We start from the raw sequence: 71,397 nt of genomic DNA on the forward strand, positions 1-71,397 counted from the left end.
AGAAATATATTAAGCTCCAATTTCTGTATAATGATTTTGGCGTACAGATCGTGTGTAGATTGTTGAGCAGAGGTATATTGGAGGAAGATATAGGCATCATTACACCCTACAATTCTCAAGCAGATCTTATCCGGCAAGCTGTTTCCACATCAGTGGAGATACATACCATTGATAAATACCAGGTAATATTTATGCTGATGTGATTACATTCTCGAAAAACATCTTCATTTTGCAACTTTTCTTGTTCCTAAAAGGAAGCAGCTGCTTTACCGCAGCGGATCAGGGAAGAAAATCAGTAGACCAGCCTAAATAGAAACATAGCTATCTAAGGTTATCCTCTAACATGTTGTGTAATTGTCAATTTTATACATAGGTTGGCTTTTCATTTATGAATCAGAAGTTCGAGAAGCCTAAAACGTCACAATACCTAGGCCAGAACAAGAAGGCTAATCTCACAATGCTACTTCTCAGACAGTTGCTTATGTTCAATACTGACTTTGGCCTAGAAAACGCTACCAAGTCCTCGCCCATCGGTTCTCAGCCGTTTAAGATTATCTTGTGCCAGCTATTAGCCTCCAAAAAGCTCGTTTCGCAAATCATGAATAATCCAATCTACTCGATTGTTTGCTTTTAGAATCATTTTTCTGTGGCTCCAGGAGGTCTTGCAGTTACATCAAATAATGTGATTACTAAGGTAGAAACTGTTACATTGCTGCTCCTAATTGCCCTAGTCTTGGTTTATATTTGCAGGGAAGAGATAAAGATTGCATTCTGCTTTCTTTTGTAAGATCAAGTGAAAATCCTAGGAACTACATTTCTTCATTGCTTGGAGACTGGCACAGGATTAACGTGGCTCTTACTCGTGCTAAGGTTTAGATACGGTTCCTTTGAACATAATTTTTCTTCTTGTTGAAACTTTACACTAGCTCCTCATACTCTGATGGATAATGTACTTGTCTTTTATTTGAACAGAAGAAGTTGATAATGGTAGGTTCATGCATTACGCTATCAAACGTGCCTCTGCTAAAGCTTCTCATTGAAAAGGTGGAAGAGCAAGGTGGCATGTTGAGCATTACCAAGAAGGATATTGCTCATAAATCAGAATTGAGAAGATGCTCCAAACTGAGATGATGTTAAAGATATTAACACCCATTTACCCCCAATTTTGCTATTTGCGATCATGTAAATTATTGCAAAATCCTCTTCTCTAATTTAAATGTAAATATTGAGACCACACCCAGCCATTCATTCTTCTGTAAATAATAAAAATTTCTGAGTGAAATGAAGTAGTTAAAGGGTCAAGTCAGCAACGGATGTCTGATGATATATTGGATCTTCAATTTCGTGCATATGTTGCCACAAACCCATATTTTTCTTCCCTACATAAACAAAGGTACAAAAGCAAAATGTAAAGCATGGAGCTAATGTCTTTATTGCATCAGCCAATCAAGTAAAAAATGTTGTTATCCGTTGGTAAAAGATTCTGCTGCACAAATTGTGGTTTATGTTATATCCATAGAAGTATCAAACCAGCAAACGAAAATTAGTTTCTGAAGTAAAATCACCGGAAGCAGATACAATACACTGCCATATATTCATCGCAGCCTCCCTCGACAGAGAAAAAAATAATAATAGGGAAAATACATATTGCCCCTTAAGATTATCCCCAAGCATCGTCTTGACAAAGCAGAAATTTGTTGGAAGGTAGTGTTGCACTCTCTTCACAGTTGAACTTCAAATTTTGGAATTTTCTGTATAGAACCAACAACAACAACATACCCAGTGTAATCCCACAAACGGAGTCTGAGGAGAGCAGAGTGTACGCAACCTTACCCCTACCTTCCCACAAACGGAGTCTGAGGAGGGCAGAGTGTACGCAACCTTACCCCTACCTTGGGAGGTAGAGAGGTTGTTTCGGTATAAAACCATCAGCTAAAATAGATAGAACACAATTGAGTAGGGGAAAGAAAAAAGAACTAAAAATTTTGTATTATCGAAAACTTGTACGAAATACATTTTTGTTGTTCCCCATGGTTTTATCTAAGCATTGAAATGATGGATTATCTTTATTTTTTGAGTTAAAAATTGCTAATTGGAATATGCTTATTTTGTATTTAATTTGGAGAGGTTTGGTGTCTGTTGGTGGATCAATGACAAGTGAGGGAGAGAATGATGTTTCGCCTATGTGTTTTTTGAGCTACCATACCATGTACATGTGGGTAGGGTTGGATGAGATTTTCAAAGGCTTCAGGTGTATGTTTGTGACTGTGTGAGGAACAACTTAGATGATGCTAAAATAGTGATTGTGGAGAAGATCGGTGACGAGAATGGAGGAAACATATATGGGAAGAAGAAAAGAAAAAGGGAAAGGGAAAGAGAAAGGGGCTTGTATTACACTAATACATAATTAGTGGTAATCGAGTTTATTTAGTGATTATCAGAAAAAAGATTTCAATTAAAAAGATAATAGCTGTACAATTTAATCAGGTTTTTGAGGCTCTAGTAGAGGCTCATTTACTTATGTTTTCTAAGATACTGATTGAATTCTATGTATTAACAAGCGGAAAGCAAAAAAATGGGTCCGGATCTCCTGCGGGAATAATTTGGGAGATCCAAAACCAAAAATAGTGGTATTTGAAATAAGGGGCTAGCTTTTGAGGGGGTACTAGCAATACTTGGAACGAAAATAGAAGGCAAGGAAGGTGAAATTTAGATGCGATTGAATTTACTTGATTGGGCTAGCTACTATTTTCCCAAGACAAAGCAACTTAACTTGACAAGATCTGGTTCATTTGCGCAAACAAAGATAAACTACCAGTAACCGGACAACTTTTCTTAAAACGGAAGTGCAGCAGGGAAGAGAAGACCATGAGAAACAATCTCATCTATTGTAGTATTGTGTGAAGAGGTGTTATTAAGTGGACATACACATGCTTGTTGCATAAACAATTGATGCCCAGTTTAAGATGGCATGCGGTGTATTATAGCCAAGCGCAACTGTGCACATATAAATTACACCTGACCTATTGGATTACGAAATCCTTGCAGAGAGTCCGGAACCAAAATGATCCAATAAAAAACCAATTAAATCAAAATACCCTAAGAAAAAAAAGGGACATCAAAATACCTTTAACACACCTTTTTTATGCGTTATGTAAAAAGGTGTTAACGTCCCCCGTTAACATTCGTTACCCGAGCTTTTAAAAAAAAAAAAAACTTGCATAGCGCAGTAAATAGATGCGCTATGTGAATCCAATTAACAAGATTGTTATATTATGATTTTGTTGCCAACTTTCTGACAAATGGCATCATTGTAAGTATTACTCCCTCCGTTTCAATTTATGTGAACCTATTTGATTGGGCAAGATATTTAAAAAAGAGTGAAGACTTTTGAAATTTGTGGTTCAAAATAAGTCTTGAATATTTGTGTGGCTGTAAATCATTTCATAAAGTGAATTTGTTTCCAAATTAGAAAAGAGGTCATTCATTTTGACACAGACTAAAAAGGAAATAGAAATAAATTGAAATAGAGGGAGTATAATTTTGTTGTCTTAGAAAATGATTATAATTCTTTTCTAAATATTATATTTTCGGTTGCCTAAGGCACTTAAATTAATAAAGAGGGGAAGTTATTTTTCATAAGCATAAGCTAAGTATTATTTTTGGCTGTCTTAGAAAATGATTATAATTATTTTCTAAAAATAAATATAAGCCACTTAAATTGATACGGAGATAATTATAATTATTTTCTTATAAAAAATGTAACACGCTTAAATTGGCACGGAGGGATATTATTTTTTCGAAGCATAAGTTAAGTGTTATATTTTTTTGTTGTCATAGAAAATGATAATAATTATTTTCTAAATCTTATATCATCGGTTGATTTAAAAAATGATTAAATTATATTTTTAAAAAGAAAAGCAAGACACTTCAATTGATACGAATTTGGGATTTTTTTTTCGTAGGCATAAGCTAATTTTATATGTTTGGTTATCTTAAAAATTAATTATAATTATTTTTATAAAAATGTAAGACACTTAAATTGACATGAAGGGGATATTATTTCGAAGCATAAGCTAAGTGTTATATTTCTTGCTGTCATAGAAAATGATTATGATTAGTTTCTAAATCTTATATCTTCGGTTGTTTTAAAAAATGATTAAATTATTTTCTAGCCTAATTTATATGTTTGGTTATCTTAAAAATTAATTATAATTATTTTTATAAAAATGTAAGACACTTAAATTGATATGAAGGGGATATTATTTTGGATCATAAGCTAAGTATTATATTTCTTGTTGTCATAGAAAATGATTATGATTATTTTCTAAATCTTATATCTTCGGTTGTTTTAAAAAATGATTAAATTATTTTCTAAAAAGAAAAGCAAAACAATTAAATTGATACGAATGGGATGTTTTTTTTCGCAAGCATAAGCTAAATCTTATATTTTTGGTTGTCTTAAAAAAATTTTAAAAAAATCTACAATTATTTTCTATAAAAGAAAGTAAGACACTTAAATTGATACAAAAAGGATATTGTTTTTCTTAAGCATATGCTAGGTATTATAATTTTATTATCTTAGAAATGATTATAATTATTTCTGAATATTACATTTTTTGTTGCCTTAAAAAATAATTATAATTATTTCTAAAAAAAAAGTAAGACACTTAATTAATACGGAGGGGATATTATTTTTCATAAGCTAAGTTTTTTTTTTGGTTGTCTTAGAAAATAATTATAATTATATTCTAAAAAGAAGTATAAAACACTTAAAATGATATAAAGATGTTATTATTTTCTTAAGCATAAGTAAGTATAACTTATATGTTTGGTTATCTTATAAATAAGTATAACTATTTTTTTATAAAAAAAAGTAGGATATTTAAATTAATACGAGGGATATTATATTTTCTAAGCATAAGCTAAGTGTTATATTTTTTGTTGTCTTAGAAATGATTATAATTATTTTTTAGAAAGAAAAGTAAGACACGTAAACTAATACGAGGGGATAAGCCTATATTTTTTTTAAAAAAATATATGATCTTTTTTAAGACAATCAATAAATATAAAACTTAGCTCATTAATGATGCAACGCAAATAGACACGACAAACCTTTATTAGTACTCCCTCTGTTTCAATTTATGTGAACCTATTTCATTTTTAATCCGTGCCAAAAAGAATGACCCTTTCCATATTTGAAAATAATTTACTTTTATACAATGATTTATAGCTACACAAAATATATATGCCTCATTTTACGCCACAAGTTCAAAAGTCTTTTTTTTTCCTTAAACTCCGTACACATTGAGGGAGTATACAAGGTGATGCCTTAGCCTATTCTTAGACCGTGGATTAGTTTGGAAAAATTTGCCTTTGCATAGCTCATCTATTTGCAGCGTTATGCAAGGTTTTTTTTTTTTTTTAAAGCTCCGGTAACGAATGTTAACGGGGGACGTTAACACCTTTTTACATGACGCATAAAAAAGCTGTGTTAAAGGTATTTTGGTATCTTTTTTTTCTTGGGGTGTTTTGGCTCAATTGGTTTTTTATTGAGTCATTTTGGTTCCGGACTCTCCTTGCAGATACCCAACAAATAATCATTAAGTTTCTATAATCAAATTCATTGCCCATGGCAACAGAAATTTCGGACTAGTTAACAGACAAAACTCCGAATAGTATAATCGACAAAACAAGGAAATGAAAGAAACTGAGTTAGAAAAAAGGAAACAAAAAAAGTTCTCAACCAAATACACTACCTAAAACTCAGTTTCTCCGCAGCAGCTCTTCTCTCGCAGAAAATGTTGGGACAGGGAATTCTCGAACACTCTTGAATTCACTGTTGGCTCTCTTCAAAAGGAATAACCTCCTCAGTAACATTTATAACTTCCTCAACTTCAACTTCCTTTGCTTCGTATTCCTCCTCTTCATCACTGGCTTCCCCATCGCGCAACTTCTCTCTCTCCATTTTCTCCTCTTCATGCAGCCGCTTCCACTCAGTAACCCATGCTTCCCATTCTTCTTTCAACTTCCTTCGCTTCTCACGATCTTGCTCACTCAACAGCAATGAAACATCCTGATCCTCTGCTTCATACTTCTTGCTGTATTTCTTCAAGTTCTTAGCAATCTCTTCCTCTTTCTCCTTACTCAAGAAGGATGGTGGCCTGGGACGCCACAAATACTGCACACACAAGAGCATTGCTATATATGAGTATACTATAGGTCAAATGTCATGCAATGGATATATTGAACATATTCCTTGAGAAAAACAGGCATATTCAAGCAGAGGATTCAAGCGCACAGCAAATACAAGACAACAGCCTGGGAAATTGCGAAGCATATACACTCCTAGCAGTCAAAAGATAACAGGAATTGCCAATTGCGCGAACTGCATGGTAAAAACTGCAGGAAACCTAATACCTTAGTGCTGAGAAGACACAAGTCCCAGCACATTTAACTAACATAAACCCAGCCCTAGAACATCACGGAATTGTGTGCAAGGAAAGCAAATTGAAAGGGAAAAAAGGAGAGACCAATTATCAGTAACCATGCCAACATATAACCTAGGAGGCCGAATAAGTTGAGTCGTGTGACCAAGTCGCTAATAGATAGGAACAAGTACAGCAAACAAAGATGGGTTACCTGGAAGAAATGATCCTTGAGTATCCTATACAGCAGCTTTCCATTGAAAGACCAAATGTTGAATCCATTTTCCATCTCATGAACTGAAGTAACAGCTGTCGCTACATACCTTGAATTGCACAATAAAGCAAAAAAGCATAAGGACCAAATAGGAAGGTCTTACAGAGCAAAACCGATGAGTAGAGCTAAATGCAATACCTTCCAGTGGGATCCCATTCAACATCTGTTGCCATAAAATGCTCAGCAGATGCCATGGTATCAAGCTCATCGACATCAAAGAACTCCAACTGCCCATTGAAACCTTTCATTCCAGCCAAAATAAGGAAGCGGCCTCCAGGTGACCAGTAGAGAGCATTAGCCTGCTTTCCCTTGAGAGTTGTCAGCTTTGAAACACGGCCTGTGTTAGTGCCAGACCGCACAGAGTAGAAACTGACATCTGGCCTGGGGTTGTCACCATGGATGACAGCAAACCTGTGACCCTTCGGCTCCCAAGCAAATGCAATAATTTTATCATTCTTATTGTCAAGCTCCAAAACCTCAATTGGAATATCCCGTTCTTTGATTCTGAACAGCTCAAAACCAGTGTATGTGCTTTTCTTAGTCTTCGTGTACCGGTCAACTTTGACAGCAAGGTAGTCTCCATTGCTTTGCCAATACATTTTACAATCACTCACACTGAAGAGATTCTTTTGCCTCAACTCCTCTTTGCTTGGGATTTGCACAAGACTGACCTGTAAATTTAACACAGGTTTAGTTCAAATGCAAATACAAGTAGTTCCTCCAAATTACTGGTGACTTGCATAAAAGTTTAAGCACAAACCCTGGCAGGTTGATTTCCACATTCAGGAACAAAAAGTGAAAGAATTGGATCTGTTGGCGACCAGCTAAAATCCATAACATTTTCAACCTTGATAGATTTCTTGTCAATAAGCGAGAAAGTCTCTGTTTCATAAACAGAGATGACATTCTTTCCTATTCTTGCAAAGTACTTGTCCTCTTTACCACCACTCCACCTGAAATCATCTCAGAAAGAAAGTTAAAAGGTATTCCACCGCCCTTTTTTCATTATATTTCTGTGGCGTGGCATTTATGTATGCACTCAAGCATGCAAGAGTTTGCAATGTTAGGAATAACTGAAAACAGGTCGTAGGAAAGGATAGGAAATGTCTCTAACAATAGGATCAAAGCTCACCTAAAAACTGGCCAAGCCACACCAGTAACACCTCCAGTTCCTCCAACTGCAAATTCATCAGCGCTTCCCTTGAAATCTCTCATCACTTTTCCAGTTCTCACATCAAAAATGTTTAGCACAACCCTCTGAAAGAAATCTGTATCAGAGAGAATCCAGTATGGCCACAACTGGATACACAAACACAATAAAGCTGGGACTTACGTGAGTGTCACGGGGGTTACTTGGTTCATGGCTGCTGTATGTCACCAGATACCTCTCACCGGGGGAGAAATCAATCAGCTTAACCTGCATTTATAGCCTGTAGAGCTAAGTCACAGAAACCTGCAAAAGTTTATTATTAGAGAAATAAGCACAAAACTAACCTGAGGATGCGCATAGCGCATCAGGCGGTTGAAAGTGGTGGCACCACCCCAAATTGCAGCACCTTGTCTGTGAACTGTTGCCAAGTAAGTTCCCATAGGGGACCATTGAACAAAACTCTCAGTCCAGAACTGCACCCAAACAGACATCATTAGCAAAGTTTAAGTAAATAAATATCCTTTAAAGCAGGCACTTTATTTTTTGAAAATATGACACTCTAAACAGTAAAAATTAGAACAACCATTAGTAGACAGCTAAATGAGCACAAAGAGAAAATAAATACACTCACGGTGCGTTTATAAACAAGCTCCGGTTTCTTTTGTCTTGCATCATTCCAGAGGACCTCTGTGTCATTGCCAGCCCGAATCACGTACTGGTCTCTAGCTTTCTCATCAGTAAGCCACTGTTGCAGATTCTCCTGCCAGTGATACGAACATCTCAGCAATAGTAGATGAATGAAAAACTAATACTAGCACTTAAGACTCGGTGCTGGCCGAGGGAAAAAACAGAGCTGGTGAAGAGCCTAACCCCTGGAACATAAGGCTTGATCTCTGGAGGAGCCCACACATCTGGAACCTCCATTAATTTCTCAATGTCTTCAAATGCGTTAACAGCAAATATATGTGACCTATCTAACTTGTATCCATGTGTCTTCTCCCTACTCAGATCAGCTTCCTAAAGAAGAAAAGAACAGCAACATGATGCTGGTTAGCCAAACAAACCTATGCCAACTTCAATCACATCAAGTGGACTACATAAACAGGCATGGAGAACTGGATAAACAAATTATAATCCATGAACATCAGAAATTTTGAAATACTAGTCATGCATCACCAAGGTGGAGCTCCTAGTTTGTCTATACATCTCAACAACAAATCACTCACAAATTGACAAGAGCATAGAATTGAATATGAGTTTTGGCTCCTCTTTTGAGGTAATGCCTATTCGGAAATGCATAAATAGTCATGTAAACTTGATGCGACTTTTTACTGATATTTTGCTAATAAACTAGTAGCGCCAGAATACTGGTCAGTCTCAAATGTTGAAGATCCATTTATTCCTTTTAGTTCATATTGTTGGATATCACAATCAAAAAAAGTAGATAAACAAGTGAACACTGAACAACTTCCTGCAATTAGTAAGCCACGGATCACAACACTCAAACCATATAAATTCCTCATATCCACATCACACAGACACAACTTAAAGAACAACATCCAGAATGCAGCCAAGACATGTTCATCTAACTAAAGAATAGACCATGACACTTCACAATTCCTCAGTGCACATGACATGGTGCTAGCCCATGAGCATTTTACTCCTTTTGCTGAACTTTCAATTTTTACATATTTTTTATCCATTCATAACCATATAATATATTTCCTAGGCTAAGTAAGATATATGTACATAGAAAGTGCTAATCAACACTCGACACAGAATCAACATATTCACCTGGTACAAACATAAAGATGGTAGAAAAATTAATAAATCACATCTCTTTTGATGAAGAAATTAATAAAATCACATCTCTTGACAATTCAATTACAAGGCGCACGCATTCTATAGAATGAGATACTCTGTCGCTGCTAAATAGGCAAATTGGAGTACCTGAGGAGTATTATACTCGATGAAGCAGTACCCAACGGTTTTTTGAGTCTCCTTATCAACAGGCATCCAGAGACCACCCTCCTTAATAACACCAAGTTGGCTGTAAATTTTCCGAACTACTCCTTCCAATTTCTCAAATTTCTCTTTAGGCACCACTGGAAGATTGTCCACCACCAGTATGTTCCGAAAACCATTATCAAACTCCAAGGAGTCCTCTTCCATCACGGCGTCATCGTCGCTGCCCTCATCACATCCAGAAACAGCAAAAAAACAAAACCCAAGAAAAAGCTTCAAATAACCCCATTTTCACAACATATGAGCCAAAAAAAACACAATTTTTAATAAGACGAATCTAAACTTTAGAGTAACAAAACAAAATTAAGCAGAAAACATATAAATCCATATATAAATCAAGATACTGACCTGGGTATGAAAATATAAATCTAGATTTTAAAACCCACAAACTCAAAAACCCAAGAGAAACCCTAAATATTCTATCTTCTCAATAAAAAGGATCTGTTGAAACTTTACAGCAAAGACAGTAAAAATCCATATATAAATAGAGATTGTTGACCTGGGTTCAAAACCTAAGACTAAAAAACCACAATGCAAAACCTAAGATATTAAAAAACCACAAATCCAAAACGCAGGAATATAACATTAAAAATCAAATCTTCACAACATATGAACCGTATTTGCAAACTCAATAAAAGAACGTTAATAGAAATCCAAACTTCACATCATAGAATAGAAACCCAGACATAAAAGTCCATATAGAAAATCAATCAAGTATTGAACTAGGTACGAATATCATAATAATAAAAGCAACAAAAAAGAACTTCTTTATTTACAGAAACACATAAAAGTGGAAGCAAAAAATCAAGATTAAGACCTAAGTATGCCAAAATCAGTATATTGAACTGAGTAGGAATATATGTATACATCTATTATAATAAAACCAACAAACTCTAACACCTGATAAAAACGCTAAACAATTCCAATCTTCAGAGCATATCAACCAAACCCATAATCCAAAACTCAAGAAATTAACAAAAAATCAAGCTTTATAGCAAATAAACAAAACCCATAAACATAAACAGATAAAAGTACATGTACAGTACAAAAAAACTGCTTTCTTTACAGAAACACATAAAGGTGAGAGCAAAAAAATCAAGATTGAGACCTGGGTATGCAAAATCAGTATATTGAACTGAGTAGGAATATATATATATATATATATATATATATATATATATATATATATAAAACCAACAAACTGTAACACCCAATAAAAACGCTATATCAACCAAACCCATAAATTAAAACTCAAGAAATCAACAAAAAATAAGACTTTACAGCAAAGAAACAAAACCCTTAACCATGAACAGATAAAAGTACATATACAAGACTAAAAAAACTACATTCTTTACAGACACACATAAAAGTGGAAGCAAAAAAAAATCAAGATTGAGACCTGGGTATGCCACAATCTTCACCAGGTGGAAGATTAATGGAATCAAGATCGATTTGGGTAATATCCACACCAAGCTTATCAGCTAAATTTCTGATTTCTTCCATAGATACCACATCCGCCATGATTGAAAGAACTCTACCTTTTTAAGCTCTTTGTTTAACTTTTTTGCGGTGTTCAATTCGACTATGAGATTGTTCTGAGATAGCCACCTTTGAAGCTGAAGGCACAAGTGTGAGAGCTTTGTAGGGATAGAGAGCAACACGGACACACAAAGGATGTTACTAGGGTTTTAATGTAGTTGAGGTTACCCTGATTTTCTGATCCGGGTAAATGGGTCGGTTCTGCGGGCTATATCCTGATGGAGCTTTTTTGTTTGGATTATTTGTACTTATTTTTTGTTCCTATTTTGTGTTGGTTTTTAATTATTGTCTCTCAACGGAAATAAGAGTAACTTTTTCGAGGGATATAAGTTTATAATTTGTATCCCGCTAGGTATAAAAAAGTTCAATTTTGAAGGGCAACAATTAAAAATCAGCCAATTTGAAGAGCAAACCATGCAATTTCTTCTTTTTTTTTCCTGAATTTGGATCCTTTTTACATTTTTACATTGCAAATTACATGCGTAAATAATAGTAATACTTATGGCGGCCTTTTAACCAATTTTCACCCACGAATTAGTGTTAAATAACTATGTGTATTAATTACATTAAACTAATTTTAAAATTATAAAATGAAAATGTTTAATAGTTATTCTTTGTTATTAATTGACACGTTAGTTACTTAGAAGTTAAGCTTAATGAATAAATTTTAGTCTCAAAATATGTTACCATTGTCAAAAAATAAATTAGTCTCAAAATCATCCATACATGATTAAAACGTGTTAAGCGAGTTGAGTCGAATAGGCGCAATCAAACTGGGACTTGACAAGGTCGGACTTTGACCGAGTCTTAACCAAATCGAGTCAAGTTTAGTCAAATTTCGACTCAAATCAAGTCAGGTTGGGCCAAAATTTAAGTATAACTAGTTAATTGACCCGCGCGAGTTTGCTTTGTAAATTTAATAGATGTAAAAAAGATAATAATAAATTATAGAACAAAATATAAATAATATTTGACCTTAGAATACATAAATAGTTAAGATGAAAAATCAAACGGGTGAGTGTGAGTCAAAAAAATACACATGAAAAAAATAGAAAAACAAATTCAAATAAATTAAAGGGATAACTACATGATATAACAAACATATAGTGGGTATTGACATTTAGTAGCTATAGTTTAATTTAATTACTTCTCATAGCAAATATTTGTGTATTAATACCATTTAGTAACTATATATATATATATATATATATATATATATATATATATATACACACAAAATAGAATACTCATTCCACTATTCACTTCCAACCCATCCCTCCCATCTCTCTCCCCCCTCTTCTCCCCACTGCTCTGCCGTCGGCCACCACCGCTGCCGGAGCTCCGGCTAAAATGTCGTGCCCCTTCGCCACCGTCACTGCCAGCCCCTTCCTTTTTTCCTTTCTTCTTCGGTGCCAAAAAGGAAAAAAACACTCAGATCTACGCCGGAAAAGCCCCAATAGCGACGGATCTGAGCATTGTTGAAAGCAAAAACGAAAAAAAAGCTCAGATCTATGGCGGATCTGAGCAGTGCAGCCGACGGTGGCTTCTCCGGAGAAGAACAAAAAAACTTAGATCTACGTCGGAAAAAAAATGTTGTCGTTGTATTAGTCAGAATTTTTTCCGGTCAGATCTGGAAAAAATCTAGATTTTCGCTGTATTTGTTGTATATTTACTGTGTATACAATATTTTTCGCTTGTATTTGGTGTATACATACCGGAAAATATAGCGTACTTGTTAATTTTTTGGTGTATCTATATTGTATACAGTATTTTTCGCCTATATTTGTTGTATACATACCGAAAAATATGGCATATTTGTTAATTTTTTGGTGTATGAATGTTTGATACTGTATTTTTCGTCTGTATCTGTTGTATAAATATGGAAAATATGATGTATTTGTGTAATTATTGGTGTATATGTATTCAGTTTTTACTCGTTGTATTCATGAATACAGCAAGCCAATTTATGAATACAGATAGTTATTTTATGAATACAGTTGGAAAAAAAATTGTTATATTCATGAATACAACTAAAAAAAAAATTGAATACACATGTGGGAGCTGGGCTGATTTGCTACAGAACGTAAATATTGAAACATTAGCTATGCAGCTTGATTAAACCCCAAATGTTTACTATTTATGTAAAATGCCCTAAATTAAATTTCTTACTAGAAAGGAATCAAAATTAACCTGTTTGGCCAAGCTTCTAAAATCAGCTTATTTTGAAAAGTACTTTTTTAAAAAAGTATTTTTTGTGAAAAACAGTTTGTGTTTGACCAATTAATTTAAAAAACACGTTTGAGCAGCAATTAGCGCTTGACCAAGCTTTTAAAAAGTGTTTTTAAGTGTATTTTTCTCAAAAGTGCTTCCGGGGAAAAGTTACTTTTTTAGTTTTGAAAAACTGCTTTTGCTACTCCCCAAAGTACTTATTTTCTCCCAAAAGCTTGGCTAAACACCTCACTTTTTTAAAATGAGCACTTTTTGAAAAAAATAAGTACGTTTGGAGAAAAATAAGCTTGGCCAAATAGGCTATAATTCTGATTTCATTGAAAAAAAATTTATGTAGCATGTCTTCTCTCATCCTTCCTTCCTATTTAAATATTATTCAGACATATTGCTATCAATTTCTATATATGAAATTGAGGGACATTAACCCGGTTATGTTGCATGCCTTGTTGATCAGAAAATATATTTATTTATGAATTTTTACAAAAAAAGTTGAAATCCGTTGGCTTACGTCCTCCCTAGTTCTGGCTTGTTGCAATATTCATAGTGTTAATATCTTGCTCTTTCCTTCAAGGTCAAAGACGGTTTCTTTGTGTTATTCATTAATCGACATAGCACTAATTTCTTGCTCATGTCCTCGCATAATTCTTGTGTTCTTCATTAATCATCATAGCGAGAATTTCTTGCTCCCTCGCTCAATCTGTTTGATTTCTTTTTCACTGTCTTTGAATCCTTCTCTTTTGAACCAAAGCATTTCTTTAACCAAAATAAAAAGAAGTGATCACAATGACATAATAAAATACAAACTAATATTAAACAAAAGTTTGTCAATATTCCTAAACACCAAAGAGGTGATAAATCAATAAAAAGTGCACTAATATTCATACCTAAATCCATGAAGGGTTTTTTTTTTTGTTGAGAAAATTGCTTGGCATTTTGGTAAATGATCGATGAATGAATGTAGATAAACTCAACAATAACCATCCAAAATGTCACGGACAAACTACAATGCGCGCCGGTGAAATATACATTGATAAATATAAATAAACTCAATAATGACTGACAAAAGATTGTGATTAAACTATAACACCGATAAAACATGTCGTTCTAAAAAGCAAAGTTTTAAAATATTACTAACAAATAATTAAATTTTCATCAAATATATCTCCATAACAATGTTTCATATGTAAAGAAATAGATCAATCATCATACGTCAGATATCTTAAAAGTTAGTGAATTAAAGTAGTAAAATCCGCAATAGATGTTTTAACTTTTGAGAGAAATTTTTAATCTCATCGTGAAAAATTGGATTATTGTTGAAGAACTTTTTAAAACTTTGAACTTCCTAATGATTTCCTTTTTGTAATCTACGTAATTATTCACACCAGTCTGACATAAGAAAACGGAATTATGAACTGTAATGGATAACAAAAAGTGAGATGAAAGTAATAAATTTAAAAAGATAAGGATGAGAAATGGCAACTTTTATAGTTTTATGCAATATTGCAATTAACTCTTTTAAATAGAGGCAAATCTAGGATTAAAAAGAAGAAGAAAAAAATATAGTAAATGAAAATTGATCCCTAATCCTCTAAATAAATAACTCAATCTTCAATCAAATGCACTATTTTATCTTTTTATAGCATGTGCTTCAGAAGTTAATATTATATTAATTTTAAAAAATATATACATAATACCTAATTTTATTGAAAGATCATGAGTTCACGTGATCAAAAAAATTAATACATAACTTCGCCCCTGCTTTTTCAGACAAGCCTTTTTTTAATTATAAGTATTATTTTAAATTGGGAAAAGTCAAAATTCTATTAAAAAAGATAAATACTAATGTTGGCTTATAGAGCGCCACATCATCGGATCTATATTCTGCAATATATATATTGAACAGGGAGCATTGCTAGGCCTACTTGGAGGTTTATTATTTTAATAAGTATTATATTTAACAAGTACTTTTCAATGTTAGTATAGAATAAAAGAGTTACGAATCCTAAATATATTTCAATTATATTTTAAATTAGACATTATAATCCCGTTATATAATTCTGGTATTATAATCTCTTCATACAGTCTCGATACAAGTTGTTCACCGATCGAACGATCTTATACAACTATTTGTGGGATAAGGGGGTTAGTGTAATGAAATAACTTGTAAGATTATTTTATGGCAGAACACCTAAACACCTTCCCCTCCCCACCCTAAATCTCCCTTAAACTATATTTGGTCCTAGTTATCCAGCATTTGACATTTAAATGATAGTCCGTACTTGATTTTTCTATAATTCAAGTAATTTCAAATAATGTTTGGCGTGTAAGAATGTACAAAATCTAATATACCATTTCGTTTTTATTATATGATCAGTTGCTCGGGAAATAAATCCCACCTACGCTTCAACATTAATTAATTAATTAATTTAAAAACAATTGTTAATTCCCTCCAAAGTCAAACTTGTTGCAATTAGAATCCTAAGTTTACTATATTTGTAATTCCTTTTCTTTCTCCTATTAGGAGTAAGTACATTACAGAATCATGAAATATTTCCATAAATAAAGAACCTAGTGAATATCTCTCTAGGTTGGTTCATAACGCCATAGTACTCCTATTCCTATATATAGTCATCATTGTTTTGCCTGTGTAGTTTGTAAATATTCGCTGGTGTTTCCTGCCAGTCATGGCCGCCAATGTCTCTGCTACTGTTGCCACCTGCAGCAATATACTCAACAAACAACACTGCTTGTGTTCTCCTTGCAGGACAACTCCATCGTATAAAAACCTCCTAATTAAACCGTATCAACAACAACGTCTCTTTATCTCCAAGAACCTGAACCCCCGGCCCTTTGCCGCCATTGTTGTTAATTCGTCGTGTAAGTTAAACAATGTGGATCCACAACATGACCATTATTCGGACAACAAGGACGACAAGCCTAGGGAAGAGTGTGGAGTGGTTGGCATCTATGGTGATCCAGACGCCTCGCGCCTATGCTACTTGGCACTCCACGCGCTTCAACACCGTGGTCAAGAAGGTGCTGGTATGGTTACCGTCCATAATAAAGTTCTCAAATCAGCTACAGGTATTGGTTTGGTCTCAGATGTGTTCAACGAGTCGAAACTTGATCAACTCCCTGGTGACATAACTATTGGTCACGTTAGGTATTCCACTGCTGCTGGCTCTTCTTCAATGCTGAAAAACATTCAGCCTTTCGTTGCTAGTTCTAAATTTGTATCCTGTGGTGTTGCTCACAATGGTAATTTTGTGAATTACCAATTGCTTCGCACTGAACTTGAAGGGAAGGGGTCGATTTTCAGTACCACCTCGGATACTGAGGTGGTACTTCACCTTATAGCAAAATCAAAGGCGAGGTCGTTTGTTTTGAGGATTCTTGAGGCTTGTGAGAAGCTTCGAGGAGCTTACTCTATGGTGTTTGTGACCGAGGACGGTAAGCTAGTGGCAGTAAGGGACCCGTTTGGGTTCAGGCCATTGGTTATGGGTAGAAGGAGCAATGGTGCTATTGTTTTTGCCTCGGAGACATGTGCTTTGGACTTGGTTGAGGCTAAATACGAAAGGGAGGTCCATCCTGGTGAGGTAGTACTAGTAGATGATACTACTAAAGAAATTCAATCAATGTATCTTCTTCAGCCTCATCCTCCTAAACCTAAATCTTGCATCTTTGAGCATATTTACTTTGCTCAGCCCAATTCAATAGTATTTGGGAGGTCAGTTTACGAGTCTAGACATGCTTTCGGGGAAATCCTTGCTACAGTGTCCCCTGTGGATGACTGTGATGTTGTGATAGCAGTTCCAGATTCGGGCGTTGTTGCAGCACTTGGTTATGCAGCTAAATCAGGTGTACCATATCAACAAGGCTTAATCAGGTCACACTATGTTGGCAGGACATTTATTGAGCCATCACAGAAGATTAGGGATTTCGGGGTGAATCTTAAGCTGTCACCAGTTAAAGCAGTATTGGAGGGGAAAAAAGTGGTTGTTGTGGATGATTCAATCGTCAGAGGGACGACCTCGTCGAAGATTGTAAGGATGTTAAAGGAGGCAGGGGCAAAAGAGGTCCATATGAGGATTGCAAGCCCTCCAATTATAGCTTCTTGTTACTATGGGATAGACACTCCTAGTACAGATGAATTGATATCTAACAGGATGAACGTCGAGGAGATTAGGAAGTTTATTGGGGCTGATTCTCTAGCCTTTCTGCCATCTGATAGCTTTAGTAAGTTATTAGGCAGTGATCATACAAACTTTTGTTATGCTTGCTTTTCAGGCAAGTATCCACTCCACTTTGATCAACCATAGAAATATGGGGGAGTCTATAGATGATAGGATGAAGTCAACTGCAGCTGCCACATAATTTTTTCATTAGTTCTTTATAGTAGTATTCTTAAATGATTATTTTCAAGTATAACACCTTTGATATCATACTTCTCAGCAACTTATTTTTCAGTTGCATTGAGTACATAACATTTCAATCTCCCAGAATACTCTACAGGAGAATCACTTCTCAAAATCAATTTCTCCCATGACTTAGCAGTGACAACTTCAGCTGCACATTACAAGTTAGGAAGCGATTGTTAACATAACTTTTCAAAATCAACCCTATAATATAATTTTACATGACTTTATGCTTCTGGTAGAAGCTGCAAAATTTGATCTCTTGTGCAGATGTAAGCTGGATAAGAGACCTTGCTATTTGCTTATGCTTTTCCTATGTTGTATAAAAGCTTTTGCTAATCGTTACTGGAAACTTAAAAAGATTTCTATTATTTCAGAGGATTTTCAAGCATTCATGGCTTATAACTAAAGGCTTGCATTACTGGATACCCACTGTCACGGTGCAACATGTTTTCAAAATTTAAGTGTTAAGAAACAAAAGGTTGACCATAATTCACCTGCCATAGTTCAAACTATCATCTGATTAAAAGAACATGGCTCTCTCTTCCCGCTCTCACTTTCGCTTTCCCCTGCACCGTTACTCTTTCTCTGGAAAAAGGTGGGAGGAAAACTCATTTCCATTTGCTTCCTTTTTCTTTCCCTCCTTCCCCAAGTCCCTCTCCTGGGATACCCAAGATCTCGATGGATTCGACTCGTATCCGGATACAACACTCTGCTTAGTACCTCCTTCATCGTTCAATGCTACACCGCATGCTCTGTTCAAACTCCGTCTCCAACGCGACGTTGTTAGAGCTAAGGCACTTTCAAACCTCGCCGGTGTTAACACCATCGGTGGCCGCCGCGCTCCTTCTCTTCAATGCTACACCACATGCTCCGTTCAAATTCCATCTCTTATCCGACGTTGTTAGAGCTAAGACACTTTCAAACCTCGCCGTTGTCAACACCACCATCGGCCGCCGCGCTCCTTCATCCTTAAATGCTGCACCACATGCTCCATTCGAAATCTGTCTCCAACGCGATGCTATTAGAGCAAAGGCACTTTCAAACCTCGCCGACGTTAACACCACTGTGGCTGCCGCGCTCCTTCATCCTTAAATGCTACACCACATGCTCTGTTCGAACACCGTCTCCAACGCGACGCTGCTAGAGCTAAGGCACTTTCAAACCTAGCTCTGAAAAAATGAAAAAAAGTAGGGGATAGAAGAGAAGTGGCTCAGCTCAAAATATAAGCAAGACTTATTTGCCTTATTGATCCATCAATAACACATGAAAAAAACACCATAAAACTAAGATAGAAGATCTGAAAAAAAAAAATAGTAAGATTGGTTGTTGTTTGGTCATTCTGGGATTTCTTTTGTTATTATTAGGAGGAGCTTAAACTAGAGGTATGCTTAGGATGAATCGAGATACTACTTCATCAAAAAGAAAAGGAAATAAAAAAGCACATAATGTAGCTGAATTAGATGAATCAAAAAAGGTGAGAAGATTAAACAAAACGTTTCCTAATTTACACATGTCGGTGCAGATTTTTCGGCTCGACAACGTCATTCGATAGGTCTTGACACTGGAAACATCTCTGTAGTGCAATGACGCACTAAAAATAGAATCACATATTATCCTATTGTGCACAACACAGGATTGTCCGCAAATCGACTCACTTCCGAAGATAGGGCTATACTTCAGGGCATCATAGGGTTTTATTTCAATCCATTTGATCGAGGTAAAATTCCAGTGTCGATCATTGAACTATTAGATATACATATAAGACATGATATGGCTCTATTTTGTGGCTAACGTCACCGTAGAACAGCCCTCGATCGAGTTACGGGAACAACACATTAACTAGTTGAAAGATCTATTATATAACTTTGTCGCGAATCCTCTACCAAACGACGTGCTTCATCTAATAGACACAAGCCTTCACAGCACTAAGGCTAAACCTGACATGAAAGAGGTAGTGTTGATGCATCCATCCTTTCATATATATAAATTGTACCATGTTTGCATTTCTCATGTATATGTATAACCTGTACCACTGCCATAGAAATTCTCCTAATTCAATTGTCCTCAATCAGTTTTTGCACTTTTTGCATACAATCAACACCTATAGCTAGTCGGGAGAGAAGAATAAATGTTAATGCACGGCATAGTACGAAATGGAATGCTTTCCTCACTCAAATCGTTGGTCATCTTAATCAAAAAACATTTCAAACATTAGTTAGGTGTATTTATATGCATGAGGCATGCATACTCCACTATCGAAGAGTTCCCATTCTTATTACAAAAATAGTTTCAGTAACTTCAATTTGAAACAAAATTGTCGAACAACTAGTCAATTCATGCACATTTATTAGGGTGAATTAGTTTTAACATTTTAGGGTGAACTAATCCTCTTAAAGTAGACATGAAGTTGCATTTATTTCCACTTATGATTCCACCAACCTTGTACATACTGAAGTTGCATTTATGGATGTTTAATGATTCCATCAACCTTACACTCAAGTATTTTTCTTTATAGAGCTTGTAATTAGATACTGCAAGATTCATTTGACTCCCTCCCCACATCTTCCCATACTCTCTTGGTTGCACTTCCTTTCTTCTTTTTTCTCTCTCTTATTTCACCTTCTTCTAGTATAATGGAATATAAAATATTAGATAATATTTATGACAAAACATATGAACGTGAGGTGTGGAATCTCCTCGTAGCTATGTTCTAAAATTAAAATAAGATTTTCTCTCTTATTTTACATTACTAGCAAAAAATTGGCCAAACCATATTAGATTAATATGCTTCTTTTAATATAGTTTTCTTTGTCGTCTGATTTATCGTCGTTCAAGGTTTGCAATTATAAGTTTTCGCGTGACGCCCTGATTATTCCGATCCAACACAAATAACTAGGCGGATAAATGTAGAAGACAAGGATTTACCAAAACAAAATATTTCTTAAGTCATTCGACGTAAAACTAAACAAGAAAAAGTAATACTAATTGTTGTAATATAATGGAGTAATGTCCACTGCTCTTCTACATGATGCATTGTTAATCCTCCACTATTTTTCACAATTGTGGGTTTAACTCTCACGCCCATAACCTCCCCATAATCTTCCTCATGATGTCAATGATTACATATTCGTGACACCATTTGATGTTCCTCAATGTAGTCATATAAATAGAGGTATTAATAGTTGAAGACATTTGTGGAACACTTGAAAGAGAGAAGAAAGTTATCCTATATTATTGTTATTTTAAGCTTTAATTTTACAACACTAATAAAGTTGTTCTACACTAATAGGTCTTATGATAACAACACTTGCTCATTTGTAAGAAATAATCACGAGATGCAATGTGTAATGCGACCACCATTTCCTCCTGTAAATGGGAATTTAATAGAGCGCCTATCAATAATTGATGCTTATAGTAAGGGGTTCAACAAAAAAACTTATTGTTGTGATTCTGTATTTTGGACATGTTTAGGCTTATCATGAGGTATTCTACTAGTAGATTACAATTTCTTTTCAAGATCAACTTGTATCTTTTTATTGTGGGAATGAACCAACTATTGGGTCATAACACAATTCGCCAAACTTTAACATACCAAACAACACAATTTTTTTATTTTGAATACTTTTGGCATGTTTATATGGGTCAACTTCCCAAATTGACCCCCCGAAAAAAATAATGTCCAACCCAACCCACCAAAACTTGAAACTGTGCAAAAAATATATAGCTCAATTATTGCAGAAAAGCAATCAAATTAATTTTTCATACCATAAAATCATTTAACATATGCTATTAATTTTCATAAAAAGTCATGTTGGCTTTTTGTCATTGAAAATTAGCCGAAAAGTTCCTTTCTCATTACAAAAGTATTTTAAAATCCGCACCAATCTCTTAATTTTTTATTTTATTTTATAAACTAACAGTAATTTTTTTTGATAGAAACGGAAATTTCATTAATTTTATAAACAGTTAAAAACTCATTTCTATCAACATATTGTGTTTGGGATATTACATTCATCTATCTTATCTTGATTTTTCTGTAACAAGATATGTTTAAATTGTAACAAGATATGTTTAAATGATAAATATAGTATGTTATTCGGAAACTATCTTTTTCAACAATTATCTATATCTATATTATTTTAAAAGCATGAATATAAATGTTGGTTGATCAAAATATCCTTCAAATATTGAACGACTTTTTTACTCCTATAAAAGTTAAATTATTATTCTATAGCTGGATACTAATATCATATATCCTAATTTTACGAATTTGAAGTCAAAAACAATTGCTAGATTACAATAGTTGGAGGAGTCTTCCTAATATGAACTGCAACGAGATTAAAACTTCTTCAAAAGCTTGAACCCTTCTAGCATTAAAACTACTACATTTAAATAATTTAAATCTCTTAAAAAGTTGATGGCAAAGATGGTGTTTTTCTCTCCGCTCATATGTGCTAACTTGTATCTTGTTCTCGATCAAAGCATGCTTCTTTAATATGCTTTTGTCTTTTATGTTTTTTATTTTTAGGAATAATAAGATACCTAATACTTATATTTCTATTATTCTTGTCGTCGCTTGTAATCTTTATGTTCTGAGTTGTATATGAGAACTTTCAATTTTATAGGAATATTAACTTTTTCAGAACTTGTCATTCGTACAGTTATCTCATGAGATTAATGCTGAAATCTGGCATGGATCATTAGGTTTTGGTGGTTCTTGGAGATAACACTACGGTAAATTTTCTGTTCTTGACTATTGAAATGAGTTTTTTCAATATATTGTAAATTTGGTTCTTGATAAGCATGTGTTCTGGATAAAATTTTGACTTTTTCTTTTTTTTATTTTTCATTTTTTTCAAAAGATATAACTGTCAATAGGAACAGGAATTGTCCCTTTAATGAGAGTTCAACAAAGGATAACTAAAAAAATGCCCTTTAAAGTAGATAATAGCTTCAAATAGTATACTACATAGAGAAAGCATTGTACTTTAGAGTAGTTAAGAAGCTTAAGATGACATTGTTGTGTTGGTATCATTTTTCCGTCGAAATTATAATGTTTTCCAACTAAGTTAAGGTATCGCGAGAAAACAAAAAGAAGCAAAGCATAGTCTTTCCATTAACTGGCTCTTTCCGTTGTTCATAGAAATAATTCTATCATTGCCATCAAAATTATATGTTTCAAGGTGAGTCAATTGGATTTCTTGGTCGAGATGATCGTTTCATTCTTGGTTAGATGATTTTATTTTAATTAAGTGTTATTCACTACTGAGTGTACTTGGCATCCCAAAACCAATTAAACAATAGCATAGTGATTTTGTAGAATGCGTATATTTTATTGTTCGGCATGATCAAGTTTCCAGTTATATGCACTAACTCAAGGAAAATATGGTGACAAGAGTATTTGTTCTTTAAGTTGTGACTTGTACGTTGATGCGTGATATGTTTCTCAAGGGCTAATTCTCTCTGAAGGGAGAGATTTGAGTCGATCTCTTTGATGTTGAATGTCTAGAGATGATGATTGGGTGTATTTAGATGTTTAGAGTCTATATATTTAAGAATTTTGAAATTGCAGGGATACGAAAAAATCATACTTTTTCATCACTTAAAGGAGTAATTTACGTACGTAGGCACAACAAATAAACTTTTTGTCAATTCTTTATTTAATGTTGACTTTTATGTCGTGGTTTTGCATTCACAAAATTGTGACCAAATTATTTTATGAAATTTTTATCAAGCTTTCGCTATTTTTTGACATATTTATGGTTTATTTTAAATAATATATGCAAATTACAAAGCTTAAGAGAATCACAAATAATATTACCTAATATTTTTTTTGTGATGATTTAGATTGATAGGAAATAACGTGCAGAGCACGTTTATAGAGAGTAGTTTATTTTAAAAGCATGAATATAAATGTTGGTTGACCAAAATATTCTTTAAATATTGAACAACCTTTATACCCTTTTAAGTTGATATTTTCTCTAAATAATAATTTCATATTGGATAAAATTGTAATATTAATTTTTCCCTAATATTTAGGATGTCGAATTCAACTTAAAATTAAAATCCTTCTACAACCCAATTTACTCCCTTACTTTCTTTTTTATTTTTTAAATTGAGTTATTAGAAGACAAAGACTCCTACTTACTTATTATTAGTTAACTGATTTCAACCAAAATAATTTAATTTTTTGAACTTCAAAAAGTTAGCAAACTCAAGCAAAATAAAAATAAGATAATAGCTTTAGTGTATGTAAAATAAAACTAAGGACACGTGTAATATGTATAGATGAAAAACAATCTCATTAGTCCAATTAAAAAAAATCAAGATATGTGTTGGGTAACTCGGAAGAATTAGCTATAGGTGACCTTTTAGTTGTGAAATTAGTATAGGTGACTCATGGGGACCACTTAGAAGCAAAACCCAATTAAATTTGGGATTAAGAAAATTGGGGTCCACCCCCGACCTCCCCCCACCCCCAATTTTTTTTTTAATTCTGAAAAGTTTTTCTTTTTTATTTTTTGCAGCTCCCACCCTTCAGGAAAAAAAATTGTTTTGAAAAAAAAGTTTTTTTGCACCACCCCCTCCCCCCCCCCCCCCCCCCCACAAAATGATTTTTCTTCAAAAGAAGTTTTGATTTTTTTTTTTGGTTTCTTACTTCCCCCACCCACCCAAAAAAATTAATTTTGTTAAAAAAAAAGTTTTGAAAATTTTTTATTTTTGGTTTTTTGCAAACCCCCCTCCCCCCCACCCACCCCCACTCCAAAAAAAATCTTGAAATGATTTTTTTGGGGAAAGGGTGGGGGGGTTGGGGGGGGGGGTTTCTGTAACTTCTTTGTGTACATATGTTCCTTTATTAATAATAACATCACCAGCTCTGGCTGTGTGATCCTTTTAGCTAAAAAAAAAAAAGGATAATATCCAGGTTGTTGTTTTTATGTGTTTGTAGTGAAATAGATAGTTTTTCTATTGTTGTCCTAGTATGGTTCAGGATTTAGGAAAATATATCCAACAGATAGTTTTTTTGTTCTTGTCCTGGTATTTATCTGGTTCTATTTGTAGAAGATAACCAACAGATTTGTAGGTGTTGCAACAAATTCTACACTTTTTGCAACCAGTAGACAATCTGTTGCAACGACTCACTAATTTGTTGGACATATCTTCAATTATTGCTTCTGTTAGTAGAAGATATCCAACAGATTTTTAGTTGTTGCAACTTGCAACAAGTTCTACACTTGTTGTAACAAATAGACAATCTGTTGCAACAACGACAAATCTGTTGGACATAGCTTTAGTTATTTGTTTCTGTTTGTAGAAGATATCCAACAGATTTTTAGTTGTTGCAACAAGTTCTACACTTGTTATAACAAGTAGACAATCTGTTACAGCAACTACAAATCTGTTGGACATAGCTTCAGTTATTTGGTTTTGTTTGTAGAAGATATCTAACAGATTTTTAGTTGTTGCAACAAGTAGACAATCTGTTGCAACAACTACAAATATGTTGGACATAGCTTCAGTTATTTGGTTCTATTTGTAGACGATATACTATAGATTTGTAATTGTTGCAACAAGTAGACAATTTATTTATGAATCAACAAATGTTGAGGAAAGATATAGTTAAATTGGCAGCCAAACTGACAATCAATCCTCAGAAAGAGACGAAGAACATAGCTAAGAAACAGTATGTACAAATGAGGTGAAGAAGAACTAAAAGATGATGGAAATGAAGGAGATGAAGTAGATCAAGAAAATCTGCTACACCCCAGATTACTTAAGTTGTGGTATTTGGAGGCTGTTGAACAATTTCTATTTTTTTTGTCCTTTATATTATTTGTGAATGATGTTTATGAACTTATTTATTTTGATTAGTTGTGGTATTTGGAGCCAAGGTGGCTGTTGAAATTTTTTTATTATGAACTTATTTATTTTGCTTACTAATTGTTGCAATAGATGCATACAGTAAAATTGCTTAGTTGTTACAACAAACTACTCACCTTGTTGAAAAAAAATCAAACAATTGCTTAAATTATTGTAAAAACTAAAAAACATGTCGCAACAGATGAGCTAATTGTTGCAACAGATCATACACTTGTTGAAGAAGTTGCAACAAGTTACTAATCTGTTTCAACAGATGGATCAGTTTAAACAAGTCACTAATATGTTTAGACAAGTTGCCTAAATGATTGCAACAGATCATACATATGTTGAAGAAGTTGCAACAAGTTACTAATCCGTTCTAACAAGTAACTAATTTGTTTAAATAAGTTACTAATCTGTTTAGACAAATTGCCTAAATGATTGCAACAGATCATACAGTTGTTGAAGAAGTTGCAACAAATTACTAATTTGTTTCAAGAAGTTATTAATCCGTTCCAATAAGTAACTAATCTGTTTAAGCAAGTGACTAATCTGTTGCAACAGATAGTACAGTTGTGGAAGAAGTTGCAACAAATTACTAATTTGTTTCAACAAGTTACTAATCCGTTCCAACAAATAACTAATCTGTTTAAACAAGTTACTAATCATACAGTTGTGGAAGAAGTTGCAACAAATTACTAATAATTTTAGTATATATATATATATATATATTGATCACTAACTATGGTTAATTTCCACTGTTTATCACTAAATATGGGTGAATCAAGTAGTTCACACCAATTCACTTCAATGATCACTCCATTTAGTGCGTATTGGACTTAGTTAATCATCTATCCTGATCCAAAACACCATCAAATTGCTTAAGTTTATATATTGATCACTAAATATGGTTGATTGCCATTGTTTATCACTAAATATGGGCGAATCAAGTAGTTCACATCAATTCACTCCAAAGATCACTCCGTTTAGTGCGTATTGGACTTGGTTGATCATCTATTCTGACCCAAGACACCATCAAATTGCTTAAGTATATATATTGATCAATAAATATGGTTGATTTCCATTGTTTATCACTAAAGATGGGTGAATCAAGTAGTTCACATCAATTCACTCCAATGATCACTCCGTTTAGTGCGTATTGGACTTAGTTGATCATCTATCCTGACTAAAAAAGTCACCAAATTGCTTAAGTATATATATTGATCAATAAATATGGTTGATTTCCATTGTTTATCACTAAATATGGTTGTTTCCCTTTATTAATCACTAAATATGGGTGAACCAAGTAGTATCTATTGCAGCAAGTGTAGTATCTGTTGGAACAACTGTAGTATCCTTTGTAACAACTGTAGTATCTATTGTAGCAAGTGTAGTACATGTTGGAACAACTGTGGTATCTGTTACAGCAACTGTGGTATCTATTGCAGCAACTGTAGTATCTGTTCTAAGAATACACTTAGAATTGCCCATCTAATCCATGAAATTACTATCTAATCCATTAAGGATGTTAGTAGATATATGTGTGTGTGTGTGTTTATCACTAAATAACGTTGATTTCATTTGTTTAACACTAAATATGGGCGAATCAAGTAGTTCACATCAATTCACTCTAATAATCACTCGATTTAGTGCCTACTGACTTAGTAGATCATATTTCTTGACTCAAATAATATCAAATTGATTAAGTATTATATATTGATCGTTGATTCATTTGTTTATAACTAAATATGGGTGAATCAAGTAGTTCACATCAATTCGCTCTAATGATCACTCGATTTACTGCATACTGACTTAGTAGATCATCTTTCCGACTCAAAATACATCAAATTGATTAAGTATTATACATTGATCACTAAATATAGTTGATTTCCTTTGTTTATCACTAAATATGAGTGAATCAAGAAGTTCACATCAATTCACTATAACAATCACTTGATTTAGTGCATACTGACTTAGTAGATCATCTTTCCTGACTCAAAATACTATCAAATTGATTAAGTATTATATATTGATCACTAAATATCGTTGATTCCATATGCTTATCACTAAATATTGGTGAATCAAGTAGTTCACATCAATTCACTCTAATGATCATTGGATTTAGTGCATATTCCTGACTCAAATTACCATCAAATTGATTAAGTATTATATATTGATCACTACTTATTATTGATTTCCTTTGTTTATCATTAAATATCATTGATTCTCTTTGTTGATCACTAAATATGGGTGAATCAAGTAGCATCCGTTCCAACAACTGTAATATCTGTTGTAACAACTGTAGTATCTATTACAGCAAATGACATAATTGTTGAACAAGTCCTTACTCTTGTTGGATAAAACACAACAAGTTACCCACTTTCTGCAACAAGTCACTCCACTTGTTGGAAAAACCCCAACATGTAACTTAGTTGTTGCAACAAGGCCTGTCAGTTATTGCAACATATTGCTTATCCGCTGGAAATCTTTTAACAGTTGGATAAAACACAAGTTACTAGTTGTTGCAACAAGTCCTGTTACTTGTTGGATAAAATCCAACAAGTTACTGAGTTGTTGCTACAGATCCATTACTTGTTGAAACTGTTCAGCAATTTATTAATAACAATACACACATTTGTGATTTGAACACGATCAACATATCATATAAACCAAGTTCACAAGCACCAAGAGCAGAATTACCATTCTAAAAAAGAATAACATTAAAATGTCATAAAGTTCCAACAAATAACTATTATTACAACACAGTGCAATTAACACCTATGGAGCATTTCGGCTTGGACAACAACTACAAATCTGATGGATATTTTCTACAAACAGAACCAAATAACTGAAGTTATGTCCAACAGATTTATAGTTGTTGGAGCAGATTGTCTACTTGTTGCCACAAGTGTAGAACATGTTGCAACAACAATAAATCTGTTGGATATATTCTATAAACAGAACCAGATAAATACCAAGACAAGAACAAAAAAAATCATCTATTGGATATCTTTTCCTAGACCCTGAACCATACCAGGACAACAACAGAAAAATCATCTATTTCACTACAAACACACTACAACAACAACCTGAATTTTATCCAAACTTTTCCTAAACCCCTAAAAAAATCAAAACTTCTTTTCAATATTCTTTTGGAGTGGAGAGGGGGGTGGTGCAAAAAAAAAAAAACTTTTCAAAACTTTTTTTTTAAACAAACATTTTTTTTTGAAGCGTTAGGGGGGGGGGGTGGTGGGTGCAAAAAAACAAAAAAAAAAACTTTTCAATTTTTTTTTAAGAAAGCAATTTGGGGAGGGGGGGGGGGGGGGGGGGTAGTGAGGGGTGGAAGGAGGAGGGGGTCTGTGAAAAAATTAAAAAAATCATTTTTTTAATTATTTTTTTGGGGTTAGGGGAGAGGGATGGGAAGAGGAGTGGAGGCTGGTAAGAAAAAATTAAAACTTTTTTAAAATTATTTTTTGGGGGGCCGGGGGGTTGGTGAGGGGTGGGGGGAGGGTTGCGAAGAGGAGGAGGACGAGAGGTGTGAAAAAATCAATTTTTTTTGGGTAGGAGTAGTGAGGGGTGGGAGGAGGAGCGGGGGTGATGTGCCGTGAATTTTGGCACTTTTTATGCCTTTGTCACTAGAAGTGTTGCTTGTTTTTAAGTGTTTTTACATAGTTTCTTATGTTATTTTGGTGTTTTGTAGGGTTGGTTGACTAAGGAACAGAAATGTTAAGAAATGCTGAAAAACGGACAATCTGGAGCAAAAGGACGGTTCGTAACTCGAGTTACGGACCGTAACGTGATCCGTACCAGAGAGGAAGATCCAGATACGTGCCGCTATAAAGGACGGTCCGTAACTCATGTTACGGGCCGTAACGTGTACCGTAAGTTGAAGGAAATTTTCAGTAAAAATCCTAAGTAGTGTCACATGTTACGCCCAGAAGGACGGTCCGTAACTCAGGTTACGGGGCGTAACGCATGGGCCATTGAACACTGAGGCCATGATCCGCTGGAAGATACGGACCGTAACCTGTGTTACGGTCCGTCGCAAGAAGCCGTAACGGTTGACCTATATCAAGCAGACAAAGGACGAAATCGAAAGACGGACCGTAACCTGTGTTACGGTCCGTAAAGATGCCGCGAAAGGGTATTTTTATCCAGAAATTTGGCGCGATTTTTGGCCCTATAAATACTTAAAGTTAGGGTTTAAATTCATATTCTGATTTTTTTGGGAGCATTAACTTTAAGTCTTGAATATTTGTGAAGTGGTTGGAGCATTTGAAACACCAACTCCACCTTCATATATTGTTTAGCATTGTAAGTTTATTATGTTAACTTTTAAGCTTTCTTTGTTAACCAAAATGATGAGTAGCTAATTTTAATTCTAAGGTTGTGGATCCCATGGTGGGCATTATGTAAACGGGTTTCCACTATTGATATATGCATAATGGTTGTTGGTATTTATTCTATTTTTGTGCGTTAGCGTTGGGTAATGATTGCAAGCATTAGCCTAAGCCATTATACTAACTTTTCTTGGGAAAGAGAGTCAGTATTGGTAAGATTGAATAACAATTACTCGGGGCGTTAACCCTCGTTTAATAGACTAACTTAGGGAGTAAGAACAAGTCTAATTGACATTATTAGTCGCTTTTCGATTTCAACTCTTTCACATTTGGAAAAATCATAAAAAGGAAATACGGCCTAACTGTTGGGAAACATTATGAAGTCCTTAAGAGATAAAGTGCATACTCTTAGAACAACCATTAGAAGTACATCACATTGAAACCTGAAGCATAATATCTAATCAAAATGGGGAACTCAACCTTAGTCTCTCTCTCGCATTAAGTACAATTCAAGTCAAGGCATTCAATTACTTACACAACAAATATTTCAAACTATTCGGAATAGGATTAAAGCCTTTAAAGACTAGTATCGCATACAATTAGTACCCTTTTCTCTCCATATTCCCTGTGGGATTCGACCCCAACCTTATTTGGGTTATTATATTTGACAACGACCGCTTTACGCCACTCATAGGTGTAATTTGAGCGTATCAGGGGGCTGGTGAAAAAACAAAAAAAAAATATTAAAACTTTTTAATTTTTTTTTGGTGTAGGGGGAAGGGGGGTGTAGAGGAGGAGTGGAGGATGGTAAGAAAAAATCTAAACTTTTTTTAATTTTTTTTGGAGGTAATGGAGGGTGGGGGGAGGGTTGCGAGGAGGAGGGTGAGGGGGGGGGGGGGGTTGAAAACCAAATAAAGAAAATCATTTTTTTTTAAATTTTTGTTGGGGGGTGAGGGTGGGGTGGGGTGGGGGGGGACGGTTGCGAGGAGGAGGAGGGGGGGGGGTGAAACAACAAATAAAGAAAATTAAAAAAAAAAAAAAATTGGGAGGGGGGAGGGGGTTAGTGGGTTGGAAGGAAGAGGGAGGGGGGTGAGGGGGGAAATAAAGAAAAACAATAAAGAAAATTGGCAGAGGGTGGGCTGGGGGGAGGGGTGTGGGGGGCATGGGGTGGGGGCGGGGTCTGTGTGGGGGTGGGTGAAAGTGTTAAAAATAAAATTTGAGTGCAAAGTGTTAAAATAAAGTTGAGGGTCAAAGTGTCAAAATTGAAACTTTTGGGCAACTTTAAAACCCCTTAATCACTATTAAAAAATTATCACCTCCACCTAATAATTAAAACTTGAGTCACCTCTCCTAAAATAAAAAACTAAAGAGGCACTAATAATTAAATGCCCCGGATAACTCAACCATAAGCACTATAAATAATTGTAAGTTCAATCACATTTATCATCACACTACACCTTTGATCAAATAAACAATCAAGTAGTAATATTTATGTCTGACAATCAACTTTTTATTTTATCTTTTATTAAATTGTCAAATACATGAATTCTAACTAAATAATAGTAACACTTAGTGTACTACTATAAAAGACAATTTTAAACAGATGTAGCATCTGTCAATCAAATCATCCTCAATAAGCATTTCAATACAAACTCGATAGATAATGAAGTAAGAAAATACTATTCAATTCTTTTAAATTATTACATTCAGGATGCTCAACCTAAAATATGACAAAAAAAAAAAAAACTAAAATTCGATATTGATGGAATAGAAAATAATGTGGCATTCAGTAGTTAGACTCAAAATATTCATAGTATTGAAGCAAGATCTATGCGTGCAAAGCAGGAACATAGAGACTAGTTACTATTTTGGCAAAAGACATAAATTGATCCTTAAACTATACCTCAAATGCCGATATCACATTTAAACTTTACTAGTGACCTGTTACACACCTAATATATGAAAAAGTGATATATTTTACCCCTGAGAGCTGAAAACCAGTCACATGGTGGGAGGTGTTACATACTCTCTCGCCACATCAACGCCATGTCAACACCACGTCAGAAATCTTTTAATTTGTAATATTTTAATACTGAAATGAAAAATTATAGTAATTAAAAAAAATAGATTTTAATAACAACTCTTTTTTATCATTCCTTCTTCTCCATTTCACCCCCCCACCATCCCCTCTACCCCGCGCCCCACCCCGACACCCGACTCCCCAAGCCCTTCATGCTTCACTGCTGCAAACCTAAATCTTCAACAGATGAAGCACCCCAACAATGGAGCAACAACGTTTGACTTCAAATTAAATCGATCGTTTTACTTTATTAGTATTATTATCGAACAGTGTTTTAGTGGTTCACGTGTACGTCTAATTTGTAAAGATGCAGCATATCATTATTTTGCTTCAAAGGAGTCAAGATCCAGTTGCAGTACTCTTCCATACAATAAACTGGAAGGGGTTTTATTTCTCTCCCACATTTTGTAAAATCATGTTCTCCTGTTTCGAGAGGAATTTGAAACCTGATATTTTGGGTTGTTTGGTTGAGAATTGAAGTGTATTGGTTGGATTTACAACCGCTATTTTATGAAGAAGATGAGTTCGATGAGAAAAAAATGGATTGATGAAGAAATTAAGTTGTAGAGAAGTATTATGAGAAAAAAAATAAAATAGAAGACGATGGAAGGTGGGGCGTGAAGAAGAAGAGGCGTGGGGTGGGAGGTCCTCGTCGACTCCGACGGGGAAAAATGAGGAAGAAAGGGATGGTTGGGGGTGCTCGTCGGAGCTCCAGCGAAGGTGGAAGTGAAGAAGAAAATGAGGGGTGGGGTGGGGGTTACAAAAAATTAAATTTTACAATTAAAAAAAAAAGGAAAAATAAATAATATATAACCAAAACGCGCATCCTTTTTTATTATTTTCATATATTGTGCCACATCAGCTCTCAGGAGGTAAATAATATCACTTTTCATATATTAAGTGTGTAATAAGTCACTAGCAAAGTTTAAGTGTGATATCGACATTTGGGGTATAGTTTAAGGGTCAATTAAAGTCTTTTGCCTTACTATTTTATAAGTACTAATGTTTGAAACTCAAAATACTTAAAAAAAACAAAGAAATGATCAAGTAAAATCAAAATGAAATAAGTATAACATATGAGATTGAAATGCTCATTTCTTAACAGTCCGCTTATAAAAATTAAAAGGTAGGGTCGGTTAAAGTTGGGTTAGGGTAGTTTATGCTAGGAGCTTTTTTATATTTTAATTAGATTTTTAATTAAAATAAAACTTTCTAGCCAATTTTCACAATGACTAAAATAGACTTGTTATGAAATTAAGGAAAGTTGAATGCTTTTATGATTAATGTAATAATTTCCTTTCTATAGTACTATGAGTCCACTAACTTCAAAACTGATTTCGCGATTAAAACCGCATACAAACCAATTGCCAATTGAAGTAAATTTTTTATTTGTTTTATTCTATGTACATCGAAAGAGATATAATCATCTCAACAACATTTAATTTAATTACTGATTACTTGGTGAGGGAGTTGGGAGTTATGCATGATCCACAACATATTATAAAAGGACGTTAATCCTATTCTAGTAAGAGAGAAAAGGAAATCTGTGCCTCTCTTTAATTAGATTGGCATGCAGATTTGAATAAGAAAAGAGTTAAACATATGTTCTAGTGTCATTGTTACACGAAGTACATTAAGACATTAAATATAAATCTATAGTTGAAAAATCATAAAACAAAAGCACGAAATTGAAAGAAGGGGTGCAACTGCTCATAAACTTTACTGAAGAGGTAAGAGGTCGCCCTCATAAATGAATTTATCGGACAAGTTTATGTAACTTGTGTAGTTTCTCCAAGTTTTATACTCATAAACTATAATGAACGGTTCTTCAAATTACTTATCGACTTACCTACTAATTTTTTTATGACACACGACAAATATCACATTCTTCAGTCAAACAAATAGCGACCAAAAGTATGAGTAATGAAACATAAATATCTGCCAATTCTCAGAAAAAAGATCTTCACGTTAACAACATGAGCAATCAACGCGTCTTTGGGGTGACCTCCACAGGAAATATGCGTACCAACATGGGTTAATATTGAGTATTGTCATGTGTTAATAATTTCGGTTATTATTTGTTGACAAGAAATTCGACGTCGTACCATTCCGTCTTCAAGTCTTTACTCATTTATCCCTTTTTTTTATCGGGTCAGCGATAAAGACCAAAGACCTTGAGCGACCGGCCTGAAATATAACGACCTATGAAAGAAGTGCTTCTAGAAAAAGAAAAGGGCTATATGACATTTCTTTTTGAAGTCCGCTACGAAACTTCCAGGTTTACATGTTTTATATTATGGTTATAGAGAATACCTGGGTCCGAGTTTTACAAATATGGATACACCATCAGAGCAAGTTTGCCCATCCATAAGAACTTGTGACGATCCATCAGGACTTCCAACTATATTCTGACTCATAAGCTATTCTTGCAAAACTTATTAAAATGAGGTCAAAATTTGGACAATCACACCAAATCAACCTATTTGTGCAATTCCCCGTTTTGATGTTTTTTTCGGTCAATAACTTAAATACGCCCAATAGAAAAGTATATCTTGCGCAACCCATTAAATGGTGGATGAGTTAAGCAGATTATATACTTTTGGATCAATTTTAACGCCCCTAGTTCTGTCCCAGCATTCAGTGGCAAAATCCAGCCAAAATTTATCTAATGGCTACTTCTGCAACCACCTAGGAAATTACGCATCATGTTGTTACATGCCATTTGAAATCATTTTGATTCGGTAATCAAGCATTTGAAGAGGTAATTCTGAAACGGCCAATGGACGTAAAATTTCGCAGGCGCTCAGCCATTATAAAGTACAGGGTTCATACCTCGAGAATCCTTTCAATTGCAAGAAGCAACTAGCAAACTCCAGATTGTTTTGCATCCCAAATGCATAGATAATATGAGGCACAAAACTTCTATCTATCCACAAGAAGAAAAGGCACGACAAAGCTTCAAGTTCTGAACAGTAGTAGCTTAGCAAAAGAGAACTGAATCTAATAAATGTAGTCTCTTTTTGCACAACGGAGGAGCCTCAAAGCTTTTACAACGGGAAACAACAGTCCTCTTTCCTGTGTTTATATTATTAGAATTACAAAATCTCCTAAAGACGAGCATTATGGATTAGTCTAATCCATGAAACCCAGAAGCTCCTAACACGCCATTAACACGTAATGCAATGTTCTTATCTCATTTGATCTAATCTTAAACAGAGTCGTCATGTCAAACTTGGTATGAAGTGATCGGCAGAGTATTTTCCTTCATTTTGATTTCCAGTAAAAGCAAAGTGATTTGCTCGGATGATTAATCAGATCATGACTTGTTAAAGAAAGACAAATATACATGAGAGGCTTATGATTCTACTCCATATGGGAGAAGGGCAGCAGCTACAATCCTCCCTTCTTCGTTTAGAATATTGTAAGTTGACGCAGCATTTCTCTGCAACACAGATGAAGGAATGTAAGCAACTTAAAATGAATGGAGACGAAGAAGAACAAGCTCAGATCAAGGAATATGTGCAAAAAAACATGATATATGCAGATATTTAATAAGCAACAGGCCGACAAAGCAAGCTTTTAGAGTTCAGATTGCAATTTTCTTTTTTCATGTGAGTAGTCTGATATCAATCTGCCAAAACATGTGTCATTCAGTTATGGTCTCGGAACACCTAAACAGTTTATCCTGTGAAGAATCACATGAATAGGAAATAGATGTTTAAACAATTGGTTGAAAATTCGGAAAGGAGGAAGAGAAAAGCCACGTTCAAAACATTGGCTAATATCATGAAATGTTTATGCCTACCATAATGCACTTTCAGAAATTAACTAACCAACAAGGAAAACATTAAACAAGTTAAATGTTACTCTTCTGGGTTTCCCTTGCTGGCTGGCTAATCTAGTCGTATTTAAACCCTTTTGCTCTAGGCCCAGAAATATCAAAGAGATCCATGTTGAGTCAATGGTGGGGATATGATGCAATAACCAAGAATAATCTTGCTCAGAACTTCTAAGGCTAGCCATCTCATCTATCAACACAATCTGATAACTATTGACATAATTGCGGATAAAGGATGACATCCCCTTCTTTTGGCACATCATTTTTCATAATAACAAAGAATCATATACTTACAGAATCAATTGCTTCCAATTTCATTCCAGTAGAACGAATAAAGGCACGAAGCTCAGGATTTACCGGTTGAATGTACCTCCCACAGCCAAGAAGCAGAATCTCTGCAGTGAAGTTATATTAGAAATGAAGAAAAAGAAGAGCACGAATACCAAAGAGTAGTATAAACTTAAGAAGATAATCATTCCTCCACGAAATCAGGAATGGTGTCGATACTCATTATTAAATGATTAAAATAATTTTTCCTAAAGCAGTGGTGTTTGGTATAGTTTGCATGCACCTTGGTTTTACCCATTTCATTGACCCCAAAGTCACACCTTTTGGTGCAGGATTTTCTAAACATCTTAGGCTGAATCTTCGTTCTATACCAAACTCTTCAAAGCTAAGGGTGTTGTTAAACATCCATAATTCTCTCTCTAAAGGTCAAACAAATTATTCAATCCTGTTCAAGTTAATTACTTTTTCCAATTTTGAATTTTAGTACCAAGGCAAAAACCACACAGCCTTAATAGCAAGATATTTTGAAATAGTCAATCTACCTTGAACACCAGGCTTTTCCCTCTAATCAGTTATTGGCAAACATAAAGCAAATGGAGGGAATATCAACACAACACAGCTTCAACTATTCTTCTACCATCATTTTTCAATTAAGAAATAGGTTTACCCATTCAAATATTTTAAAAGCTGCACTTGCTCCTAGGGCTTTGGTCTAGTGGTAAGAGCATAGCTTGTCATGTGTGGGTTAGGCATCGTCCTGAGTTCGGAACCGCCGCAGAGAAAAGCCTGGTATTTAAGTGGAGAAGAGTAGAGGGATCCACCGAGTTTTGGCTATGTTCCACTGGCCCTTGGGATTTTCTTGGTTATCCAGAAAAAAACATATTAAACTTTGCACCTTTAACAGATAAGTTAAAATACTTAACTACCTTGAATACATATTCAAGCTGTTTTCCTTCATTTCTGACAATACTAGTACCAATATAGTTCACAAAAAGGGTATAACACTTTCCAGAAATGATCTGTATCAAAGAAGAAATATTTGCTTATATCAGATGGCACATTGAGTTCAGCCAAGGGAACCCAACCGAGCACAGTAGTTAGTCCTTCTCAAGCAGGAACTGCACCCGACAGATTTGCAGCAATCTTACAGTGTGATGCGCACATCAGAATTTGATGCATAATATCAACCCCCCCCAAAACAACAACAGTAATAGTTTCCCCCTTTTATGTGGAAGAACAAATTAAATAAAGCTGTGTACCGGTGAAAGATTTTCAAAACATTTCAATCGATGTTGCTAACTTGAAAGGAAGACGGGTTAAAGGATTTTCAAAGACATCAAAAAAGAATAAAAAGGTTGAACTTGCTTGGTCTCAGCAAGAAAAGGAACAAACTAATGAGACATGGAAGGTCCAATGGCATGGGCGCCCTAACAATGTTGTACATGAACATGAAGGTAGGTGCAGAGAAACATTAGCTGAGCATCGCATTCTTCAACAATAGACTGCTACTCACCTGGAACTGGTCGCACAGTCTGGAAGATAGATAAGCTGCATGAAGCCACATTACCAATGGCATGTCAGATGTGACTGTATAACCAAATTCAAAAAGGAAACAATTGGTTATCTTTAAGGGGAAAAAGGGCTTTTGTAAATCATAAGTGATGTCCAGGTAATATAACTATAGAGTTGGGCTTTGTGACACAGTAAAATGTCCAAACCTATGCAATACAAGGGCTCTGGAAACGGTACTACTCTCTTTACAGCTTTACCCCAAATGAAATTTCCCTATTTGACCTTTGCTAAGTTATAGAATGAGAGTATTACTCTTGCACAGTTTATTCTTGAACGAAGAGTGTGTGAAGATATGAGCAACTTTTTAGCTTTGCAGACCCTTAATAGGAAAAAAATACATATGTTAGTGTAGAAGATATAGGGTTTCTTTTTATTTGTCTCTCTAAGAAAACGGCCGCAGAAGTTGACAAAGGTTCGCATCTAGTAGTAATATTATTTAGTATTCGCTTAGTCTCCTATTCTTCAATTTGTACTATTACTTGTTGCTTCATTTGCTTTTTTTTTTCTTTTTTTTTAAGTTGGTAACTGTTGTTGCTTCATTGGCTTTGTTTATCTTGCTATTTTTCTATCACTATTTTCCTTTATATCTTGCTTTGATTTCATTTCTTTTGAACTGAGAGTCTATCAGAAACAACCTCTCTACCCCCACAAAGGTAGGGTGAGGTCTGCGTGCATCCTACCTCCCCAATGGGATTACACTGGGTATGTTGTTGTTGTTGGACATATGATAAAACTTTTCTTTTTAAAGAAATTGGACATTATAAACGGAACATCACATTCTTTCACCCTGCTGTCAACTTTTGGTCATCCACTGAGCTACTGGTTATCTGCATCGTTAACTTCAATTAACCACAAGCTAAACTAGACTGGACCACTTCGATTGGCTAGTCCAATACAAATCTATACAAAGTTTTCCCACTGACCAACTTCTAGTACATTACTAGAAAGGAAGGTAACAGACGTCTCTGTTCAATGAGAAGCAAAAGTAAGTACCTTTCTGAAGTGACCTCCGAAAGTTTCTTGGGATGCCAAGACATTAGCAAGTTCCCAACACAAAGCAAGCTACCTTCATAATGTACCCCACTAACTTTGAAACCGGTGTCAGTAACCCTAAAGTAGACAAAAATGGATATTAAAACAAGAATCAACTGGATATACATCAGGTGCTGAAACATATTAAAATATGTTGAAGTTTAAAGCCAAAAAAAGATATTAAAATAAAGATGCTATATGTGCCATCAGTCATCTGAAAATGTCAACCATCTTTTTTTGCAATGTCCTTTTCTAGCAGATATCAGGAATTGCTTCTTCGCTATGTTTGGTCTACATTGGGTCTTTCCTCAGAACATCAAGGCAGCCTATCTAATTAGATCTTTTGGAAAGTTGATAAAACCATCAAGAAGACCAGGAGAATGATTCCGGCAGTAATTTTTTGGTGTGTTTGGAATGAAAGAAATCGCAGATGCTTTGATGGGATCTCAACTAAGTCATACTCTAAAAGCTAGATGCCTAGTCAATCTGTTTAGTTGGAATTTTTGGTCCCTTGTTAAAAGTGTTGACAGTCTTTTGGATTTTGTTAGCTCCTTAATCCTAGCTTAGTACTTATGGAAGGGAGCTAACTCACTTTCTCTGTACACTTTTGCATCTAGCATCATCCTGATGCTCCTTAATGGAATCTTTTACTTCATATAAAAAAAATATTAAAATAAGAATCAACTGGATATACATGAGGTGCTGAAACATACTTTGTGCTGAAGTTTATACATGAGGTGCTGAAACATACTTTGTGTTGAAGTTTAAGGAAAAAAAAAACTGCTACTTAATTTTTGTGAGAACGAAGTCTGGTAACATCAAATTTGGAGCTTGGCACAGACTGAGGCCATTTGGGCATCTTCTTAGGCTATCTGATTTGGATCATGATCACATTAGATTGAACCGCAGTATCCAACATGGGCAACCCGCCAACCCCAGAAGGAAACCATTGGAGCTTGTTATCAATCGTGGCAATGCGGCCTAAATGAGCTTCGCCCAACACTCACCCTAAAGGATTGGAGAAGGAAGAAAAGTTGTTGTGCGTGAGTCACACAGATTGGTTCTCATTGAAGTAAGAAACAAATGAATATCGGCTGAAAGTGGAATTAACGCGGTAAGTGACTAAGTCAACATGAAAAAGGCACAATTGAGCAAGCAAGGAACCATCTCAACATTAACAAAACATGCAAACTTTAAAAAAGAATCCAAAGCACATTAAGAAGGCGATTAAACAGTATCCATTTAGCCATAACCAAGAGTGTTCATACATAGACAGATATCATCTGTCAGACATATAGCACATATTCAACTCTTGGCTATTAACTCAATTTGTTTACAAATTCTATATACTTCAAGCATTAACATCTTTCTTAGTTCAAGATTTACATCCTTTGTTCAAATGCTTTCATCTTAAATTCATGCTGCTAATCATGCCCAAGACTTTGTTACTACGATCAGAAGTAACCTAGGAACCCATAACAGAGTCCCCTCCTCAATGTTTATCGCCTGATTTTACTGGGAATCACTGGTTTGAATTCGAGCACCTCACCCAGCTTAGCAAAACCACCTCACCCAGCTTAGCAAACTCAGTATTTTCGGCGACATAGTAATAGAGGGGCTTCTAACAAATTACCAACTCTAGGTTAATTTAGAAGGCAGGGCATTAAGAAATAAACTAAATTCCAAAAAAAGGCTAAAGAAGCCATCCACCCCAAAGGACTACGAGGCTATAGATTATATCTATCGAACCAGCTTGCCACAATTTAAGATGTAAAAGCACAAAAGAGTCCACAAGACTATATACTAACAAGATAGCCTAAACTGCTTGAATAAGTCTCTTCTTTGGAACAACACAAAAGTAATTGCTTCCCTCAACAAAGTAATTGCAATTTATTAACATCTGCGAAAAGAAAAGAAAAAATGGACAATTAACATGCCTAAACGGCGTGAATAAGTCTAAACAGATAATGCCATTGCTTCCCTCAACAAAGTAACTGCAAATTATTACCGCGTATTCCTCAAATAGAAAGTTTTCTTTGATTCCTATTCTCACTTATATTTTCTGAATTTTGAAGAGCTCTGGTCACATAATACTCAAAAAATTGCTTGAATTAACCATTAAATACGACCTAAGCCACCTAACTGCCAAAAAAAAAAAAAAAAAACGTAAATTGTTCTTCTGATAATTTTGTTTGGATACTCCTAATTCAATGAAAAAACCTGCATATAACAAAAATAATTAACATGAAGGCGTATTCCTCAAAGAGAAAGTTTGCTTCGATTCCTATCCTTGTATTTAGTTGAATTAACCAATAAATACGACCTAAGACACCTAAACTGCAAAAAAAAAGAACAAATTGCATAAATTGTTCTCCAGATAAAATAGGTCAATTATACTCCTAATAGAAAAATAAATATAGTGATTAAGAGAAGAGGAAAGGTACTGTTGGAAGCGTAATTGATCTTCAGGAACGTTATCGATAAGATTGATTTGATCGTATAGAGAGAATGCTCGTCTCAATGAAGGCAACCGTTGATTCGAAGGCATGTGATTAGGGTTTGTCTTCCTCATAGCTCGCATCAATGTTGGCAGCGCTTTCTCTCTCACCGCCATTTCTCCCCACCTTCCCTTTTCCAGGTTACAGAAGAATTAATTACTCCAATTTGGAGATCAACCTTTTTTTTTTTTTTAATTGACTTTTCCCCGTTAAGCTTTTGTTGGCCGTGCGATAAGACCCCTCAAGTATTTGGAACAACGTATAACTCTAGATTTTCTTTTCTAGGAACCTATTTAGAATTATCAAATGGTAAGATGACCAAAAGATGATGGGATTAACTTTGAGGCATGTTAACTAGTACGTCTTAAGTTTGGATTAGTTGGAATTGTTATATGGATTCTTTATAGTTACTATGCTCTATTTGAATTTATTTTCATGATACAAATCAAAGTGGAAATCGATCCCAAGTCTCCGTGAAAAACTGCTCACATAATCAATTCAGTAAACCCTTAGGGGTCGTTTGGTTGGAAACAAGTTATTTCAGGATAACTTATCCTAGGATTAGTTATCCCGGAATTAGTTATGTCACCCTCTCATAAGGATACAATAACACTACAATCCCGAAATAACTAATTCCGGAATTAGTTATACTGCGATTTTATCCCAATCAAACGCGGGATAAACTCATCACAAATATAATTCCGGAATTATTTATCCTTATCTCTCGTACCAAACGAACCCTTACGAATTATTTTGTCATCATATTAAAATGAGAAAAATTATAACTTGTACTATTTTCATCATCATTTTCTTCCGTCTTCATGACAATATATAGTACATGTTCTTTTTGGACAATGTTTCGTTTATACACTAGACCAGAGTGTTATCAGTCGATGTCTCGAGATAGGCTAGTCACAGAGAGTCGTTTTTAATTTTATTGAGGGTAATGATTTTTCAAATCTAGTTGTATTTCGAACTACTTCTCATTCCTTTGTTATGAAAAGAATTGAGGAGAAAATTGATTTTGCGAGAATATTTCAAACTAGTGAATTTGACCTCGCTTCGCGCAGTACTAATAAAAAACTAAATATTTTTTATTAATATCTAAATATTAAAAGTATTTTAATCTTCAAATCTAGATATATTATTTTTTAAGTTCTAATCCATTTTATTATTGTCATTTTATCGTTTCAAGATTTTTGTTTCCTAAAGATGCTTGACCCAAATTGTGGTGAAACTAATACTTTTTCCTTTTTTTCTTCCAATTTTAATTTTCTTTTCCTTACTTCCCTACCTATTCATTTTCAAAAAAAAAAAAAAAATGTCATATCTCCCTTTTGTTTCTCACTCTCTAACTTACACATAATTTAAGTAGTATAACTAAAGAGATTCAAACTTTAACGTATTGAAATTTTTTATTGAAAGAATGTTTAATTATAACTTATAAATAAAAAGTAATTTATACAATCTAAAGAAAGTTTTAATGCAAAATTTACAGCACCTTTTATCCCCTCCCTAGTATACCATGTACTGACAATCATCATAAACACAAGCATTAGAAATGTATTAATAAAGAAGCCTTTGATGGCTCTCCAATTATCGCTCAACTATACATAATTGTAAAATTTGAAAATTGGTGAATATATCACAATTTCATAAGAAAAGCTTTTGAAGTTATCAATTGGTAAAGTAATACCCATGGCAACTATTAACTTCTCTTTTGTTCAATTGTCTAAGATACACATACTTTAAAAATGAAAAATTGGGGTGTTAGAAAGGCATCCATCTTAATTTAGGTGACACTCATAACGAATTGTCCCGGAAATCATCGTTGGTTTATTGAGGTCAAACTCTTACAACTGCTTTTTCGTGCAAAACTCTAGGAATTTTTTTCTCGTCATAATTCATTACATAAGCAAAAGAAAAGGGGGAAAAAACTTAAAAGAACATTCACAATAAATGATCGAGATTTCTTTGCTTCACACCAGAAATCATTTAAAATCGAAAAATTAAAACTCAAATATAAACACAAAGTAGTCCAAAGTAAGGTTAATGATATTGTCGTATCTCAATGCATTTAATCTCGCAAGAAAACAGAAAAAACTTTTCGAATATTGTCTGCCTGATAAACTGTATATTACGTAGATACTATTCTTTTGTGCACAAAAAATAATGCTCACATAACATTAAACTATTAAAGGATACCAAAGTAAGAAAGATTAACAATTTTCAATTTATATGATGGAGAAAGAAATAAGAAAATCAAATGAATCATGCACATACATAGCTAAAAACCCAGAAAGGAGTGAGAGTATATGAATCGATAACCTTACAAATGAGAAAAATGTGGAAGAAAATTGTTCTCCTAAAGACACGATTGCAGCAAAGAAACAGCAGACCATCAGACCTGAAACATTGAAAAAAAAAAAAAAAAAAAAAAAGATCAGAGAGAACAAAAATAGGCACAAACCTGCGAACACGGCAGCTATAAGCCAATATATTAACCGGTGATATGCATTAATGATCATGTCTAATTAGTCTGAGAATAGCGATAGCTTTTGGTCTCCTCAAATTCCGTCGTTTCTAGTGTCCTCAAAAAGAATTATCCTCTCATCCACGTTCAGTACATATTTATTTCTCACTTCATGATTGCTGCTATTAAATGTCATAACTGCAGCTAAATAAATTATAGCAAGCCATTATTTTCTTCTTTTTTTCTTCTCTAGTGTTGTTATTGAAGCATAAAAATAAGGGGGAAAAGGCAAAAATAGGAGAAAAAAAAATAAATAGGAATGGTGGTCATAGCGAGGTGCCACATCATCTTGTCTATGCCTAGTTTTATATCATATATAGATTATTTCTCCAGGTAAGTCAATAATCTACAATCAGATCACGAAAATACAACAAAAACAGAGATATTTAGTAATTATTTCTCCAGGTTAGTCAATAATAAAAAATCAGATCATCAAGGAACTTTCATAGGACGTTCTTCAATTATTAATGCCAACCATGCAAAAAATCTCTCCACAATCACCGGATCAAGGATACAATATTAATCCATATACATCATCTGTAAGACACCACTTGATCTAGGAAGAGACCAGTGGACCAAACAATAAAACAAACGAAATAAATCCCTTAGACATCCTACATCGTAGGATTACTCCAACCTTTATGAAGTATAACATCCAATAAACCAATATAAAAGGGTAGTTCTCTTCCTGTTTTTATTGCAGTAACGAGAGAGAACAAAATTGGAGGAAAGATTCATTAACTTATGGTGTGGCATATGAAGGAGCCGGTAAGAAAGGAAATGGAGCAACTGAGGCATATGCTACAGGTGGCCGACGGTTACCATTTCCTCCGGGCCGCTTCGTTCTTTTTCCTTCTGGTGCCTCTTCTGTAGTTTCCAATGAAGATGACATCTCAACAATCTTACTGGAGTTTTCAATAGTCATTTGCTGCTCACTCTCAGTTACACGATGAACTAGAAGCCCAGACATAAATACGGGAAGATAAAGAAGACTGGCATGGAACATTCTCCTAGCACCTTTGGTTGTACGGTTCAGGTAGAATGACATTGCTGTACCACTGATTGCCACAGCGAGAAGTGTTGATTCCAGGCAAAACCACCCAGATGTCAAACCCCCTGCACACAGACACTCATAAGAGATGGCAGTCTAGATAGAAGCATGAAGAGGGAGAGGTCAAACATTAACGAAGTGCACACTCAAAGTAAGAACCCAGCAGCAGATGTGCGCGATTTTCCAACAAATTAAAGGCACATTGAGCAGTTGCATGGAAAACATGAAGTTGCTATGCAAGTCATTTCAAACCGGAACCAGCTCTTCGATATTTAAATTCTACAATTCAATCCATGATGATGTAAACATTTTCATGATTTTATGTACTTCACCTAAACCTTGACACTTTTCATGCTGGGACAACTTAAAATGTTTGATATGATTAGAAAAAAATGATACTTCCGCCCGTGAAAAAAATAGTTCTTTTGGTTTTAGTAGTCCCAAGATGATGTCCACTTTCTTTGAAAATAAATATTACTCCCTCCGTCTCAATTTAAGTGTCTTAGTTTGACTAGGCACGAAGTTTAAGGAATAAAAGGATACTAACAAGGCCATAAATGGAGCTAGGGTGTTTTTATCAAGTAAAAGATTTCATTGATATTAACAAGGGCATGATGGCCGTATACAAGAGGTATACCAAAAAAGGAGAAACCTACAAAATAAGGTTCTCTCCAAACGACACCCAGTCCTCTATAAAAACAGGAACTACATGGATGCACCAAAAGAAAATAAGGTATCGGAGACTACTCCTCAATTGAGCAAAGCTCATCTCCATCCCTTCAAAAGCTCTCTTATTCCTCTCTTTCCAAATGACCCACAAAAAAGCAAGAGGAGTAACATTCCAAACCTTGTGACTTCTTCTCCTAGCTCCACAGGTCCAACTGAACATCAACTCCTTCACCTCCTTCACGAATTTTGGCAAAACCCAAGAAACACCAAACCATTTAAAGATATCCCACCACAATCTCGTGGCTAGTTTACAATGTAACAAAATATGATCCACGTCCTCCCCTGCCTCCTTACATAGGAAACACCAACTTATACAAACAACCTTTCTTTTTCTAAGGTTCTCCGCCGTCAATATCACCCCTCTAGCCGCCAACCATGTGAAGAAACATACCTTCCTCGTCACCTTAGGTATCCAGACTGAATCAAATGTGAAACTATCCTCCGTCCTAACCAAAAGCTTCTCATAGAATGACTTGACAGAGAACAATTTGTTACTTCTCAACTCCCAACTCAAAGCATCGGGTCTATCAAGTCCATTTATTTTACTAATTACTACTATTTCAGATACATAATGGTACTGGATTATTTGGACTACAAGACCAAATCAGATTATAGAGCAGGATTTTATAAGTAATAGTCAACAAAATGGAATTTTCAGTACTTCCCATTTTAAGGAGTGCCTACCTTTTTTGGCTTAAGTTTTGAAAAATTCAAGTCAAAATTAACTTTAAAAAATGGTCAATTATACCATTTAAGTCAACTTAGGACACCAAAGTTGACAGAGACAGAAGCATACAAGCCCAATTACCTTATAAAACTTGGTCAATTTGAATAATGCCAAATAACTCTTCACAAAGAACAAGAGCATAAACAGGAATATTCCAATATTGAAAAATGACTCACAATCATAGGCTAGGTAACCCAATGGTAGTAGATATAGGCAGTTTCTCAAGGCTACAGCGGCTGTCCTCTGTCCAGAAGCATCAGCAAGAGAGAACATTCTGAACCTGTACAGAAAATAAGAGATGACAAATTGAAGAACATCTTAGGACCAATTCGAGAAAACACAACATTGGATATTATGAGAGGAAGAGATGCTACAATGATGTCAAGCAGCTTATGTACTTTGTTTCATGCATCATCAGAAATACTCAAGCTCCCCCCCCCCCCCCCCCCCCCCCCCACCTCAAATTAAGCCTCCAGAAGCCCAAAATATTTATTCACCAATCATCACATGATGACTAGAGCTTGAGAACCTCTTTAAAGGTAGAACATGTTCGGACAATCCTCGGCATCTAGATGCATATGGCCATTAAAATGAAACTATATGGCTACATTCACTGCACAACAGCCTTGACTTTGAGGATCACTACATAATTAATACTTGTATGGCCAAAAGTTCAAAAAAGGAGGTACATACCCTCCGTCAGCGTAATCTTTACGGCACAAGTATGCTAGGGCCATAAAATGAGGTAATTGCCAAAAATAAAGAGCAGCTGGGAGAAGCATTCCATTGAGAGACACCTGACCAGAAGCTGCAGCCCACCTTTACAAGGAGAGAAAATCTTTCAAACTGGTGCATCAACTGCAGAACCATGACAATAACAGCAATTACAAAATACCAGAAAGCATGGCTAACCTAAAACTAAATCCAAGTATCTGCTGTAAGTTATACTCCTATAACATTTGCATAAAAACAAACATTCACTTCAAAATGAAAACATGCATTTGCTGAATCAAAAATATGTCACCCTTTCCACAACTATGACCTAACTAGCGAATTCTCCAGACACTGAGTCTGAAATAATGATATTCCATGAAGAATGTCTCACTCTGAAAATCGAATCATTAATGTACTATGCAGCGTGGCTACATACAGAAGGCAAACCGGTAATACTTTGCAAAGCAAACAAAAAGCAAATATAGACCACGAGCATGCTGAAATGATCGCTCCAGTAAATTTGCTGCATAATACAGCACATGGATTTGTCTATCAATGAACATTCTCAAACAACCTATCAAATCAGGAGGTGAGTTTTGGCAAGAACACAACGATATAAAATCATGTCTCCTTTATGTGCAGGGTACAAAAACAACCAAACTAGGAGGGACCAAGATTGATAAAGCTGAAAGCGTAAAAGTGTATAACAAGACATACCCAAGCAGGGGAGGAATAGCACCAACAATTGCGCCGACCCATGTATTTATTGGATGTATCTGCTTTAGTGGTGTGTATACGAATGCATACAGCACAAGATTAGAAGCACCAAGGCCAGCTGCCAACATATTAGCCTGTACAGACCTTGTCATAGAAATTGTAACATCAGTCCCTCAATCAATAATCCATGCAACTGAAAGACAATTTATCAAATTGCAATACATATTGTTAGACTAGTTGCAAAGGATATCCGTCCACCTTGCTAGCCAGTAAAGCAGTGCCCAGTATGCCAGCAGAAGATGCCCATGTTACTGCATGGGGTATACTGATTCGTCCTGATGGCAATGGTCTTTTCTTAGTTCTGTTCATCTTAGCATCATTTTTCACCTCAAACACCTGAGAGCGAAGACTAAAATAATTAATGGCATGGAGTTCCACTTCTTGAAAATGTATGTAAAAGTACATGCAGCATGAATTGTCACGGATGGATACAATCTCATTGCCGTTAATTGTTTCGCAAAGAAAAACATAGAAGGAAAAGGAAAATATTCTCAACAGCCCACCGGTTCTCCCACTTTCAAAGGGGAGGGAGCTAACTTAATTCTCATTTAGGTGAAGTGTAGTTCTGGTAAGAGGTAAAGCCCGAAAGCTGTTCCCCTCCCTATAAAGGGACATGCCAACCACTCTCCTTTTTACCAACACTTTAGGTGGAAGCGCAGTTGTGAGCAAGATTCCAGTATTTTACCTGATTTAACGTGCTAGCTGATGCCGCAACCATCATTGTGCCAGCACATGTGTAGCAAAGTCCCATGTAATCAATGGCACTACCACTCCCAAGGATATATCCAGTGCCAGAGGTTGCAACAACAAGCATGCTGAAAACAGTGTAGTTAGAGAAAAATGAAGCAGCAAAAATACGGAGGGTGACATATTGCGTAGCTTATTTGCAAACATTCTGGAAAGAAAGAGTGAACAATCAGAATATGCAATAGATTTAAGCTGTAGTCACCAAAAGTAAAAAGAACCTAGAAGCTCTCCTACTCCAAGGAACCCAAGGACTAGTAAGATTTGCAATTTGGAATAGTGCAGAAACTCCTTTTTACCTGCTAAATAATTTTGTATCAGAACGTTGAAAGATGAGAATGGGGCCAGAGCACAAGAATGGCGAGCATCTTGTCTTCTTTTGCTGCTTCTCACTTTTGATCTAAGGCCCTATTTGTTTGCACCTAATAGGGATCTAAATCTAAATCATCCATACCTCAACCCATTGAGGGGCCATTTGTTTTTATTAAGATGTCCGAATTTGAGCACACATCTAAAAAGTAAGATGTTGTTTCTAGATCTGGATATTGAATGATTAAGACACTTTGTTTTTTCAGCATCTATATAATCAACCTATATTTAAACATAAATAGATTCATACATCTTATTTTAGAAAGGTAACAATAGTATTATAAAATATAGATTCATACATCTTAATCTTAAGCAAACAGGGCCTTATAATATGCTTTAAGCATCTAATTTATACTACTACTAAAACACTAACCCCTTAAAGTAACTAACTTTGCTTGATGAAAAAGTTGCTTCCCTTGTTCCCATAGCTAGCATGAAGAACCTAAGACTAAAATTGGTTTGTCCACTACGCTCCTTCCTTTTATTTTTGGCTCACAACCTATTATCTCCAACTTTTTTTGTTGTGTTTCTTAGCTTTATTTTGATTATCATTTCACCTCGTATTTTTGCAATGTAAATCTAATACCAATAGGAAAATCTGAACAAATTGGATATGAATTGAGTGTTTAATGATATATGGTAGTTTAACAATAGATCTATATCCCACTCTTCTTTTGTTTATCACTTTTGGACCCTTTTAATATGTTTTAATGTTCGAACTGGACCTAGCATCACCTGAAAAACAAAAAATTAGACAAAAAAATGAAGTGTTCTATGTAAAGGTAAACCTTTATTGGGCATTGCAGAGGCTTAGGGTGCTTTCTAGACAAGGACCAAGTGTATCAGTCCATGAAATATACAATACAGACAGAGACAACCTCGAGCATATGTCCAACATCCATTTAATCATGTTTTAGCAAGACTCATTAACCTTCTAATGGGTTTTTTCCTTCATTATTTATTGTTATAGGTTCCTTTTTATCATTGAGACATCAACTAACAACTAATTACTCAGCCAAATTACCAAAGTTTTGGGTCTTGAGCCCATATAATTTTGGATATCCTGCAGCAGCCAACTATTAGCGGAACTTATTTCTAGAGCTGACTCTTCCTACTATTGTAAATCATGCATCTTAAGGATGCTTTGTTATTAATATACCACTTATTTCATCAAAAAAAGGCACTCAATCAAGCAGCTATATAATAAAGAATTCAATATTCACCTAACAAACGTCTAACGTGGTTTCAATAAGCACAATCACACAGGCCGTAACATTCCAATAACTCTGTGAAGTCAATAGATACATAAGTATATTTACAATACTCCAATAATTAAATCCAGCTAGTTATAATCAAGTAGTACTAAACAGTTCCATCACAAAATCAATGAATCAACTACACATCATTCCTCTCTAATCCGGTCCAAAATGCATTCCAATACTAGTTTGAATAAACAGTTTAATTACAGAAATAACAATATCTAGCAATTGAATAAGAGGATTCAGACAACAAAAAAGGCCTAACCTAAAGCAAGTAGTACTAAACAGTTCCATCACAAAATCAATACTATTCTCTAATTCCAATACTAGCAGTTTAATTACAGAAATAACAATATGGGGCTTCACCTTAAGCGAGCTTTAGAAAGCTCGGAATAACAGCGGGCGTAATGCTTAGCGAAGTCGAAAACATCCCTAGCTTTCAAAACAGATGAAGCAGCCGCAAAAGATGAAAGATCCACAGCTGAAGAGCCGGTTCGGACCCAACCCGCCGGTTCAGTAGACTCCGGTCCGAAGCGGGCGGCTGTAGAAGTGGATCTACTAAGGAGGCCATGATGAAGTAAAGGAACACGAATACAAGTGAGGAGTTTCGAAGAGAAACGCGCTGAGTTTCTTCTCCACATGGTCCCGACTCTTGAGAACTGAGTTGGGCGTCCAATTGAGAATGTTTCGAGATTAATCTTTTTGATCTGTGAAATTTTACAAGACAGTATTGTTGATGCCTTGTTGTGTATCCTTAATAGTAATCCCCTTTCGCGAGAACCAAGACGAGTAACCATTAGTTTTTTTTTTTTTTTGTCCGCAGCCGCTACCCGAACGCATTGGGTAAATCCGCCCGTGTAAGAGCTACTACATTGAGAAGGCATTATTATATAGGGGGTTCGAACCCACGACCTCCCTTATGAGAGGCCTCCCCTCAAACCAACTCAACCACACTCGAAGGTGAGTAATCATTAGTTGTTGTGTATTTCTATTGAAATTCTTGAAAATAAGTGATTGATGTACCAAATTTTATGTAGGTTTAAAAAATTACTACAACTGTCTTCTTAAACCGAGCTTTTAGAAATTGATATTTTAAGGAAAAAATGGGTGAATATTAGATACAATTTGAATAGAAAAAAATAATTCTGCAAATATATCTTTTGTATCTATTTTTGCATAAAGAAATCATTTCTACTCTCAACGTTAATTATTTGTTCAATTATATATGTGTGGCTTCCTCGTTGAGCATATCAAATACTCAACCAACTTGCAGTGGCAGTCTAAGGGTGTTTATGGGTCGATTTGGATTGGTTTGGGTTAAAATCAAAACCAAATTAATCTACTCGGTTTTTAAAATTATTAAAACTAAATTAAACTGAATATAATACATATTCATCGCTTTGGTTGTAGTCGGTTTGGTTCTGTTTGGATCGGTTTTTCGGTTTTCAAGAAAACTAACGGTATTTCTCTCTTTCATTTTTTTCCTACAATTAGGAAAGAATTTTCTATCCTTTTCAGATTTATAATTCACTATTATCCTTTTATTGTGGTAGCTATAATTTTCTTGCATTATGGAGAAAATGTCTTAGGATTTATAATATAATTAAGTGAAAAAAAGTTTATAAGAAATACAAAAAATAAATATAGGTGAATCTCATAGTTATTTCTTTGAATAAATGAGTTTGAATTCATGGATTTCTTTTTAAAATGAGCTTAAGGTATAAGTTCATTAGCCTATTAGAGATAAATAAAAATTTTCTAAAATGTATATAAATCATTTAAAAGTATGTATAAAATTAATATCTTGTATATATATAATTGTAAAATGTATTTATAAAATTTATCGGTTCGGTTCGATTTTTTCTTCAGTTTGCTTTAGTAAAACCATAGCAAACCAAATACTATCGGTTCTTAAAAAAATTTAAAACCAAACCAAACTCAACCCAAGTAAATATCTGTTTATTTAATCGATTTGGTTTAATTTTCGGTTTGGATTGGATTTTAACCAAACCGTGAACACTCCCAAGTGGCACGCGAACTTGCACAATTTGGAAGCAAGCAGCATCGCAATGAAGAGAGTATGTTAACATGGAGAAAGATTATTTGGGGATTGCATCTTTTCGATCAATCTCACCCTGTAATCTAAATTTCAATCTTTAATTTAATGCATTTTATCAAACCATGTCATGATATGAGTATGTCTTTTTTCTTTCTCAAAAAAATACTCAGAACCATGTCATGTTTTGAGTATTTATGGTATTATTTGAGTAACGCTTATACTTCAAAAAAAAAAAAATCCCCAAAAATTATCTTTATTGAGATTCTGATAATTATATTAATCATAGTATATGTTTTTTCAGCACATATTTATAGTGATTGCCATTAGTCCATTACAATCTATTAGCATTAAGAAAGATACAATTTAACTTTATAGTGGAATATAAATTTCGCATTAGAAAAAGATTACCACCTATTGTATTGCTAGTTAGGATATGACCAAGATCCAAATTAGTGCCTGAACTGGATCACAAAGTTGAAATATTACTTCACCAAACTCCTCATCTTTCCGACATTGAAAAGGGGCCAAGCATTTGGCTGTGGCAGAAATTTGAAAAGAAACTTTACTGGCATCTTGGATAACGCCAAATTCACACTTTCTCTCATTTTTTTTTTTTTTACGATTACCTGAATATTGATTTCCTATTACGTACTTTCTCTCTCCTACTATAAGTGGTTAATTTGGTTTATGCTCAATTGATCAATTTTTGGAAAGACAGGATATGTGAGAATATATGGAACAGAACAGCAGGTAGATTTTACAATGCAACAAATCTCTAGGTATATATCATTCATCTGGAGGTTCTGCTAGCCATCTTCTTTAAACTTTACACACAATGGCTAAGTCAACTTGGATAAGCAGTAGTCATACCCTTTTCTAACCTGTTACTATTAACTTATATACACTAACAGTGTAAACGTTAAGAAATTTTACACTCTTATTCATATAGGTTTTCTCATATCACCCTGCTTCTCTTCATCTTGCTTTCCACTACTTCTTTGTTCAAACTCAATGTACTTGTACCACTTAGCACAAATAAGGTAGACCACAAAATCAGCTGTTGTCAATGCTGCTAAGAGGAAGTAGAATCTATCCAAATGGCCCTTGTTGAGGTTCCCAGGTATCCATCCAGGCATTTTATCGGTTGTCGAAATTTTAGAAACAACAGAAACCAGCAAGCTGCTCACATAGTTCCCTAGTGAAATTGATGTCATGCAGAGTGCACTTCCAAAGCTTTTCAATCCATCAGGTGCTTGTCCATTGAAGAACTCTAATTGTCCAACATACATAAAAACCTCTGATGCTCCAATTAGTACATATTGTGGGACTTGCCAGAAAATGCTTAAAGAACTCGAATTCGTGCAATGAGAACAATCTTTGTTGGCATATTGTAACCTGAAATGCTCCACTATACCGGCTGCTACCATTCCCATTATAGCAATTATGAGGCCAACTCCCATACGTTGGAGTTCGGTTAGTCCTCTTATAGAAGACTTTTTTAGGCTGGCAACGAGGGGGTCAAGAACTCGCCTGTAGATGAAAATGAGTGCTGCTACACTAAGGATATCAAAGCTTGACATGCTTGCAGGAGGGATGTGAAAGCCTGAAACTGTTGTTTTCATGGCATTGCCTTGTTCAACGAATAAAGAGGCCATTTGAGTGAACACAACAGAGTAAAGTATTGTACAAAGCCAAATTGGAAATAGCCTTAGAATGCATTTGACTTCTTCCACTTGAGTCACCGGACAAAGCCGCCAACGATCATGTAATCTCTCCTTTGATGTGATTATAGCAGCTTTATCCAAGAATCTGTACCAAGAATATTTTTGTTAATAAATATATCCACTCCCTTTATGTATATAAGCAAAGCACAACACAACAAGCAATTTGGGAACGACACAAGAACCTACGGAGGGCAGGGGCAGGGGCAGAGTCAAGATTGGAACTACAGGATTCAAAAGGAGGAAATAAGATCTCTTGGACTTCAAAAGGCTAAAAGGTCACATGCTGGAATTAATGACCTAAACATTTTTTGTGACCTTTGCCACTACCCATGTAAATTGCACTTTTCGGACAAAAGGAAATTCAATTGACCACCCCTGAACCAATTTGGCTTCCACCATCGTTGGAGAGGGTACGAGGTGCTAAGCCATAGTATAAATTGCTTGATCATATGAGCGCTATCCGCCCCCTCATTTACATAGCTAATATATCTATGGTGAAATTTTTCTTGTATAAGGTTTAAACTTCATAAGAATAACGTAACTTACTTAAATTCTTTCGTGTGTAGTATGTTTCGACTGCTGTTATCAGCAAGCTCTCTTCCATCACCTTCATATAGCTCACCTCCATTTGAAGGTTGTTCTATCTTCCATTTTCTAATTGCAGCTACAACTACTTGACAAAATCTTGAAATGGGGTTCCCTGTAGGTTTAAAGTGTCTGTAGCTAGGTGTCCCAATTAGAAAAAGAAGTAATGCCAAAATAGCTGATCCAGCTGATGCCCAAAAACCCAGTGTCCACATTCCCTTATCCTCAAAATAGACCAAGAAAGTATTTGAAAATAAGGAACCAAGATTCAATGCTAAGTAGAAATAGCCAAAGAAAGACACTTTTGAGTGACTTTCTTGAGGATGATCTTCATCAAATTGATCTGATCCAAATGTTGCAATTGTAGGTTGATACCCTCCATTGCCAAGAGCAATTAAGTAAATTGACACATAGAAGAGCACAATATGGATACTTGAATCATGGGGTCCACAAGGGGTTATTTCATCTCCACAGCCATTAGGCTTGACCAAGAAAATGTATGAACATACTGATAATGATACTAGTCCCTGCAAAAGACAAAACAGTTTCAAATTATTAGTACCTAGTATATTGAAGGGGAATCTTGGAGTAACAGTAAAGTTATCTCCGCGTGATCTATAGGTTATGGGTTCGAGCCGTGGAAGCAGCCACTAATGCTTTTAATAGGGTAGGTTATCCAGGGCCGGAGCCAGCCTTTCGGGTGTGGGTTCGGCCGAACCCAGTAGCTTTTGTCCGAACCATATATTTTTATTAACATTTTTGTCAAATATGTACAAATTATTAATGAAGAACCCAGTAACTTTAGAAAATTAGAACCCCGAACCCACAAGATTCTAATCCTGGCTCCGCCTCTGAGGTTATCTACATCACACCCTTGGGGTTTAGCCCTTTCCCGGACTCCGCTAATGCGGGATGCTTTGTGCAACGAGCTGCCTCTTTTTTTATATATATAAATATGTGTGTGTGTGTGTGTAAATTGTGAAATTAAGATAATAGAGATTTAAAATGACTTACAGCAACAAAAATGGCTTGGAAGATGGCACAAGTCTTGTATCTTCCCCAATAGGAATCACTTAAGAAAGCTCCCAAAAGAGAGAAGATGTAAACAGTGCCAGTCCATTTGCTGACATTGTTGGCTGCTTCAGCATTGTCTTCCCCCATAACTCTTGTAAGAAATAGTACTAGATTCTCTCCAACCCCAAAGAATGCTAATGTTGCTAAACCTTGATTCACTGCATCCATCCAAAATCAAAATATAAACATAAATTAAGCAACACAAAATGGACTATTCCACATAGAACTAGAAGACTACGCTCATGTCAACTTTAGGTTGATTACCAAGTAATAGAACACCAGCAAACCATCTTCCAGTCTTGGCACGCACAGCAGGACGGCCATGCTTATCTACAGTTCCATCAAGAGTGATTTCTTCTTCTGGATTTCCTAACTTCTCATCCCTCTCACCCTACAATAAGAAAACACGGAAAAATCCGAAAAATTTTGCTAGTTAAAAGTCATGTTCAAACCTTCTTGTAAAAATATTAGCATTCAGTGTTTACATTGATTCAATGAGTACGTGACACATGTCTTTACATTTCAGTCTTCTTATCACTAAGATGGTTAATTGACACACATTCTCGTACTAATTTATAACTTAGTCATGGTAAATTAGTATGATTGTTTTGTGTGCACTAGCTGCCTGATTTTTTATCATATCGTTATGCTCTTACAAAAATTTAAAGTTATGGAGTAGTTTTATTTTCTTCCCAACTCACGGGAAAAGATTAGAAATAACTTTAAAAGGAATTTAAAAGAAAGAAAGAATACAATGAAAAGAGAGAGGAAATTAAAGGGAAAAAAAATTGACATTTTCTTTTAGTTTTCAAGACATAAATATATATATATATATATATATATATATATATATATAGGTACAATCATTTTACTTTTCCTCTACTTTCTCCTTAATCCCATGACAGGGAAAACCACATGTAAGTCAAGGTAGGTACATGACGTTATCTGTGTCTTTTTTACAACGTTAAACATAAAGTAATGTAACAATTGTCCGGAACAGGAAATAAATGTAGATATGCAACAATAAATGGAGTGGTACTCTTTTATAGTTGAACATCTCTTTCTGAGTCATTAATATTACTTGACGTGATTGGCTTCGCTTATGTATAGACTCATCAGAATGTGCAACTAAAGCCAATAAGCAATGGCATTTCTATGCTATCAATTTATTAATTGTATGACTCTAGTACTGCACTTTTTGTCTGAACCTGCTCATCTATTCATATTCAATTTTAAAATAAAATCTACACGGCAAGCTAACCTTGCCGAGATTTAATGGTAAAGGTTACTAATACTGCCCGCATAACATCTATAATAATGCTGGCAGTCTATAGTAGAAAGAAATGATATGTGCACCTTAAGATGTTAATTCTCCTGAACGGAGGCCATACTATGAAAAGAAATTAAAAATCCGAATGATCATAAAAAGGAATAAAGATAGGCAGACTAAACCATATTAGAAGATGAAGGAGAAGCAGAAGACCATGATATGCATGCACTTGAAGAGCAAAATGGAGAAAGCAGATATAAGGTGGTTGTCTGGTTTAACTTAACTCATTATTGCTTTCGGCTTGGATTATGTTGTTGGGCGTTGAACAAAATTTCATAATTGATGGTGGAAAAGAAAAAGGAAGCAATATATAAGGTCATGTAGAGAGTCTTGATGCTGTAAGGTCTTTCGGGAAAAAATTATAGGCTTGACCCAAAGCCAATAATTTTACACTATATTAAGTAACGACTATATATCTTTGGGATCAATGACTAAGCCCAGTAACAGGCATCAGATTCTATAGTTCGGGATTAAGAAGATGCTAGCTTGTAGACTTTTATAGTCATAAATACGACAAACAATATGAGTGGCACACGGTGAATCTCCAGATAAGCCCGTAAGTTGATGGGTCATGTGGAATTTAGTTCAAGGAAAACGCCCAGCTAGTGGGAGCTTCAGAACTTCTCTGCCGCTCACCGCCATAACGCCTCAATAGCAGCAACCTTATAACTTCCTTTTGAGTCGAATCCACGAAATTCAAGACACAAACAACATATACATATGAAAATTATAAAATGTGTGTGTGCGTATATATACAAAACTAAGCTCGTTCTGAGTTCATTAACTCTAGATCATGAAATGGACACCCAAGATATGCATAATATTAGATGAAGTTGGCAAGATTAGTAAAAGAAAGGACAGGGAAGGGAAGTGCACAAACCATTTTATCAATGTTTAAGCACTCCATGAATTGTTTGTTGTGTTATAGACCACAAAATTTGCAGAGATAGAAACGCTGCTGAAAGTATAAACTAATTCAGTTGATGGGAGCTGAAGAGGAGAGGAGAAATAATTTGTCTCTGTAAAGGATGTTAATGTGAGGAGAAGAAGGGGAGATGGAAAGTGGGAGCCTATTTATAAAGTTACAATGCCCAAATCAAATATTATCTTAGAGCCTGTTTGGATGGACTTATGCCTATAAGCTGTTTGCAGCTTATAAGCTAAAAAAAATAAGTTGAAGTAGTTTAATTTATTTTTTTTAGCTTATAAGCTGCTTTCAGCTTATAAGCTGCTTTAGATAAGCCAAGTCAAATGGACCCAATTATTTTTTTGAGCTTATTTTAAGCACAAAATGACTTTAAGCTGGTCAGTCAAACACTCAAAAAAACTGAAAACAGCTTATAAACAACTTATAAGTCAATCCAAACGGGCTCTTAGGCTCGAATTAAGAAGGACACAAAAGAAGAGTGATTTAAGAGCTGTTTATCTTTCATGGAGAAAGAAATGGTTTAGATTAAGCTCTCTTGATTTTGATCAAGCTATATCAGAGTTACCTAATACTATTCACTTTTGGTGCAGTATACAAGATGTTTGCCATTTCATTTGTTACTCCTTATTTATTATCTGTCTCAATTTATTTGAAATATTAATTACTGTATCCCAACTTACTGTATCCCAACTTACATTAGATTACACTATATATATACAACTTTTACCACTTTGAAAAATTCAATTTTATTCAACTAATCAAATTCTAAAATTCTAACTTTTGATATAGTATTATAGGAGTATATAGTATCTATATTACTAATTATGTATTCACTCTAGACTTTAGTGCCGTCTACCTCAATTAAATTTGTATTCTTAAATCAGTCGTGATATATGAAATATTGGGAGTCTTTTATTCGTGTAGCTATTGTAAGGCTCCATAGAATACTATACCTTCATAGCAACAAAGACAACTAACGAATCGAGTTGGGGATCAAAATTTCTCTTTGTTTTTTGGAGCAAACACTAACGGAATCTAAATTGAATCTAGTAGGGTTTGTACTTTGTATTTGCTGATTTAATGTTTATATATTGCCTTCTCCTAAAAAAATTAAGACAATTTATGCAATTAAAATTGGACATAGTTCAATAATTTTATGATTATAATATAGCTAATTTAATTTGAATGTTTGGTTTAATAAAGCTAAATCATATATGTTGCCCTAAGACTAATTCTGGAGTAAGTATTTTCTATTTTAGTTATGTGCCTAACAGATCTAGAAATCAGAGGAACCAAAAGTATACTGAAAGAAACGACATGGATCATGTTGATTTTTAGATTTTCTTTTGTCTGTAATGGACCTTAACATGATATTGAACCAACCAATTAGCTGATAACACTCTTCGTATCTTTAATTAAGTTTGGCTTAATTTAGTGGAGTGCTGATACAGCAAATTTAAGTGAGACAACTCAGAATTAATAGAAGACGTTTCAAGCTAATTATGATTAGGAGATTACAGGTCCTGGAGCAATATATAGCTGCCTGTTATCTGCTCATGGAAATATGGAACAAATTCAGTAAAACACATTCATATGTTTAGGCAATTCTGAATTATTCTCAATTGTCAATGTCACAATAAAGCATACCACTCGATCGTCTACTCCTATTCGTTATTTCGCCGAGTCATATACTTTTTCTTTCGGTATTTTTTCTACTCTTGGATGATTTGTTAAAGAATTAAGGAAAACACCACAAAATTTTTGCTAAGAATATTCAAAATTTATACACACACACTAATACTATAAAAAGTTAGTTTATATAAATTAAATCGGGGTAAAAACGGGGAGCTGTGTTTAAAAGTGTTTATTTTGAAGAAGAAAAAATTGTCATAAGTGCTTTTCAAAAAAAAAAATACTTGACTACTTTCATAGAGTAGCAGTAATTTATACTTTGACTAATGTTTCAAAAGTAGTTAAGGGTAAAAACTAGTACTTTATTAGCTTTCGTGAAGTAGTCAACAACAAGCATAGAAAAGACAAGTTGTGTTCAACTGGTGGAGGTGCTTGTGTCCACTTTAATATAATCATACATTGAATTTTGAAGGAGACCTAGAAAGGGAGGAGGAGAAGAATAGAGACCTCAAAAACGACACTTAACAATTGGAGGTGTTAGCTTGGCCATTTGGGAAGATATTTAATTATTTCATATCCGAAATCAATTATTATCCTATGAATTTAAGTTCGTGTGGAGTAGATTCACTAAGAGAAATACTTTTGCTAAAAAATATTTTCAAGATTTAAAATTAAGATATTGGATTAAAAGTTAAGAAATTCCAACCATTTTATCGCACCGAGGGTGGTCATTTAGAACACTTTACACCTCTCTATATGATTGGATTTCTCTCCATATCAATCTCCACCTCTTGATTCTCGTTAATAATTGGTGTGAAGCACACTATCATCTAAAAATGATTAGACAAGTACTCAGTTATGACGTCATTTTCCTAGCCAAATAATGGCAACAATCCGCATGAATATTAGGAAAACATTTAGTAGATCAGAGTTCCTAGTTTGTTAGAAATAAATTAACGATCGCAAGGTTAATACTACAGTCTACATGGAAGAAAATGACTTAGACGTAGAAAACCAACTCTCTTATATTATGTTTTTAAGTATTATTGATAAACAAAACGGATTATAATAGCTAGGTTAATGTAATGAAACAAATTCTTATGATCTAATAACTCATCAGACTACTGGGGGAGAACGCTCCCATATTTCGTGTAACAAAAAAAAAAAAATAGTGTGATCGCAACATGTGTGTGTAAATGTGCTTTTCTAAAAATCATTAAATTTTCTTAAGCAACATTTTGAGAAAAAACGGTGAAGCAATATTAAAGCCCACGTGCACAAGCTTTAATGGGTGATTATATTAAAAAAAAAAAAAATAGAAAAAAGAAGGTGAAGTAATACGTCAACCTAACCTTACTAAACATAAAATAGATGACAAATATCTTCTCCTCTTTATGCAAAAATAATCTAAAGAAAAAAATCCTCATATTTGTTATTCTTCTTTGTCTTTTATTTAAGTCGAGCTCTAAAAGATTTGCACCAGTGCAACTGTGCTTAATCTTTTGAAAATGTGCTAGGCTAGGGGAAGGTGAGTTTCTTTCAATTTAAAAAAGGGAGAAAACAAAACAAAGGGAATTAGGCAATTAGCTATTTTTAGGGAAAATCTTATAATTCCTTTTTCAAATAACGTCATATCAAGACACTTCACAAGTAATCTTTTAATGCTTTTAAACTCTACAGAGTTGATCAATGCTCTGCAGTTCTAATGTACAACGAAAGGTAAGTGGAGTGATATTAACAAAAAAGCTTTTCAAATGATTTGATCAAACATAAACTGCTATAACACCAAATATACTTTTTAAAATAAGCAATTTTTTAACGTTTGGCCAAACAATACAAAAAGAAATAAAAAGCAGAAAGCTTTAAAATAAATTTTATTCAATGTCGTCTCACCCTTCCCAAAAGTACAAACAGAATGTGCTCAGGGAATTGAGTGATGGTCATGCATTATGAAAGTTAAATTTTGTACTCGTGATGACAAAGTCATCTAAGTATGTTTGTATCTGCTATAAAATAACCCAAGTCAAAACTTCACAGGCTGGCACCCTTTTTATCCATTATTAAAAAATTATTGTACCCAAGATCCAGAGCCAAATGAAGATGGGACTTCTATACCAATTTATGTTTTGTCGAATCATTTGAAAAGCAATTTTGTTTATATTAGAGAAGCATCACAAGACAAAAGACAAGTTGGAAAAATGTGGGGAAGTATAGGTTTAAATTTTATGGAAGTCACTGTTGGAGAAATTATGAATGAACAGTTGTTCTACCTTGAATTAAGGTGTGTGGGCTTTTGGAAATTGTCCACAATTATTTGATCTACGTTAAGGTACTGTGATATCAATTCAAATAATTGATATATACCTAGACCATTTGCATGCATGCATTATCATAGATTGTTAAGAGATGGAACTGATGGCTTGTGGGTATTGCCGTTGAGATATTGACCTTACTATGAATAATAACTTCTCCTATTGCATGATGTTTGACTACAAACATGCTTTGAACTTGACTCCTCATCATTTGTTTGAATTGATTTAAGGTCATGATTTGAACTACACTACTACATATGGGACAAGCAATTATATGATTTATCGTTTATATTATAGTGACGTTTGTGGATGACACTGCGGGCACGTACTCTGATGACTGAGGCCTGATTTTCGATAACTCATAATTTTGAAAACTACGACCTCAATGGGCATATAATTAGTCAGGACTGAGTAGCTTTGATCCAAACCTTATATTTGTCTTAGAAGTTTCATTTAAGAATTATTAATTTAGAGGTGCGGTAACTTAAAAGGACTAAAATTCTGAACCCATAAGTTTTAAATCCCGACTTCGCCAACACAATTTTTTTACTAAGAGACTAGGGATACAACAAGTCAGCATCACCATTAGGTGTTGATGGCTGAAGCCTGATTTTTGATAACTCATAATTTTGAAAACTACAGGCATCAGGGGCAGATAATTCGTCAGAACTCAGTAGCTTTGATTCAAATCTTGTATTTGTATTAAACAATTCATTTAAGAATTATTAATTTAGAGTGAAGTAACTTAAAAGGACTAAAATTCCGAACTCATAAGCTTTAATTTCTGGCTTCGCAAAAACCAATTTTTTTACTAAGAGATTAGGGATACAACAAGTCAGTATCACTATTAGGTGTTGATGGCATTTTTCTGGTTTTGACATTCATAGGTGCATTTGCAGCTGATTTGAGGGCCATATGTATTTTCACAATAGAAACCTGCGTCACATAGGCGACCTGGATAGAAATATGAACACAAAAACTTGCACTTAGTTGTATCTTTCAAGTTTCTGCAAGTTTGGCCGAACACATTAACGCAACGCTGTTGGCACTTGGGCAAAGCTGCATATATCCACAGGAAAAGAAAATATCATACTCTGCTATTACCATTCAAATTATAGTTAGCAATTAATGAAGTGGGTGAAAGTCGTTGCTCAAATCTAACAAAGATTAAAAACAATATTAGGTGATTTTTTCTCTATCTCTATTAAGGTTTAACATAACCGGTGCTAGCAGTGGCGGAGTCAATTAAAAATTCTAATAAGAGTCAATTAAAAATTCTAACGATAACCGTCTTTTTCTCCGCTTGTCTCTCTCTTCTCTCTCCTCTCTCTATCACCAACGGTAAGTTTGCTCCCCCCCCCCACCCACCCTTCCCCCAACCAAGCCACCCCAAACGACCACCGGCCGGCCAGATCTCTCTCTCCTCTGTTCTCTCTTTTCTTTCCTTCTTCCTTTTCTTGTTTTTTTCCTCTTTTCCTCTCTCTTCTACCCTACGACCGGAAATCCTCCACCAGTAGGTTTCCGGGCAGTTTCTGCAAGGTACTCGAGTTTTCCGGCAGTTCCTGGCGGTGAACAGTGATTCCGGCCAGTGAGCAGTATTTTCCGGCAGAGAACAGCATTTCCGGCGGCGAACAGAGATTTCTCGGTGGTGAACAGGTTTTATTTACTTGGAGTTGGTACCTCCAATAGCCCATTTCCTGTCTTTTAGCCTTATAAATCTTGCCTGCTCCGCCTATTTCACTGCTTATAGACTATTGCTAACCTGTGCTTTAGTATTGATCCTTCGTTTGTCTTAGATTAACCTTTCACTAGCGTATATTTACTTTACTGGCTTTGGTGAGGGATGGTAGTCTAGGGTCATGTTCTCGGTTGGGATCGGGGGCCAGGGTTAGGGGGGCTAAGGGGGTTGAAGGAGCTTCTAGGTTGAGAGTAGGGTCTTGGAATATTGGGACTTTATCGGGAAAGTCCATAGAGTTAGTTAAGATTCTTAAGAAGAGGAGGATTAATATAGCTTGCGTCCAAGAGACTAAATGGGTAGGACCTAAAGCTAAGGAGGTGGACGGGTACAAGCTTTGGTTCTCGGGCAAGTCGAGGTATAGGAATGGGGTAGGGATCTTAGTAGATAGTGAGCTTAGAGATCAGGTAGCAGAGGTTAGGAGGATCAATGACAGGATGATGGCGATTAAGTTAGTCGTTGGAAGGTTCACCTTGAACATTATTAGTGCCTACGCGCCACAAGTGGGTTTGGACGAGGAGGTAAAAAGGCGTTTTTGGGAGGACTTGGACGAAGTGGTGGTAAGTATACCGCCTACTGAGAAGTTATTCATAGGAGGAGATTTCAATGGGCACATTGGGTTTGTTTCGAGGGGTTATGACGAGATGCATGGAGGATTTGGCTTCGGGGACAGGAATGGTGGAAGAGTCTCACTCCTGAATTTCGCAAAAGCTTTTGGATTGGTGGTAGCCAACTCGAGTTTTTCGAAGGAGGAGCACTTGGTAACCTTCCGTAGCTCGGTAGCTGCGACGCAAATAGAATTTCTACTTCTTAGAAAAGATGATAAAGGCCTCTGTAAGGACTGCAAGGTCATACCGAGTGAGAATCTTACGACCCAACATAAGCTATTGGTGATGGATTTGGAGATAAGAAGGAAGAAGAAGAAGAAGAAGAAGAAGAAGAAGAAGAAGAAGAGGGTCGTGGATGACCGACCAAGGATTAGGTGGGGAAGTTTGACTCCGTCTAGTGCCCTAGAGATGGGGGAGAAGCTGATGGCTATGGGAGCGTGGGATAGTAGGGGGGATGCGAGCAGTATGTGGGATATGACGGCCAGTTACATTAGGGAAGTAGCTAGAGAGGTATTGGGGGTCTCACGAGGCCACTATGGTGGGCACCGAGGGGATTGGTGGTGGAATGGAGAAGTCCAAGGGAAGGTAGAAGCAAATAAGCAGGCATATGTGAAGTTGGTAAATAGCAAGGATGATGAAGAGAAGCGGACGAATAGGGAAAAGTACAAGATGGCGAGAAAGGAGGCGAAGTTAGCAGTTTCGGCGGCTAAAACGGCAGCCTTTGAACGCCTTTATGCAGAACTAGAGGACAGAGGTGGGGATAAGAAGCTATTTAAGCTCGCCAAGGCGAGAGAGAGGAAGGCACGCGACTTGGATCAAGTAAAGTGCATCAAGGACGAGGATGGCCAAGTGTTGGTACAGGAGTCTCGCATTAGACAGAGATGGCAGTCATACTTTCATGAACTCTTGAACGAAGGAGGGGACAAAGACATTGTGTTTGGAGACTTGTAGCACTCGGATAGGCGTTGCAACTTTGGATATTGTAGGAGTATAAAGGTTAAGGAGGTTAAGGTAGTTGTTCGTAGGATGCGCAGGGGAAGAGCGACCGGACCTGACAAAATTCCTGGGGAATTTTGGAAGAATGCAGGCAGGGTAGGCTTGGAGTGACTGACTGGGTTGTTTAATGTCATTTTCAAGACAGCGAAGATGCCGGAAGAATGGAGGTGGAGTACAATGATTCCCGTGTACAAGAACAAGGGAGACATTTAAAGCTGCAACAACTATAGAGGTATCAAGCTGCTAAGTCACACTATGAAAGTGTGGGAAAGGGTGGTGGAAATGAGGGTGAGGAGAGGTGTGTCTATTTCAGAGAACCAGTTTGGATTCATGCCGGGGCGCTCGACTACAAAAGCCATTCATATTGTAAGGAGATTGGTGGAGCAGTATAGGGAGTGGAAGAGGGACTTGCACATGGTATTCATTGACCTAGAAAAGACCTACGACAAAGTGCTAAGAGAGGTCCTATGGAGATGCTTGGAGGCTAAAGGTGTACCTGTGGTGTACATTAGAGCGATAAAGGACATGTATGATGGAGCTAAGACCAGGGTAAGGACGGTAGGAGGAGACTCGGAGCACTTCCCTGTTATGATAGGGTTGCATCAGGGATCAGCTCTTAGCTCGTTTCTATTCTCCCTGGTGATGGATGAATTGACACGACAAATACAAGGTGAGGTGCCTTGGTGTATGTTGTTCGCGGATGACATAGTCCTGATTGACGAGACTCGCAACGGAGTTAACGATAAGCTGGAGGGCTGGAGACAGACGTTGGAATCTAAAGGATTTATATTGAGTAGGACCAAGACAAAATACTTAGAGTGCAGGTTCAGTGGTCTACCGCGTGAGGCTGACGAGGAAGTGAGGCTTGGTACCCAGGCCATTCAAAAGAAAGGAAGTTTCAAGTATCTTGGGTCTATTATATAGGAAGATGGGGATATCGACGACGATGTTTCTCATCGTATTGGTGCAGGGTGGATGAAATGGAGGCTCGCCTCCGAAGTGCTGTGTGATAAGAAAGTGCCACCAAAACTTAAAGGCAAGTTCTACAAAGTGGTGGTTAGACCGACTTTATTGTGCGGGGCGGAGTGTTGGCCAGTCAAGAAATTTCACGTTCAGAAGATGAAAGTCGCGGAAATGCGAATGCTGCGGTGGATGTGTGGGCACACTAGGAGGGATAGAATTAGGAATGAAGATATCTGAGACAAGGTGGGAGTGGCATCGGTGGAGGACAAGATGCGGGAAGCGAGGCTGAGATGGTTTGGGCATGTGAAGAGGAGAGACACAGATGCCCCAGTGCGGAAGTGTGAGAGGTTGGCTATGGACGGTTTCAGGAAAGGCAAAGGGAGGTCGAAGAAGTATTGGGGAGAGGTGATTACACAGGATATGGCACAATTTCAGCTCACCGAGGACATGACCTTAGATAGGAGGTTGTGGAGGACTCAGATTAGGATAGAAGGCTAGGTGGCTAATCCTTTCACCATAGTAGTTGTAGTTTTGCTCATTTGTTTATTGCCATTTGATTTCTGCATTTGATTGCTGCTTATATTTGTTGGGTCGTTGTACTTTGGTTATCTTATTTATCTATAGTAGTTAATGCTCCTTTCTTTCCGGACTGTTCTACCATGACTTTCTCGCTTTTGTTATTCCTTGCTTTCATATTGTTTTCGATATGCTTGGTCCTATCTGACCTTTTGTCTTGTTTTTCCTCTTTTGTTCTCCTCTCCTGAGCCGAGGGATTTTCAGAAACAGCCGCCCTACCTTTCAAGGTGAGGGTTAGGTCTGCGTACACTCTACCCTCCCCAGACCCCACATGGTGGGATTATACTGGACTTGTTGTTGTTGTTGTAATAAGAGTTTTAGAAAAATAAAAAGTTGTTATACCTTTAAGTTGCTCTTATGTAAAGGGATTTTAACAGTATATGTACATATTTATAAAAATATTTTTATTCTATTTGGACGTTATAATTAATTTCGGATGAAGGAGATTTAATTGACCCCTTCGATCTTGCCTTTAACCTCACCCCCGCCCCCCCGCCCCCCCCCCCCCCCCCCCCCCTCCACGTGAAGTAACCAAGTAAAATCATCTTGATAAGAAAAAACGGACTCAGATATTATTGTTATCACAAAAAATAATCAAAATAAAAGAATTACCTGATGTAAGAGCAAGAAAAGTAATGATAAATAAGACCATCATTAGAAGCTTTGCCATCTCTAAATCAGAAAGTTTCAAAATCAGAGGAATTTTAGAATGCACCATTACATCTGAACTGCATATGTTATATAGAAGAGACACCGATTTCATCTCAAGAAAAGGACAAGTGACGGCAGTTAGATTTTGGATTATCCATGGCTAAGTTGACACTAATTTATAAGACCTTGCCAAAATTATGAAAGGTAAAATTTATTTATTGGTCAACACCATTTTCTTGCAGCATCAAAGCATATTCTAGTCAGGATTCCAGTCAACCCTTGAAGGAGATGAAGTTTTGGAAGTTCTCTTCCAATTTTGTCATTTTCATCGTTGTAGAAGGTAAATAAAATTGAGATGTTTACATAATTTCCTATGACGACGATTTACTCCTACTTTTAATTGTTCATGTGTTTTTACAATTGTCACGTTAACTTTTTAAGATACGAAAATCATTGTCCCCGGGAAATTGTTCTATTATCAAATCTGGCCATGTTTTACATGAACAAGCTCCAAAAAATTCATAATAGGAAATTAGATAAAACGGTATCTACTTCTTAAATGATCAAGATGAAGTAAGAGTTCTGAGATCATTATCGCCTGCATAATATGCTCAACTGGTAAAATAACTGTAAATAGCAACACAGACCATGGCATTAATGTTTACCCAAACATGACAATGAAAGAACTCTTGATGAGTTCCAAAACTAAGGAATTGGCATTCATCGCAAAATAAACTACGAGGGTAATTTATACATTTTCTGTATAGAACTGTATTGGGCTACAAAAGAGTGAGGGCCGAGATAAATATAACCCCCAAATAACCACATTAACATTGGTTCGCTAGTATCCTATCTCATCCTTACTAGTAAAGCTACCTCCAGCTTCGACATTCTGGATTCACCAAATCAGTTACGCCAACTGTTTAACTTCTTTGATTCAAAGGAGGCTCCGTCATTGAGCATGTCTTGTGCATCAGTTTCCATGCCAAGTTTGGATAGGGCAAGAGCCTGCATGTAGAATGCAGTAGGCCACTCGGGTAAGCAAACCTGGGCTTGCATAGCATCCCTTAGTGCCAGTTCTGGTTGCCCGTTCATCATGTATGAAAGGGCTCGCCTCACAAAAACAGTGCCCGAAGGAACAGACATCATTGATACCAACTGTTGGGAATTAGACAAAGTTAGGCGTACATGTAATAATTATGAGTGAAATATGATTGAATAATATGATTTGATAAGACATACTAGTCTTACATGCTATAGCCTATATGCAATTATCTGCAACACATGCCAGTGACAAAGCATTTATTATACTTTAGTATCTACAAGATATAGATTTTTATGCATTCTTTTGCATCATCACCACTCCAACTGGATCTAACAATTAGAACACTCGAGTCACTGGAAGAAGTTTTCCCAACACAGCAATCAAGAAGTCTCTATTGTGCGAAAATCCCTTGTTACTATTACGTATAGGAACGGGTGAACATATGAGCAGATGAATAAACGTAGCAATTTACCAAAAAAGGTCAAAAAATAAAGAAAGTTTATCCAAGTATCAACACCAAACAGATAAAGAAAATATGAGCAAACAAAGGAGTGGATTACCTTAGAATAATAGTCAACTGCACTCTTGAAATCCTTGTCCCGGAAGGCAATATCCCCAAATTTCTTAGTATTTAACATATCTTGAACTTGTTGTGTCCATTCTTGGAATGAGAGCTTTACAAAATTTAGGTAAAAACAAGTATGTCAAAACTCCACCAAAAAGTACCAGGTAAGATTTCTCTTTCAGATAAATTGCTAAGCTTTTTTTTCTAATGATGATTAATACTTAAACTTGAGAACAGAAAAAGGAGGCCAACATGAGAAAATAAAAGAAAGTTCAAACGACCGTGGAGGATAATTAGTGTTTTTTCTTACTGTAGATTATACCCCTTATCATGATCTTTCTGCATCGAGTTCGATGATTTCCGAGTACCCTTTTTACCTCAGTATAAAAAGTGAGCTCACCTCATTTTCAGCGCCCTCCTCATCTTTATAACCTGTTTTAAGCAAGATATCATGGACAGCAGTGAGGTCCATCCTGGCACAGGCCTTTCCGAGAGGAGAGAGCATGGTTGGGAGCACCACTGGAGTTTTTGTTAGACCCATCAGAACATGTGACGCCACCTAAGATAAACAATGTGCAAGAACCATGTTAGGCTCAATCCATCAGAAATACAGGCATCAGGATCAAAGATGCTCTAATAAGCATACCTCCTTCTGCTTCTGAAGGGGCTCCACTGCATTAAGAATGAACTTGATTTCAGGTCGATCCCTAGCCTCATACTGGAGACACTTTGAAGCAAGTTCAACTAATGCTGTTGCGTCTTCATTTGCATATTGTCCTTCCAAGGATGAATCCATTAGTAACAACACATTTTTACCCCTAATTAAGTCTAGTGCCTGGAAATTGATCAAAGTCCCACAACAGTGAGAAATGCATGCAAGACGAAGAAACTATCTGATACAGTAAGGGTAAAGCAAGCAATGAAATGGTCAATCATTAGGCAATAAACACAGTTCCTAATCAAGCATAATCCAAAATATCTGTTAACCTCATTGACTTAGGAAGGGCTTTGCCTCAAGCATTAGAGAATTTATTTAATGACGGACTTTTTCAGAGGACAACACGAAAGCTTACTTATTCAAGCATCACTCATTACAAGTGCATATCAAAATAGAGGAGAATAATTAAAATTTACAATCAGTGTTCAACACTCTAGATAACATAGGCACAACAATCCAGTCATTAAATAAAATAGTAAAACTTCATTACTCCAGATTGAGTAGCTGTAGATGACAGCCTTCACTGAGTCAAATTATCAAGTAGACCCATAGTTATAGTATGAAATAGTTTAGAAACTAGTTCCCGACATCATTGAGCCAAATGGTGAAGAAATTTTGAAAGATTTCTATGTCAGAGTACATTACATGGCTTGGAGGGATATGCTTTCCACTCAACAGGTCCAGCAAAACAGTCCCATAGCTGTAGATCACGCTTTCTGCGATTACCCGGCCTATAAATAGAAATCAAGGGGAAACAGAAAGAAAAGGATAGGAGAAAACAAGTTAAGTAACTAAACATGAATAGAAATCAAAGGGGCATAAAAAAAGTAAAGGCACAAGGTAAGGAATTGAACAAGTGTAATAATGTAGTGAAACTAAAGGATTTCACTTCAAATATGGTAAATGAAATAGTTTGACTTTTTTATGAAGTTAAACCCACAAAACTGCAGCAAATTGTGCACGAGAATAAGAGTCTATAAGTATCAGAGAATGCTTATACTTAATGCAATTGGTTCTCTCTGTAATCAAGAATCTCAAAGCAATTTCAAATGACTACCAGTTCATCCATCTATAATGCGGTGTGGTGTCGTGTGTGTACCTGTGCGCAAAAACTCAGGAGGTGTATAAGCAAGATTGGTGCTATAGCTCTTTCCATCTCTGCTGTTTTTCATTAGACCGAAACTAGATAATCGGGGGTCACCTTCCTGAAATATCATAGCAAATTCAAGAACAGAGCACCCAAAACTGACAGGATCATGAAATTTGCAAAATCATAGAGATAGGGAGATGGGATATCTGCCCGAAACCTGTGGTTCGAAACAAAGCAACTGAGAAAACAATACATGATCTAGGTCTGTGAATACTTCACAGAAGTACTCAACCCTATTTCTCTATTATAACCTAAGAATCAAGATCAGTCAC

General features: G+C 35.5%; 7 protein-coding genes and 1 pseudogene across 8 annotated transcripts in view; 2 read left to right on the forward strand and 6 right to left on the reverse strand.

The window, feature by feature from the left end:
* The window catches only part of LOC132645868 (DNA replication ATP-dependent helicase/nuclease JHS1), a 19,342-nt gene extending 18,032 nt beyond the window's left edge, over positions 1-1,310 (forward strand). Inside the window, exons 32-35 of one of the 2 annotated variants that reach the window (XR_009584197.1) lie at positions 48-182; positions 374-659; positions 751-870; positions 973-991. Coding sequence is in view for 1 of the 2 variants with exons in the window: in XM_060363109.1 (XP_060219092.1) it covers positions 48-182; positions 751-870; positions 973-1,131 (414 nt within the window). In the remaining variant the exon portion in view is untranslated. Of the gene's footprint in view, positions 1-47; positions 183-373; positions 660-750; positions 871-972 lie in introns of both variants that reach the window. The other variant, XM_060363109.1, reaches the window with a different exon arrangement.
* Positions 1,311-5,586: 4,276 nt separating this feature from the next.
* On the reverse strand, positions 5,587-11,561 carry LOC132645869 (eukaryotic translation initiation factor 3 subunit B). The gene is made up of 11 exons (XM_060363110.1): positions 11,277-11,561; positions 9,803-10,040; positions 8,723-8,869; positions 8,484-8,612; positions 8,197-8,325; positions 8,036-8,119; positions 7,835-7,959; positions 7,463-7,655; positions 6,841-7,373; positions 6,643-6,751; positions 5,587-6,181 (listed from the first exon to the last, which is right to left on the reverse strand). The coding sequence occupies exons 1-11, from the start codon at positions 11,396-11,398 to the stop codon at positions 5,837-5,839; spliced, it is 2,154 nt and encodes a 717-aa protein (XP_060219093.1). The 5' UTR covers positions 11,399-11,561; the 3' UTR covers positions 5,587-5,836.
* A 4,730-nt stretch (positions 11,562-16,291) lies between these two features.
* Positions 16,292-18,210, forward strand: LOC132645870 (amidophosphoribosyltransferase, chloroplastic-like). The gene has a single exon (XM_060363112.1). The coding sequence runs from the start codon at positions 16,330-16,332 to the stop codon at positions 17,962-17,964; it is 1,635 nt and encodes a 544-aa protein (XP_060219095.1). The 5' UTR covers positions 16,292-16,329; the 3' UTR covers positions 17,965-18,210.
* A 17,113-nt stretch (positions 18,211-35,323) lies between these two features.
* LOC132645873 (uncharacterized) lies at positions 35,324-41,777 on the reverse strand. Its single transcript, XM_060363115.1, has 5 exons — positions 41,518-41,777; positions 39,035-39,151; positions 37,983-38,017; positions 36,476-36,576; positions 35,324-35,785 (listed from the first exon to the last, which is right to left on the reverse strand). Exons 1-5 carry the CDS (start codon positions 41,685-41,687, stop codon positions 35,699-35,701), a joined length of 510 nt encoding a protein of 169 aa, XP_060219098.1. The 5' UTR covers positions 41,688-41,777; the 3' UTR covers positions 35,324-35,698.
* Positions 41,778-44,536: 2,759 nt separating this feature from the next.
* Positions 44,537-51,327, reverse strand: LOC132645872 (protoheme IX farnesyltransferase, mitochondrial). The gene is made up of 7 exons (XM_060363114.1): positions 50,841-51,327; positions 48,788-48,917; positions 48,301-48,438; positions 48,043-48,176; positions 47,305-47,430; positions 46,788-46,891; positions 44,537-45,220 (listed from the first exon to the last, which is right to left on the reverse strand). Exons 1-7 carry the CDS (start codon positions 51,269-51,271, stop codon positions 44,847-44,849), a joined length of 1,437 nt encoding a protein of 478 aa, XP_060219097.1. The 5' UTR covers positions 51,272-51,327; the 3' UTR covers positions 44,537-44,846.
* LOC132601024 (U6atac minor spliceosomal RNA) lies at positions 48,585-48,744 on the reverse strand (annotated as a pseudogene).
* Positions 51,328-53,269: 1,942 nt separating the features above from the next.
* Positions 53,270-58,293, reverse strand: LOC132645871 (protein NRT1/ PTR FAMILY 7.3-like). Its single transcript, XM_060363113.1, has 5 exons — positions 58,127-58,293; positions 56,181-56,307; positions 55,857-56,074; positions 54,804-55,369; positions 53,270-54,342 (listed from the first exon to the last, which is right to left on the reverse strand). Exons 1-5 carry the CDS (start codon positions 58,151-58,153, stop codon positions 53,475-53,477), a joined length of 1,806 nt encoding a protein of 601 aa, XP_060219096.1. The 5' UTR covers positions 58,154-58,293; the 3' UTR covers positions 53,270-53,474.
* A 9,986-nt stretch (positions 58,294-68,279) lies between these two features.
* LOC132645874 (serine/threonine-protein kinase BSK2-like) overlaps positions 68,280-71,397 on the reverse strand; it is a 6,161-nt gene continuing 3,043 nt past the window's right edge. Inside the window, exons 5-10 of the mRNA XM_060363116.1 lie at positions 71,075-71,180; positions 70,621-70,706; positions 69,904-70,092; positions 69,658-69,816; positions 69,253-69,366; positions 68,280-68,805 (exon numbers count right to left, since the gene is read on the reverse strand). Of these exons, the coding sequence (XP_060219099.1) occupies positions 68,554-68,805; positions 69,253-69,366; positions 69,658-69,816; positions 69,904-70,092; positions 70,621-70,706; positions 71,075-71,180 (906 nt within the window). The 3' untranslated portion in view covers positions 68,280-68,553. The remainder of the gene's footprint in view (positions 68,806-69,252; positions 69,367-69,657; positions 69,817-69,903; positions 70,093-70,620; positions 70,707-71,074; positions 71,181-71,397) is intronic.

Source organism: Lycium barbarum, chromosome 6 (genome assembly GCF_019175385.1).
Source record: "Lycium barbarum isolate Lr01 chromosome 6, ASM1917538v2, whole genome shotgun sequence".
NCBI lineage: Eukaryota > Viridiplantae > Streptophyta > Magnoliopsida > Solanales > Solanaceae > Lycium > Lycium barbarum.

Excerpts from the sequence above, each read along its gene's own strand:
- LOC132645870 (XM_060363112.1), top strand. The coding sequence starts at position 16,330 with ATGGCCGCCAATGTCTCTGCTACTGTTGCCACCTGCAGCAATATACTC.
- LOC132645871 (XM_060363113.1), bottom strand. The coding sequence starts at position 58,153 with ATGGAGTGCTTAAACATTGATAAAATG. Across the intron at positions 56,075-56,180 it reads TGCTGGTGTTCTATTACTTG|TGAATCAAGGTTTAGCAACA; the intron begins GTAATCAACCTA and ends GGATGGATGCAG. Across the intron at positions 55,370-55,856 it reads TCCAAGCCATTTTTGTTGCT|GGACTAGTATCATTATCAGT; the intron begins GTAAGTCATTTT and ends TGTCTTTTGCAG.
- LOC132645873 (XM_060363115.1), bottom strand. The coding sequence starts at position 41,687 with ATGGCGGTGAGAGAGAAAGCGCTGCCAACATTGATGCGAGCTATGAGG. Across the intron at positions 39,152-41,517 it reads GATCAATTACGCTTCCAACA|GGTTACTGACACCGGTTTCA; the intron begins GTACCTTTCCTC and ends TGTCTACTTTAG. Across the intron at positions 35,786-36,475 it reads AATTGGAAGCAATTGATTCT|AGAAATGCTGCGTCAACTTA; the intron begins GTAAGTATATGA and ends TCTGTGTTGCAG.
- LOC132645872 (XM_060363114.1), bottom strand. The coding sequence starts at position 51,271 with ATGGTTACTCGTCTTGGTTCTCGCGAAAGGGGATTACTATTAAGGATA. Across the intron at positions 48,177-48,300 it reads CTGCTTTACTGGCTAGCAAG|GCTAATATGTTGGCAGCTGG; the intron begins GTGGACGGATAT and ends AGGTCTGTACAG. Across the intron at positions 45,221-46,787 it reads GGGTTACCTAGCCTATGATT|GGGGTTTGACATCTGGGTGG; the intron begins GTGAGTCATTTT and ends GTCTGTGTGCAG.
- LOC132645869 (XM_060363110.1), bottom strand. The coding sequence starts at position 11,398 with ATGGCGGATGTGGTATCTATGGAAGAAATCAGAAATTTAGCTGATAAG. Across the intron at positions 8,870-9,802 it reads TCGAGTATAATACTCCTCAG|GAAGCTGATCTGAGTAGGGA; the intron begins GTACTCCAATTT and ends TTTCTTCTTTAG. Across the intron at positions 6,752-6,840 it reads GAATGGGATCCCACTGGAAG|GTATGTAGCGACAGCTGTTA; the intron begins GTATTGCATTTA and ends GTGCAATTCAAG.